This window comes from Symsagittifera roscoffensis, chromosome 1, assembly GCF_963678635.1.
Source record: "Symsagittifera roscoffensis chromosome 1, txSymRosc1.1, whole genome shotgun sequence".
NCBI classification, from domain to species: Eukaryota; Metazoa; Xenacoelomorpha; order Acoela; family Convolutidae; genus Symsagittifera; species Symsagittifera roscoffensis.
The window spans coordinates 91837444-91900190 of record NC_087062.1 but is presented as its reverse complement, the minus strand read 5'-3'; the positions used below and the strand labels follow the sequence as shown (position 1 = coordinate 91900190).

General features: G+C 35.5%; 3 protein-coding genes across 7 annotated transcripts; all 3 read left to right on the top strand.

Annotated features, from left to right (window-relative positions):
- Positions 1-2172: 2172 nt before the first annotated feature.
- On the top strand, positions 2173-27519 carry LOC134852284 (glycine receptor subunit alpha-4-like). Of its 5 annotated transcripts, none has more exons than XM_063868538.1 (10): positions 2173-2641; positions 12800-12888; positions 13197-13264; positions 14227-14450; positions 14721-14803; positions 21326-21469; positions 21824-21958; positions 25136-25350; positions 26256-26522; positions 26776-27519. In XM_063868538.1, exons 1-10 carry the CDS (start codon positions 2520-2522, stop codon positions 27208-27210), a joined length of 1782 nt encoding a protein of 593 aa, XP_063724608.1. In that variant the 5' UTR covers positions 2173-2519; the 3' UTR covers positions 27211-27519. The 5 variants fall into 5 exon arrangements, with proteins under 5 accessions (XP_063724608.1, XP_063724611.1, XP_063724610.1 ...); XM_063868539.1 differs by lacking the exon at positions 2173-2641 and adding an exon at positions 7603-8147; XM_063868542.1 differs by lacking the exon at positions 2173-2641 and adding an exon at positions 8715-8823.
- Positions 27520-32554: 5035 nt separating this feature from the next.
- LOC134852340 (uncharacterized) lies at positions 32555-46940 on the top strand. Its single transcript, XM_063868543.1, has 4 exons — positions 32555-32984; positions 44864-45095; positions 45480-45797; positions 46500-46940. Exons 1-4 carry the CDS (start codon positions 32808-32810, stop codon positions 46916-46918), a joined length of 1146 nt encoding a protein of 381 aa, XP_063724613.1. The 5' UTR covers positions 32555-32807; the 3' UTR covers positions 46919-46940.
- A 1454-nt stretch (positions 46941-48394) lies between these two features.
- Positions 48395-50382, top strand: LOC134840703 (forkhead box C1-A-like). Its single transcript, XM_063856691.1, has 4 exons — positions 48395-48482; positions 48920-49203; positions 49502-49699; positions 49951-50382. Exons 1-4 carry the CDS (start codon positions 48395-48397, stop codon positions 50380-50382), a joined length of 1002 nt encoding a protein of 333 aa, XP_063712761.1.
- Positions 50383-62747: the final 12365 nt, after the last annotated feature.

Sequence of the window (62747 nt, the reverse complement as noted above, 5' to 3'; positions counted from 1 at the left end):
AGAGGAGACTGACTCGCACTGAGAGCAGCTACTGCAGGTGCCTACGACAAGCCGAAGCGGAGTTCTCATTGAAAGATTTCAGGCGAACCCGATGATTGTGAAGTCGAAGGAGTAATTTAAAAAGCCAAAACAATCACAGGGGATCTAACTCGGTGGCGGGACCAAAGACGCAAGGGGAACTGGCTATTAGCAATTCGGAACAGAAAAAACCGCCTGGATAAGAAACGCGACGCGAGAAAGCTGCAATAACAGTTCAAGAACAGATGGAAGCCAAACCAGAGCGAAGGACAACGGTGATTAGGAAAAGTAACAGCAGGCGTTATCAGAGAGAAAATCAAGCTCAATCAAAAAAAAAGGTAGCAGAAGGAAAAAAGTTACGAAAAGTGGACTAATCAACGAAACCAGAAAAATTAATAAAAGCTTTTCTGAAACAGGATCTTTCGCCGTCACAAAGAACAAACCTGGCTGACCAAAAGCTGACTAGAGCAGTGCAGAAAGTTTATTTAAGTATGGAGACGTGGGGAGCACAAAATGCAGTAAAAATTCAATAAATCGTGAAATCATGCGTGAACAAAAATGAAACTAACTGAATGAACAATGTCATCAAAATTCGGCACAATTTTGCTGCCTACTGCAAAAATAAACTCATTTCAACAACCCAAATGTTTATGAAGTGAGAGATGATTTATAAAAAAAAACTTTTTTGAAAATACCCTGTACTGTGGGATGCTAAACTTTAAAGCTGCGTGCAAATAAATCAAATCTCCCAAACTTTTTTGTTTGAAATCAAAATTATAGCATTAGAGGTCGAAACTTATTCTTTCGAAGCTTTGCGAGTAGCTTTGTTTAAGAACAGCTCAAGGTTATATCGTAGAGGTGATTTAAGTATTTTAAAAAATCTTATATGTGTTTTGGCTAGGGTGTAATTCCCGGGCCGAGGTTCTAGGCTCATGTCCAGAATTAGTGGGTCGCGGCGCCTCCTGTTTCAGACTCGAATTGCATAGTGGCATCTGACAGTTTGAGTCTGAAATTTGTACATGAGTCGCGCCGTGAGTCTCGAAAGTGTGGAGATACCATAAGAGGGTCGCATAGTCTGGACATTGTTTCGAAAGTCTGGACACACACTTTCGACACTTTCGCGACCAAATTTCTACAATTGTCCACTGCTTGTTGAATTCGAAAACTTTCTTGAAAATTTCCACCTGTTAGCTGAATTAACTGCTTTTGGTTGACCTGAAACTTTTGCCTGCTTTCGGTTGACCTCAAGTGCAGGTAACTTGCGTAACTCTAAAACATCTTTGCATTGCCACTGTTATGCTAATCAGAAACTCACACCTGAAGAGGGCAGTTGACCCCTTACTTTTATTGTACTTTGCGGTTGTAGTTCCGCTCCTCCAAATAGCCAAGGGGAAGCAGTGACGCTGTGATTGTTAGCCAATTATGACCTCAATAATTCGATTTAACTTTTCGCTGTCTTATTCTTATTTTTGAAGTAAAAGTTTGGTTACAACTTGAAACGCTCTGAGCTTTTCATTTTTTTAAGAGAAAATTACTAATCAAGACTTTGATTGAAATTCACTATCTTCGCAATGCAATATTGTCTGTTTTAAATGATCTTGTCAGGCTTTGTCATGTTTTATGAAAAAAAAATTTAGCCGAATGCAGTTGTTTATGTTGTTTATATGTAGCAATGAAGACACCTTTTTTGAAAACAACAAATTTAAAAATTGGCATCGCCGCCGTTTTTTTTTTATTCGGATATTGAAGTAAGTAGAAAATTTTGAATCAATTCACCGGTTAATCAGACCAATTTAACTCAAAACATGTTGAGAAAATGTTTTTAACGCTCTACTTGACCGAAGTACGAAATTTTTTATTACTAATGAGACACTTCAGTGGAGCGTTAATGACATTGTTTTATCCTGATCGATTCACTCGGTATAGTTGAAGTTCGAATCAAAGACTTCGACATAGAATTAACTGATTTTTTGTACCTTATTATAAAACAATATATTTTTCTTTGCCAATTTTCAACCACATGGTGTTACAGAATTGTCATTTTTCATTCAATTAACTACTTTCGAAAACGAATTATTGATTGCATATACACTGCGCAGTTTGACATTTAAAATTTTCACATTTAAAAAATGACAGTTGGGCACAAAGTTCAAATTGAAAATTAAGTTTTTTTCCCGTTTTTTTACTTGTCGAAGATTTTTTCAACCAAGCGACATGCATCGAAAATGTTCCTTAAATCTATCCAGAGCTGGCCCTATAGTGGAAGCAGTACTTAGCATATAGTAGTTAGCATCAAATGCACCCCTCAATTTAAGCAGTGTTATTGACTAGCTTTCACAATAGATGGTGGCATCTACTTTTGTACCATAAAGCCACTTAACCTATTGCCTTATGACTCAATAAACTCAATTTTACCTCTAATTCATGAAAATTAGCCAGTCGAATAACATACGACAGATATAATACAGTCAAAAACATGGAAAATTGCATGCACCCAGTTTATGTTTTACCGATTAATGCAACTCCAAGTGATCGATAAAAAGATGATTCAGCTATTTTCATTCAAGTACTTTTTCACTGTTATGATTGTGACGGCGGGTTCTCACTATGGCCGAGTAAAGAGGTAAGTAATGATCTGACAAACTTAAATTCATTTTTTGGAAAAAATTAATTGATGATTTGATGTGAACTTAACAATTTAAAACATTAAATTAAAATTTGGCAAAATATTTTGACAATAACTTAAGTTTTTTCTTTAATTCTGAAACCCGTTTTCAGATGATTTTTATTCTATTAAACTCAGAGAATTGTTCTGAAATATCTATAGTTTACATAAGCATTATGTTAACAAGCTACAGTCTCCTTTTTGGTATAGTTTTAGGCTATCCCATTTTTGCTGACAGACCCTACAAATTTTCCAAGTGCGCCAAAACAGCATAATTTTACAAAAAAAACCTATATCACGATTTGGACTGCTTTTTCAAAAATTTGCCTGTGGCCCAGAAAATGGCACCAAAATAAGGTCTTTATGGTAACTTGGGAGAGCTTGGAAAATCAATTTGGGAATCTTAGATCTGCCCTCTGTTATTTACTAAATTTGTTATTCATGCAAAAGCAGGTGTCTTGTAATCAAGAACTAGACTTTTTTCCAATAAGCAGTTTTTTCTTATAAATTTTTGTTAGAAATTGAGCATGCTTTATTGTTAATTTTTAACACCTTCCAGGCTCTTCCCAAATTGTCTAAGTTAACGCGGTTGCCTTGGCTGGGTTTCGAGTACCAGCCACAATTTTTCCAGTATATATTAAAAGAAAAATGGTTTTCAGAAAAGTCGGATTGTCTGACTTTCGCTTGTTTTCTTCTGTTTTTTCGGCTTTGTCGGCTAGTCTCGGCTAGTTATCGGCTATGAATTTAGATGACATTGTATTTTTTTCCAAGAAATTTGTCAGAATTACGTTTCGTCTGCTTATATTTTGCCGGCTTAGCTGCCACATGTTCAATTTTTTTGTTTGTTTTAAGCATCTTTGGTAGCTGCATCTTTGTCGATTTACTCCTGTAGTTTGTTAATTTACTAGCCCTGAACTAGTATGTTTTCTTTTGTGATTTTTTGCTTACAAATTTTCGTTCGGCCTAAATAGTTTCGACTATTCTTTATCGGATTAGTCAATTTTTTTTGTATAAGCCGTCTTAAGGGCATAAAATTAAGTATTGTCAAAATTAACTCAGGTCGGTTCTTGTTTAAATGTTCCAAATGGTGTTAAAAGTTAATCAAAATTTTCATATCACAACAAATTTTTATGGCCTTTTTGTTTAATATGGCACATTGGGAGTCTACCCAGGTATAGTCGCCTTATTGGCTGCTCTGTCAATGTAAGACCGTGTTTAGTGCTAAAGGATTTGCTTCACTTTCTTCTGAAATTAAATATTCGATTTTTCCAAAAAAAAACTATTCAAAAATTTTTTTCATAACTAGTTCTTTCCGGTTAATTTTCTGTTCGCTAGCTTGCAATGCTACGCTTGAGTGGTATCGCAAGGGATGCAAAGCTCCGATCCACCTTCCTCTTTTTGCTTTTTCTTAAAAAGATTCTTCTTTCTTTTGTTTGTTTTTTTTGCTTGAAATTGTGATCGGGAGTGACTGAGTTGGGTTTATATTTTTCTCATTATTTCGTTTTTACCATTTTAGGTTTCAAGTTTTTAAAGGTCCAATATGGCAAAACAATTAACAAAAACTCAAATTTCATCCCTGTTAGCGATATCTGGTTACTTCGTACTGCCCGCAAGCTCATTTGCTAAAATAATTCATTAAATGTCCAGTAGCCTTCATACTAGCAAAAAATTGATTACTTGATATACACGTATGGTAACTAAATTTTTACTTTCTCAAACTATTTTTAAAACTTTTTAGATGTTTATTTGTTTCCTCTTAACAACACGTTTAACAAAAAAAGATCCAATCTGCACTCAGATATGGCTGCTTGCAAATTACTGCTGGCCTGCATCGCCTAGAATTAGTTGATGCTAGTCCAATAGTAACTTTTTGTTTCTTTCTGAAGAGAGTGGGGAAATGCGGAGAGAGTGGGGAAATAAGGAGAAAAAAATAAATATAAAGCAAACAAAACTGATCGTATCGGGGCGAAGCCCTGAATGTTCCGACTGCCTTTTAAGGTCTATGGAGCAGTAATAACATGGAAAATTTAAATGTAATAATTTAGAATTAAAATTTTTTTTTCTAAAAAGTTTGAGATTTTAGTGAAAACATTACCCCACACGCCATATTAATTAGGAAGTAATAGATTTTGCTTCTATTGATAATTCAATTATGGCATATAATCTTTCTTAAACCAATTGGGAACAATTTCTATGACGGATTAAATTTCGCTCACGCGTTAATAGCGCAAAATATATCGCGCATTAGTTGTCCCAAATTGGCCGAAATGGCAATCTTTAAACCCTTATAACTTCACGAAAAATGATCACAGTTGAAATATTTTTTTCCCATTTAAGCTCAAGACAACAATAGTTTTCGAATGATGAAAAAAAAATTGGTCAAAAATTGCTAGTTAAAAAGTCGAAATTTGTCTGAAGAAAAAAAAACCCACCCGAGCACCAATATTCCGCTACTTCCGTTACGAAAGTCGGCACAACAAAACTGCTCTTATTAGGGCGAAGCCCTGAATGTTCCGACTGCCTTTTAAGGTTTATGGAGCAGTAGTAACATAACAAAATGAAATGTAATAACATAAAATGGAATTTTTTTTCTAAATTTGAAACTTTTTTATGAAATCATCCCCCCACACGCCATATAAAGTTCAAAAGAATAGATTTCGCTCATTGTAACAAACCAATTATGGCAAATAAGCTTCTTTCAACCAATTTGGAACAATTTTTAGGACGGATTAAATCTCCGGTTACGCGTTAATAGCGCGAAATATATCGCGCGTTAATTGTCCCAAATTAGCCAAAATGGCAATCTTTAAACCCCCATAACTTTACGAAAAATGATCACAGGTAAAATATTTTTTCAAATTTAGGCTCAAGACAGCAATACCTTTTGAATGATAAAAAAAAATGCCGTCAAAAATGGCTAGTTAAAAAGTCGAAATTTGTCTGAAGAAAAAAAACCCACCCCGAGCACAAATATTCCGTTACTTTCATATCGAAAGTTGGAACAACAAGACTATGCGCTTATATCAGCAGGGCAAAAAGCAATGAAAATTTTGACTGCCCTTTTTTGTTCTCCAAAGGTTTTTGATAAGGAAAGTTGTGATAAATCATTAATTTTTTGATTATCAGTATCATGTACAACTTGAGAACTTTAGTCATGTCGGCGAGATAGTAGTTCGTGCGAAATAATAGTTCGTGTTGCGATTTTACACCCATATATAGCGTATTTTTATAAGTACTACATGCATTTAATATAGTGCGTACAGAGTGAGTTTGATTCTCGCTCTGCGCTTTTTGTTCCGACTTTCGAAGTCTTATGCTCGGTGTGGTTTTTTTTATTCAGTCAATTTTCGCCAATCGAAATAATAATTTTTGACAAAAATGTTTTATAGCCCATTGATGATGTTGACTTCCTGAGTTCAATTGTAAAAAGAATAATGCCCGCTTTGAAGAATTTGTTCATGTTGCTCAGAGCATAACGGGAATTATTTATGCGTGGCAAATTATACCGCACAACAAAATCAATCCAAATTGAATTGAGGCTAGCTAATCAGATCGCTCGTATTAATTTTGTACGTCTCAACTTTTCACACTTTGATATTGTCCAAAATTTATAGGTTTTCAATTTTTTTCCCCAAAAACTATTCGATATGAATTAAGGGACAGTCGGAACATTCATGGCTTTGCATTGATATACGGGCATACTTGTTTTTTTTTAATTTGTCTAAAAATCTCCCTTGGCGTATATACTTCTTTTTTTGTCCGAAAGTAGGAGCAACAAGACTAGTAAATTTTAAATAAATAAATAAATAAGAAAACTTTTTTCAAAAAACGTTTTTAAATTTATCCTCGCACCTTATATAATCGATATTTTTGTAAGGTAAAATTTGCATCTACTAGCTCATTTTTGGATTAGTTATTTGCTCAAACTCAATTTGTAGTTATTTTGACCGAACTGGTTTTTTTGAAACCCTCATTACTACACGAAAACTAATCACTATTAAATGATTTTTTTGAGCTTTAACTTAAGTTCGGATAGTTTTTTTTTTAAATCTGTCAAAAAACAGTTATTCGAACAGTCGAAATTTTAAAAGTCCCAGCATAAATATTCTGTTAACTTTTTCGAAAGTCAGCACAATAAAAAACTTGCCAAATATCATATTATTCTTGATATTGCACGCGTTTTATTTAAAATCAACGTTATTAAATATACCTAAGTTTATGAGGTTTTTTATAGTCTTCGGAGACATAGGTTTTAACTTTAACCATTGGTTCAGAATGTCACTCTGAGTGATTCAAAAATTCGTGAAAATCCGAAATCGGAATATCTGTTTCTAATTTTTTGGTTAAACAGGTGTTGATTAGATGTTTGAGAATGTTGTGACGTCATCACCAGCCCAACTTGATCGTTAAATTGGTGATGTTTAATTAAATTGCACTAGTTGTGTTGGTGAAATCTATTTCTTCTGGGATGTATGATTTGTCGGTTAATTGTATTTACTGATGATGATTGATTTTGACTTTTATGTCTTTTTCAAATTAGGTCTTGTTCCAAATAGCTTCAAAAACTAGTTTTAAAAAAAAATTACCAGTTTCTTTTGGAACTCCTGTATTGTTTTGCCAATCGGCTCGTAATCCTCCGGGCCGTCTGCACTAATGTTAATATCTGTCTTATAATCGAAGTCAAGATAGATTTCTTGAATTATAAACTGTTAAATCTTTCTCTGCAGTTTTAGCTGAACGTTATTTTTACCTGGGTAGACATTTTATTTCATTTTTTGTTCTTTGATGGCAAGGGCGTGCATTTCGTGGCATCTGATGACGAGATATGTCCAATTAATACGGTGAAAACAAAAGATAGATGAAGTTGTCTATTGATCCGTTTCTGACAAGCTGGGTCACTCTGTGAGCTCCAAAATTGGGGCAAAATCAATGTTCCCTTCATTCATTTTTCCTCCTCGTTATTTTCCTCTTTTTTGCTGTTTCTTTTTAAAATTATGTTCAATCTTGAGTCAAGAGCCCTATTTAGTTTGTACCCTCCCCTGTCGAGAAACACCGCTATTGTTTGATTAATTTCCGCTTATTTCGAGTCTTTTTTTGCTCGTTTAATGGTTGTAAAATACTTTAATTTCAAATTAGAGCCGATAACACCAAGGCTTTTTAAGTTATTGGAGCGCGCGATAAAATTGGTATCCTGCGTTTAATGTGCCCCCTAATTGCACTAAAATACATCCAATTTTCAGCATGTTTTTACAGCCCCTTATCGGAATTTTAATCATTTAATTCCACTTCGCTGAGATCCAATAATCCAACTTTAATTGAAAATTCACTTCATTTTGAACTCATTTGAATCAATTCTACAAAGATTCATGCAAAATGATTTCCTTGCAATGATATCCCACTTCCAATTATTTAAGTTTTTCTTTTTGCTTTTTGTGACCCCTGAGAATGTGGCTGCTATCTATGGGTGAGTTTAAAATAATCATTCTGAACTGAATCAGACTTATAAACAAGTAATTCAGGATTTTTCTCTCAAAATATCCGGCTCAGATCCAAGATATCTTAGTAAAAACCTTCTACGCGAACTCGTGTAATAAACTGTGGTTATATAGCGACATGTTTCATATTCAGTCTAGTTTAATGAGAAAAGTTTTGACGTTTTCGACTTTTTGAGTTAAAAGATGTCCATTTTCACTTTTTTGAGTCAAACGATGACCGTTTTCCGACTGTTCGACTTCATCTGGCGTTGTTTGTTTGTTTTTGTTTGACTTTGTTTTTACCGGATATTGTGCCCCTTTTCGACTTCGCTCGAACTTCTGCGACTTTCCCGACCCTTTTTTGTTTTTGCTTAACTTTGTTTTTACCGGATATTGTTCCACTTTCTTCGAATTTGTTCAACATTACCGGATATTGTTCGACTTTGTTGGAGTTAGCTCGATTTTACCCGGCTTTGTTCGATTTCCCGAGTTGATGTGGTCGAATTTTGCATCGATTGTATGGGTTGACCAAAGTTGGTTTTTGACTCTGGTCGACTTTGGTCAATTTTAATCAACTTTGGTGAACTTTGGTGAGTTTTGATCAACGTTGATCGACTTTGGTTGAGAAGAAAAACTTATTGATAAGGGAAATGTGGATCAAAAAAGGTAACAGATGGATGAATATTTCCTATTTCAAAAACTCTAAGTTGCTACTAAATCATCTTTGATGAAATCTTGGTTAGATTTTATTTTACTATTTAACACCATCTGCTTTTAACAATAATTTTTACAAGTCGAAGATGAAATGAAACAAAGCTGCTCGTATAGGGCCAAGCCCTGAATATTCCGACTTCCTTTTAAGGTTCACGGAGAAGTGCTGCCTTAAAAAAAAATTGATGAAATTATCAAAAAAGGGGAAAGATAATTTTTCCCCCACACGCTATGTTAAGTAGAGGGTGATATGTTTTGCAGGTAGCAAAATGTTACATACACCAAGTAGCATGCGTTAACTCAATTTTGAGAAGATTTCAAAGATTGTTTAATTATACGCTTCAGCGTTCATAACATCAAACATCGCGCGCGGTAATTATCCCAAATTGGCCAAACTAGCAAGTTAAACCCCAATAGTGTTAACAAAAAAAGAACAATTTTTCTGTCGATTAGCTAATATGATAATTACAGCTTAAAATTTTTTTTTGTTTTTGTTTTTTGAATTAAATCTTTCCACAGCTTCGTTTCGCTTCAGTGACAGAATTGGACTTATCATTGCCAAAAAAGCAGTTGGGTTTTAGGAAAACTTCCATAAAACAAGTAATTACGCTTGCAATTAGCAAGCGTTATCAATCAGGAAGTCAGACTTTTTTTGGGTTAACAACTAGATTTAAAAAATCAATTGGATCAGTTATGATGCCAACATGCGCAACTGTTAAAAAATTCAAATTTAACTACTGTGTCGGTACTAGTTACTACAGGCTAATTTCAGGAAGGGTTTGAAAATTTTCGAAGTTTGTACAAAATCAGTTTTTTTTCGGCTCAACTGGAGTCTGCTCTAAGATTGTTGGTCTTGTTTCCACTTCGTAAGTTTTGTTCAGTTTGCTATTTTGAATTTCAAATGTTTTTCTTGACATGTTCGCCTAGATTTTTTTTTTTTGTAAAAACAGGTATTATGAAAGTGTATGGGATCGCGTTTTTATTATAAACTTCTATGAGACGCTTTGTTAAATTTAATCACTTATTGCAAAATATTGAGTGTTTTTCTCAAAAACTCTGCTACAATTTTCAAAAAATGGTATCCATAGAAGGACCGCTTTTATTCTTGTGTGACTGCATACTCCCCTGGTCTTTTTTTATTTTACCTCTTTGTCTACAGCCTTCGCAAAAGTCTGTGAGGGAGTATTTGACCAATTTTTTTGATGTTTTTTTTTCGTTTTCTTGAAGACTAACCTACAAAATTGTTTGACTGACCTTTTGCTTTCAATGAATAGAACGCATTTGAAAATCTTCCCTCTATTTTACGCGCACCGACCTGCTTTTAGCAGAGAAATTGACGGATATCGGAAAAACAAAATTTTGAGCTCTGACCGTTTTTTAGAAACTTTTTGAATTATCTTGTGAGTTACCCTTTCAAACCTGAGATGAAAATTCCAATCGAACAAGTAGTTGCGCAAAGTTTCCTACTCCTGAAGCGGCTACTCTTTAATTTTTGAAGGAAAAATTTTATTTCTATGGAAAAATTCCAACAAATTTCAAAACAACTAAGGTTTTGTGCAAAGTCTAATTTTTTAAATCACCCATTTCATCCAGCCTCAGTATAACAATATCAAAAAATTTATCAAACACTTACTTCCAGCTTTAGCTGGGCCCTGTGTTCTTCATCGAGTAAAACGAAAATTTTGGTTCACCTAGTTTTTCCGTGTTGAATTTCGACTTATGCTTTTGCATTATTGTGTTGTATCACAAGTGGTGCGAAGCTCCGCTTTGCCGATGTGTTTAATTTACAATCTTTTGTGTCACTGGATCTTGTTAACTATCACTCCCCCTTTTGGACCTTGTTAACTATCCCCCATGCATGTATTATCTTTGACAACCATTTCTGTATAAAATATGCATTTCAAAAATGTCAACAATTAAATGGGTGTTCAATTTCGCGCATTCGTATTTGAATTATTCACTATTTATATAATACCCACGTAAATTTTTTTAAATATATTTATTTTCTGAAAATTGTTTTAAGCTATTGAAAATGTGGCCGCCAAAGTTGAATTTCTGAAAATCGAAATAGGGGGGGGGGGGCAAATAAGTTAACAAGATCCGTCTCTAGTTTGAAACTTTTTTCTGTTTAATAAATTTTTTTGCCTTTTCGTTACTTCATTTATTTGAAGTGTAGCTTCACCTGTGTCACACAAACTGTTTCAATGTTCCTCTTTTGAGGCATAAAACCATTGAAATTTCAGTTGATTTTCAATCTTTCGAAATCAGCTGTTTCATATTTTCAATGCTGTATAATCTTGCGAGTAGCGAACAATATCAAATGAGAACATAGAATTTTTTCAGGTTAACTATTGGATCTACTTAACAATCTCCACCCCTTTCAAGAAAGGGGGAGATTGTTAAGTAGGTCAAATTGGTCGATTTTTCAACCAACCAGAATGCAGCAAAATTAGAATTCTCAATAGAAAGCTCAGTGCTAATTTACTGTATTTATTTATAGTAGGTACCATAGGGGGGGGGGGGAGATCGTTAAGTAGATCTTAACAATTTATCAAGCACATTCACTGAATCATTTGTGCGGACTTTCGTCATTTCTGTAAACTTCACGTTTAACTGCCGGTTGCCATTACTGGTAACTAATAGTTTTTAATTACTTATTATCATGACAGCCTATTTTTGATTTTTAACTGCTTTTTTTTTGGAAAAAAATTCCAATTGTTGGTCTGTGTTTGCGTCTTTTTTGTCAGCTCATTTTCCACAAGATAGATTCGTACTCTAGTTTGAACTTTTTAAATTACAATTGAAATAGGTTATGATTTCCTTCCGGTAGCTTGTGAGCTTACCTACTCCACTTCTATATAATTGACATTTTAATAGACTTTAAAGATTTATTCTTTCAAATAGTTTTGGCTGATCTTATTAATAATAATAATCAACTCACATTACGTCATTTGAATAGCGACAAAAGGTACTATGCGTTGTGATTTTCATGGAAATTCTGTAACTTCACATTTGTCTCTAACTCAAACAGTTTCTCCCATTTATTTTCGGCTTGGTTATAATGTTTTAATTTTGCTGGACTGCTAACTAGACTCATAAAATTGTGTTGCAGGGAAGTTTTCTCAAAGTGAGCTTCATTCGCTATAAACGTGGAAAAAATTGATAAATATATTTTTTTCACATTGTTTCAAATATTTTTTCGATTTTGTTAATGTCGTCCTATTTTTTGTTGGCTAGCTTCAGCATGCTATGTTTGCGAGGGGTGCCGGACATCAAGCCGACGGGACTTCAAGCCGAATCGTAAAGTTAGGGAATTAAAGCCAAAGCTTTTTTCAAAAAGTTTTGAATATGATCAGTTTGAAGACTGGTCTGAAGAATTCTCATTTTCAAGATTTTTCTTTACCAGTTTTTGGTTTTTTCATAAAATATAAGCCTCTAATTGATGTTTAGGAAAATTAAAGTTTACGACATTGTTGAAGGCACTTTTTAAGTTTATAATTTATACATTTCAAAATCCGGCTGATGTATATTATGGATGCTTTTGCTAAGGGGTGCATTTGTCATTAAAAATGCTTATTATGGATTAAAATTGCCAAAATTTTTGAAAAAAAAAACCATTTTACAGATGAAAAGTAGTGTTTTGAGGTTTATAAAGATTAAGTTTCGGCCTGAACTCCCTTTGGCTTGCAGTCCCGTTGGCTTGTTGTCCTAGACCCGTTTGTGACGTTTTGAACTGAACAAACTTTATATCTGGAACTTGGTTTGGACAATAATAGATAAAGGACAAAGATACATCTCGCAGAAAAAATAGCATACGAAGCAAAATAGTCAAAACATTTTCTTTTGTAAATACCAGTTGGAAACTGATATTGTTATAATTAATTGAAGTGGAGTTTTATTCCTTAAAATGCCAGGTTGATTTTTTTTTCAGCATTGCAAATCCATCCGACAACAAAACCACTCAGTTTCTGAACAACCTCCTCAATGGTTATGATGGTCGCATCCGTCCTAACTTCAATGGTAATAATCTCTTTGCCCAAAAAATTTAACAATTGGTTCTTTGAAAATTTGGCAAAATAGGTTTTCTATAATGTTTCGGGAGACCTTGGAAAATCAGTTTAATCGACCCAACATAAAGGTCAACAAAGTTTTCGATTTTTCTTAAATCCGCCTACCCCTTGCGAAAGTCCTAGATCCGCTCCTGATTAAACTATGACTAGTAACTAAGTTCCTCTTTTTTTACATTCGGGGGTAATATTCGAATAAATTCTTATTGCAGTATTAAACTTCAGTTTTTTGAAAATTGCTTGATATTGTTTTAATTTCAGTGACCGCTGTCAATGTCACTATGTCGATGCACGTGTTATCATTGGGATCGATAGCAGAAACCACCATGGTAAGTATGCTATAGTTCATTAATTCTAAGACTTCTATCAACTGATGTTAAATATAGTTAGGACAAACAGTCGAAACTTGAAAGATTCGCCTTTGGTCAGTTTGAAAGGTGCAAAATTTGACTTTAAGCGAGCAAAATTTGACTTTTCAAGTTACCTTCCACTCATTTTAAGTGTTCACGCAGTGCTTCAATTTTTTTCAGCCTCTGTTTCCTCCGAAGATTTAAAATCGATTCCCGGATGAAGAATTGATTAAGACTAAATTAAATGAACAAAAAGAGCTTTTAGTTCACAGCATTTGCAGTTCCTGTAATTCACTCCAAAATGGGATGTGATCACTTTGTTTCACGCCGGGTCTATACCTGTTTCATTCTGAATCTCGGTCGGTTTTTACTCTCATCAATCTTTGACCGGTTACAATGAGTTTTGTTAGATTGCTGAAGTAATCAGAAATGTTGAGTGTTCTCAAACTTCAGTACTCGCATGAATGCTTCGTACATTAAAAAATAATCTCTTGAGCTAGAAAGAGAGGTGATTTTTTCATTTTTTCTATTACTGTTGTCGAAAGAGAATGAATTTAATCCTGAAGTCATATCTCGAAACACAAACTCATGAAAAGCTCCATTAATCTGGAAATTTTTTATTTAAAGCTTGTTAAGTTGTAAGTTTTTTTCCAGATTGCTTTCTCATTGCTAGTATTTTCGTGTGAAAGAATGCGGTCATGTTCTAGTCTAATATTATACTAGGCAGAATTCAAAATGGCAGGAAGTTCGAATGTGAGAAAGTTATGTAAGCCATAATCAGAATTCTAGTATTCAAAAATCTGAAAGAAAAGGGGTAAATTTTTTGCCATTCTGTACTTCTGCCATGAGAATAGCCTCATCATACTTGTTTTTAGTGTTTTTATTTTTGATAGCTATGGTATGTATGTATGTATGTATGTCTATATGTGTCTAATACGTAGGACTACAAGGTGACGGTGTTCCTCAGGCAAATGTGGACAGACCCCCGCCTAGCCTACTCTCTCTTCAACACCTCCGAGGTCAGTCTGGATCCCTCGTTCCTCAGGGAACTCTGGGTTCCAGACACCTTCATAGTGAACGAGAAACACGCCAGCTTCCACGAAATCACCAAGGAGAACAAGCTGGTCAAACTCAAGTCCAACGGAGAGATCCTCTACTCCGTCAGGTGGGCATGGTTGTTCATAATATAAACATATTATAAATAAATAATAAACCTGGCAAAAACATAAATTACATATAAATACAACGTTTATTTTTTGTAAATTACTGCAATTTTTTTTGTTTCCGTAGGTACAAAATTATGCAAAGCTGTAGAACAATGAAATTTTCGAAACCATGTTCAAAAAACTAGAAAAAATTATAATCATCTGTTTCAAAGATTACTCCAAAATACAAATTATCCTTTTTGATACAGCCTCTCTTTTATTGGTTTTAGGTTGAGTCTAACACTGAGCTGTCCAATGCAGCTGCAGAGGTTTCCCATGGACCACCAGATATGTGTGCTTCAACTAGAGAGCTGTAAGTGAAGCACCATGTGAACAATTTTCCCATAAAATAACCTATGTCTTAAGACTATTTACCCGCAAGAGAATGGGCCAACATACGAGCTGTTTAATTATCTACGAAGAAGCGCTGTTATGCTCTGGTTCTGATTTACACGCAGTTTTGTTGTATAGTTTTATGGGCTGGGTAGTGTTGCCTCACCCTCAAGCAACGAGCGCGGATCATGATTGACCTCGAACCACCGTCCTTTTGACTGAGAGGCCGATAATTAGACACTTCACTACAGAATGCCCAAAAATAATAGTTAAGTGTTCAAAAATTTGGGGAGGGGCGGTAAAGTGGTTACGTTTCCGCCTCTCAAGCGGAAGCTCGGATGTTCGTGGCCCAACGTGGTCTGTGCCCGTTGCTTCAGGGTGAGGCAGTTTTACCCAGCCCAGCAAACTAACCGAAAAAATTGCATGTAGTTTATAAAAAGGGGCACAACAGCGGTACCTCGTGTTGACCTGAACAGCTCGTATGTTGCTTCTTTCCCTAGTTAATATATCGTCCTGAATGAGCAAGAAAATTAGTCAACATTGGTTTGTTTAAACTAGCTTGAAAAATTGCAAAAATAACCGCATTTTCATTTGCTTCGGTTCAAAACTTGCTAAAATTGAGAGAAATTTTAAAATAAAATCATAAATTTAGTTGACGCTTCCAAAAAAGTGTCCGCAAAATTTTCCCTGTTGTCACTCTAAAGCAAAAAAACTCTTCTAAAGCAAAAACTCTCCTGAGCTGGTCTCTACTTAACATCTAAAAATCAACAAGGAAACTTAACAAGACTGCTCGTATATCAGGGTAGAGCCCTGAATGTTCCGACTGTCCCTTAATTCATATCGAATAGTTTTTGGGAAAAGAAAATATTGAAAACGTATAAATTTTGGAAAAAAATCAAACTGTAATATTTTGAGTGGTACGAAATTAATACGACCAATTAGCTAGCCTCAATTCAATTTGGAGCAATTTTGTTGTACGGGATAATTAGCCTCAATTCAATTTGGAACGATTTTGTTGTACGGGATAATTAGCCTCAATTCAATTTGGAACGATTTTGTTGTACGGGATAATTAGCCTCAATTCAATTTGGAACGATTTTGTTGTACGGAATAATTCACCACGCACGAATAATTCGCGTTATGCTCTCAGCATTATGAATAAACTCTTCAAAGTGCGCATAATTTAGTCCAGAACATGGCCAATTTAGCTATTTTCAAACCCCCAGAACTGTACAAAAAATGATCGGAGGTAAAATATCTTTTAAAATTTGAACTCAGGAAGTCGATATCTTCAACGGGGTATAAAAAAAATTTGCGTAAAACTTTGATTTCGATCGGCAAAAATTGACTGAATAAAAAAACCACATCGAGCATAAATATTCCGTTTTCTTCGTAAGTCGGAACAATAATTCCATGGATGAACTTTGACTAGCTCATATATAATTTAAGTTCCACTTTACATGCTAAAAATGCAAGTGCACTATTTGTTCCGACTTTCGATACGAAAGTAACGGAATATTTGTGCTCGGGGTGGGTTTTTTTTCTTCAGACAAATTTCGACTTTTTAACTAGCCATTTTTGACGAATTTTTTTATATCATTCGAAAGCTAATGTTGTCCTGAGCTTAAATTTGAAAAGATATTTCACCTGTGATCATTTATCGCAAAGTTATGGGGGTTTAAAGGTTGCCATTTTGGCCAATTTGGAACAATTAACGCGCGATTTATTTCGCACTATTAACGCGTAAGCGGAGATTTAATCCGCCTTAGAAATCCTTCCAAGTTGGTTCAAGAAAGCTTATATGCCATAATTGATATAATAATAGGCGCGAAATCTATCTTTTTGTACTTTATATGGCGTGTGGGGGGATGATTTTCATAAAAAAATTTCAAATTTTAGAGAAAAAAATTTCATTTTATTTTATTATGTTTAATTTTTTTTGTTACGAGCAACCTTGTTTTGTTTTTTTTACCAAAGCAGAATTGTGCTGTCAATTTAACAACCTATAAGAAATGCAGAAGCTATTTGCAACTATAGAAACTTCATGAATTTTTTTGATGGCCTAGCTTCAAAATTAAAACTGGATCTAGTGCACATACTGCGAAGTTTTCTAATGCCACTTATCGTCCGCAAAAGAATGTTCAATGAAGTGATTTCTGCGAGACGAAAATATTTATTTTTTTCAATTTACGAGCTGCATAATGAACGAAACTCCAAAATTGGTACACAATATTCCCACTAATAATCATACAAATTATTTTATCGCATAAACAATAAGAAAACATCGGTTAAGTGATCTTCGAATGAAAGCAATAATTGTCAACTGTTATGAGTAAATTTGACTGACCACAGTCAGACTTCTATTAAAAACTTTTGTCAAATTAGACTATAAAGTTTTGTAGCTTTCAAAAAATATCAATAAAATGATGTAGACAGCTGAAACATAAATGAATGATTTTTACCTGTGTATTAGTCAACTGTGTGCAAACGCTTTTTTGTGATAGTTCGATGGTGGTGTATGTTTTTGTTCTTTTTTTGACATACAATAATTTTTTTCGTGTTCAAAAAATTTTAAGAGCGTTGTTCTTATTAGCATATAGCAGTTATTCTTCCACTTAAATAGGAAGTTTATTTAATAGCTTCTAGAGTTAGTTAACCCAAGGAGTTTCTTTCGATGACAAAAAAAACATATTAGCTTCCACTTTTCCTCTCCACTCTCCTCTCAAAAAATGAATTATTTTTTTTGCCAATGAATTTTTTCCCAATTAGAGGAAAGGGCACTTTTTTAATGGTTTTTGATGTTTGAATCACAATTGAAAAGCTCAATTAAAAAACTTTAAAACTTGAACTACTAGTTAATCGAACAAAATTCGAGTTTTTGAAGCGTTGAGCTTAAGCACTTATAGTTTTCACCTGTTATAGTGGTTGCAAACTCCAATTTAGGCTGATTTTGGGCAATTAATACAGAAAAAGTTTTATTCAATAGTAGCATCGCGTATCAACGCGTTTGTTTTGAAACATACAACAAAACTGCTCGTATCAAGGCAAAGCCCTGATTGTTCCGACTGCCTTTTAAGGTTTATGGAGCAGTGATGACCTTTAAACAAATAAATTTAATTAAATAAAATGAAAATTTTTTTTCTAAAATTTGAATTTTTTTTTGAAAATCATCCACCCACACGCCATATTAAGTACAAAAGGATAGATTTCGCTCCTTCCAACAAATCAATTATGGCAAATGAGCTTCTTTCAACCAATTTGGAACGATTTCTAAGACGGATTAAGTCTGCGCTTACGCATTAATAGCGCGAATTATATCGCACAATAATTGTCCCAAATTGGCCAAAATGGCAATCTTTAAACCCCCATAACTTTACAAAAAATGATCACAGGTGAAATATCTTTTCAAATTTGAACTCAAGACAACAATACCTTTTGAATGATATAAAAAATTCCGTCAAAAATGGGTAGTTAAAAAGTCAAAATTTGTCTGAAGAAAAAAAACCCACCCCGAGCACAAATATTCCGTTACTTTCGTATCGAAAGTCGGAACAAAAAGCGACAAAAATTTCTCTGTTCAAGTATTATTCCAAATTTATTGGGGCACCCTAAGTGATCCAAAGAAAGGGCAATTAGATGCAGAGACTATCACCATGCAAGTTGGATTCGTCGTGAAGAGAGCGTTGTTTTTCAATTTTTTTCTTATTTTATTTTTTATTTTAACATTATTTACTTGAGACACCTCAAAAGGCAGCAGTGACAATCAGGGTTTTGCTCTCATATTTCGTATTTACATATTTTGCTATTCTAAAAAAATTTTTCTACTCGGTAGTTGACAGATTTGATCCTTCTTAAATGTTCTAGCAGAATAGTCTCATTTGAAATTTTAATTGACCTTTTACTCAATAACTTCGAAAGATTTAACATTCACAAATCGGCTAGAACGCAATGTCGGTCTGTCGTTTTTTTGAGCCTGTAAATTATTCGCCCGCTAGCGCCAAATCCTTCAAAACTCGCTCACCACCATCTTCTTAACTTTTGATATCCTAATTTTTTGAGCCAACACTGCGGAAGTATTGAAAATTTTGCAATGGATATGACTATTTGTTCTTGGTTCAAAACTATGCAGACTATTCTGACTCAAATTACTGGTAGTTTTTTGGCATATAAATTGGTAAATAAAACAATTTCTGAGCAAGGGATTAGCAAGCGTTATCAAATTGGTATGTAGCTTTTTTCAAGTTAACAAGTTGCCTAACAAAATCAATTGAATCATGTTATAGCTTGGTTTCATGTCAATTTAAAAAAATCATCTTTGGTCTACTTGCTCTAAAGGTTCTGGGAAAGTCCATTTTTTCGCTTCAAATTTAGCCAGGGCCTTTTTCAAAACAGGAAAAATTCAATTTATCAAAAAACTGTCGGCCTTTGTTTTTCTTCTCATCCTTTGTCGACTAAGCTGCCCCAGCACGTTTTTTTTTGTATTTGCATTTTTTAAATCGAAATATTACCTCTCTGAAAATTGGAAATTATCTAGCCCCGTTTCTGTATGTTTTTATTGTTTTCTGTGATTTTTTGCGTCACCTGAAGCCTGTATTTGGTCTGACTGGTTTTGGCCTATGTTGTATCTAATTAGAAACATAATTTTGCGTCGTTAGAACGGGCACATCTTTTTTTACAGACTCCCTACGGAAACAAGCAAGAAAACAGAAACCTCAGAAATTGAGAATTTTATAGCTCGAAGGTTGTCAAGAAAAAAAATTTTTTTTTTTGCTTAAGGGGAGCTTACAACAGTTTGACCGGCTTAGTTGCCGCTCAATAAAAGCTTACTTCACGCTGTCTTTTGTTTTGAAATTGCGTTTTCCTTAAACTGTCCTTCAATCGTGACAATCTTACTAAAGCTTTGAAATTTAGTTTTTTTGCGTTTTTGTTTCTTTTTCCATATGCTAGCTGAGAATGCTAAGTTTGCTTGGTATTGCAAAGAGCTTGAAATTCTGCTTTGCCTCTGTGCGCGGCCATTTCTCAGCTTCAAAGCTTTCGAAATCATATTTTGAAAAGGATGCGCGTAGTTTTTTAATATTCAGACAATATACGGAGTTCTTAAAAAATTAAATAAATAAGTTAGTAACAGCTAATAAACTTTGAGCCAACAGCGCTCCACCATCCGTCATTTTGGAATATGATTTTTTTTATTCCTTAAATATGAAAAAAAAAATTGATTAAATACAAGAAACTAATTTATGAAAACACTATATAAGTGATCGATTAAAATTAAGCAAAACCATTTTTAAAAAAAATTAGAAATCACTATTTTGAAATCATAAAAAAAATAACAGTAATTTCGGCAAAATTTTAAGAGAAAATTTTCGACCCTCAGCTGAAACGCGGCATTGTGGATTAACGTTTCTGGCACTTTCGATACAAGTGACAGAATACAGTGCTGCTTTGAATTAAATGGACTAAAATTTAAAATACTTTAAATAAGAAAAATTTTTGGTTGAAAATTTTTCTAAAATGCACCCTACAAATCCTGATACGACTCCTTGCAATTTTTACCCTCTTCTTTTTTTGTTTAACTTTAATCCAACCTGAGAAAAACTCATTTGAGATTTCAACTTTTAGTCGTTTTGTCCGGATAGTTTAAATCAGCACTAATATATATATATATATATATATATATATATATGCTGGATGCAGATTTTATTCAAAACTAAAGAATACTGAACATTGACTAGTTGAGAGCCAATAGCGCGCCGCTGTTCATAATTTTGAATTGGGCAAATTTGTTCTTCCTAGATATCACACTAAGCAAATTGTTTCCACCGAATTTCCGATGCGTTTTACAAGTTTTGATTTTTTCATAGAAAATATATTAGAACAACCTTTTCCAAAAACTTCTAGAAATCCTTCTTTTCAAGAACGTTGGCAGATTTAGTTCTTTTAAAAATATGATCATTTTGCTAGTGAATTTTCTCCTATTGTCCCTCCTATGGTATAATTTTGCGGCAGCGATTTCTGGCTGATGAACCTTACAAATTTTTGCAAAGGCGCATTTTTTGTCATTACCTTCCACGGCGTTTTTGATTCCTATTTTTTTTTGAAAATTGCCTGTGGCGTAGCAAAGCAAATTTTGCATAAAAAGGGTGTTTATGTATTTAGGAGAGCTCAGAAAACAATTTAGTCGAGCTGGAAAAAAGGCGAACAGGAACAAAATTTTAGTGGCATTTTTTAAAGTAGCAACAAAACATTTTATTTGAAATTTGAACAGTTTTTATACTACTTTTTTCAAAGTATAGCGAACTTATGCAACAATTAACATCGATCAGCCCTAAAAAAATTATATCGCTAACAGCAAAAACTTTCTACCCTCAAGAAAACCTGGCACCGTTGGATTAGACCTCGACCTTTGTCATGACTTTCAACATATTTCAACAATTAAATGAACTGTTTTTTCTTCTTATTTTGTTCGAAAAGCAGTTCAGTTTTTTGTGCTACCTCACTTTAGATGGATTTGCGATAGAAGATGTAACATTCGGTTGGATCAAGCAGGAGAAAAAGAAGCCTCTCTCTATGGATGACTCCATAAATCTGCCACAGTACAAAATCACGAAAACAGAGACGGTAGTTTGCACTCGCAACTACTCCACCGGTAATATCCATGTCATCATCAATCACAGATTGTGAACGAAAAAAAGGATGACAAAAATAGCGAGTGACCTTGCTTTGTCATTTTTGTATGCCTCTCTTCTACTTGATATCTTTGTTTTCCTCGATACCTGTTTGATTTAATTGGTAGCTCGCTGAAATGTAATTCTTTTCTCAAGCCACTGCTCAAGAAGCAATATACTTTTTTATTAAGTTTTGTTGTTTGTTCAAAATGTTCAAAATGTTGAAGAACTAAATCACAGTTTTTTTTTTCAATTTTACTCTTGAGCAGTTGGATGGTGAAAATGAGTGCGCATAATGTTCTAGAATGTTCTAGACTGATCTAGATTTGTTTTAGACGAACATTCCACAATCCACATGCAAATGAGTTGGGCTGCGGTCGATCCGATAGCCATGGGCGGGGAGATATTTTTACCCCGGACTATTTTGCTTCGCACTGACATTGCCTACTGCATTCGGCAGTACTCGACGGGTGCGTCTCGTGTGCAGTAGCAGAAACACTCGCGGTCTTTCCGGTTGTACCCCACTGTCTTATTTTCCCTAATTTGACACCCGGCCTAACCGAATAATAAAAAAATTTCACTGGTCCCTAATTGTTACGAGACTTTTGAAAAAGGTGATTCTAGTTAAAATCAAACTTGACATTCTGAGATGTACAGCCGAAAAGACCCCGGAAAGTTTAGACAAGACGTGCACCATTTACGCACCAAGTTTATAGATTTTGAAAAAGTAAAAAAGATAAAAGTTCCAAGCCACAGTCACTCTTTACCTGAAATCAACTTTCAAGGTCAACAGTCCGATATTATCAAAGATTCGAGTGAACAAACGGAAAAAAAAATATTTTTAGGAAGTTTACAGCCTAAATTCGTTTTCATGTGGGTGTGTTAGTAGTAACTTTAGAGCTCTTCACTGCATGATCAACCAGGAAAACAGTCCCGTAGATGTCCATCGTTCCACTCAGAAAATATAATTATAGAGTAAGAAATTTTTTCCTCATAGAGTTAGAAATGCTCGACAGAAGTCAAACATATTTTAAACTTCTCGTTGTTTGTTTTTTTTCCGATCTTGCTTCATTTATGTTTATACTAATTTTTACGCCATTTTCAGGGGGGAGCGCGCGCCGATAAAACGCGATTTTTTTGGTCGAAATTTTCCAAAAAGTGCATTTTGGCCGTTTTTCAAAAATTTGCAAGCGGCGCAGAAAATTTGGTCGACATAGGGTCTTTATAGTAGTTTGCGAGAGCTCAGAAAATCAATTTGGTTGATCTAAAAAGAAAAAAGGGTCGAGAAAAATTTCAATCTTTGAATATATTTTTGATAAAAAAAGTTTGGGGTTTTGAAAACTGATAATATCGCCAAGTTGGGACCTTTGGCGCGCAATGCATTTCACGCTATGAACAAGTGAGCTACGCAACAACCCGACTAAGAATTAATTCCAAATTCAATCTAGGCTGTATAATTGTTGTATTTATTAGGGTGGCCTATCAATAAGCAGAATGGTCTAAGAGCAGAATGGGTCGAAGAGTAGAAAAACAGAATTATAACAATTTTCGGAAGCTAATCGGTAAATTAAATATAAGAATTGTCAATATTATTAAAGAAACTAGTTTTTAGGCATAATTTGAGTAATTTAATTGAGATTTTTTTTATAAAAAGGAAAAAGTTAATGAAATTTTTCAATTTCTGCACAATTTAATCTTTTTCTTGGTTTTATTAACAATTCTGATACTTGTTTTTTTATCAATTAGCCCGTATAAATCAATAAAAGTTAATATTTTTCATTTTTCTGCTGTTGGAACCGTTCTGCTCTTGGACTATTCTGCTTATTGCTACGCTTCCATCTACTAGGTTGCTATATGCAAAAAAATTATAGCCGAACAAACGTCCATTATTTTAAAAATTGATTTTTACTTGGTTTTGAAACATTTCGAAAATCTGCTACGTGCTTTGAAAATCTCTCGCGCCACTTTGAAAAAGTAGACATTAAAGGGCATTCATTCGTTCAATTCATTCAGTCTTGTGCTTCTTTCCTATTTTCAGCCAGTAGCTCACTCCTAAAAGTTTTAATTACTGGGGGTGCAGCAATTAGCATGTGTACCTATCAGCGTTCGATAATTGCTTTAACTGCATGTGCTGTTAGACGATAAACAATTTTGCCTAAGTTTTCGAATAATTTCGAAAACCAAATGATTTGATAGGGGACTCAAAAATTCACTTTCCTCAATTAAAAAGCGGCTTACTGTACGCTGTACAAAATTGCAAATTTGAGTATTAAAACGTGTATTAGCAAATCTTCGAACTACATTTCTTTTACATAGGTTTATGCTAATCGACACACATGCTAATAGGCCGGTCCCCTAATTTAAGAGAGGCATGACCACTGTATAAAAGCTGTTTATATTTATTGCAAATGAAATCCTTGAATAATCAGTATTGATAGTCAGTTAAAATGCCTGCAGGATAAAGCGTAGCAAATCTCCTTGACAACATGCAGATTGCAGATTCGGTCCTTCTTCTGAACATTTTTTTTTGGAAATTGGTCGGAATAAAAAACCACTGTAATCGTATATATTCCTCGATTTTTTTTTCGAAAATTGGGACAATTCATCAACAATTTAGTCGTTTCTAAAATGTTGTATTTTGAACCAAATTTTTCTAGACAGTTAACTTTTTTTCTATGCTTTTTTTAAAAAGGAATTTTTATTGCGGTTGGTTTTCAAAGTCTTTAAAAAATTGGATCTACTTAACAATCCCCCCCCCCTTATGGTACCTACTTAGCAATCTCCGCCCCTGTAAAAAAATACAGTAAATTAGCACTGAGCTTTCCATTGAGAGTTCTAATTTTGCTGCATTCTGATTGGTGGAAAAATTGGCCATTTTGATCTACTTAACAATCTCCCCCCTTTCTTGAAAGGGGTGGAGATTGTTAAGTAGATCCAAAAAATGATGTATGAGATTGCTTATCTTAAGCATTCACAAACCAATTTGAAAAAGTTGTTTTCTCCGAGATAATTGAAGAAGAATAAACTATCCTTCCATCATGATTCACAATGCTTAAGACTTCAGTTATTGAAACCAGAGTAGGGATATTAACCTTGATAAAATCACAAAACGAGAAAATTTAGAAATCTGCAGTTTTTGGCATGATGCGGAAAGCATGATTATAGTTTAATCACCCATATAAATTAAATTGTACTTAGTTGCACTAGCGCGGCCGTTTTTCTGTCCTGAAATTCACCTCGAAACAAACGTATGAAAAACTTCAATTTTTTGCAAAGACAAATCGAAAAATCAGTTTCGAAAAAAATGAATTCTTGCACAACTGGCAATCCTTGTTCATTTTTGAAGCAGACTTAAACTTAATGGATAAAAATCGTAGAACACTGAATAAAAAACAACTTCCTTCCAATTCTGTCTGAAGTTTTTCCTGTCTTTTAATTTTCTGAAGTCAATTTTGTCATCGAGCGAAGTTTTTCTAAATTTGAACATAACCGGAACAAAAGTGAAAAATAAACTAAAACAAAAACTGGGGGGACGCTGATATTTTTTTTTAAAAATGGGCAAAAATATTTGCAGAAACAAACCCAGCAACGGATTGGATTCGCCAAATAAGTTTACCATATATGGTTATCTGCTATAATTGTTTCAGGGGCCTACCCGTGTTTGGAGGCGCAGTTCTACCTGAGCAGGGAAATGGGCTACTACTTGATCCAGACATACATCCCCAGCATGCTCATCGTCATCCTCTCCTGGGTGTCCTTCTGGATCTCGGCCGACGCCTCCCCCGCCCGAGTCGCTCTCGGGATCACGACAGTACTCACCATGACGACCCAGAGCTCGGGAGCGCTACAGTCACTGCCCAAGGTGAAATTTAAAGTCTCCTCGTTCTTTTCCTCCCCCTCCCCCCCCCCCCCCCATTTTAGTACTTGGTCTATTAAGGTGGAGAATATTCAATTGGTCTATTAAGGGGGGGGGGGGATTCTTCACATGGGTCCAAATTTTACTTAAAGAATATGATGACTCATGTGTGGTTATAATTAAAATTGGCATACAGACTATCTCGGTCTTTCTAAATACAATCGAATTTCATACATAACCTTGTAAAACCGCTTTGGAGTACAAAAAAAAATACATTTTAATATACTGAAACTCGAACCTCGATTGTTGGAATGATACGATGATGAGTAATAGACTCGTTTCGTTTTTCTACGAACAAGTAACATCCATTCGAAACTACGATAAAGTTAGTTGTCGGAACTAGTGGCGTAGTTCTGTGAATCTAGCTACTAGGACGACAGGGAATGTGGGATCGGTTCTCAGAGTGGGGGGCCACTGTTGGTTGGTGGCTTGTGTTGATCTGGTGTCCACACTAAGCTCTATGTCAATATGGTTGTGTAGTGAAAGCGACATGACCAGGTTGTATGATGAGAGGCGAACCGGCCCAGGGTGGAAACACAGCAGGCAAAAGTCTCCGCACGGAGCGGTAGTTGGACAGCACTAGTGAGCGAGCACCTCTCAACAGCCACTCTGAGAACTGGGACTCAGTCCTTCATTTTATATTCGTTTAAAACGATTTTTCTAAATGTTTTTATAAATTTTGAATATTGAATTTAAATTGAATATAGTCTCAATCAATGAAGTTTAAAATTTTTGTAGTTTCTCTTTGCTTATCTTACAAAACTTGGTTCGCATTTGTTTACTTGTCTTTTTGAAATTTTCAATGAAAATTTGGGACTCATCTTTCGGAGTGGACTTTTGGTGTACTTTAGGTGTCTTACGTCAAAGCGATTGATCTCTGGATGGCTGTGTGTCTTCTATTCGTGTTCGCAGCTCTTATCGAATTCGCAGCAGTGAATTACTTTAGCCGAAAGGCCAAGAAGAAGAAACTGAGAAAACTGCAGCTTCAGCAGGAGCAGGGAATCTCCTCAGAACACAATGGCAAGAGTGATAACGTCAAAGGATCCATCGCGATGTCAGGGAGACCGAAATTCGGAATCGCTAGGCTGAGAATCAATAGGAAAAACAAAAACAGAAAGGTTAGCTTTCTGTAAGCATGCAAAATACATCACTTCGGCTGGCTATTTTTTTTGCCCCTACAATTTGATGATTCGGTACAGCTTAAGCTTAAGTTAGTTCATTGAGAAGACTCCAAAATTAATTTTAAAAATGTAAATAAACAATTGTTAGCTCCCAGGCACTCTTTTTTGTAATATATAATCGTTAAAAAGGAACCCATAAAAACTCAATCTTTCTTTTTGAAGATTGTGAATTTGTTAATTATATTTGCAGTATCATACAGTGGATATAGTAAATGAGCCACCACGGAAGACTTGCAACCACTTCAAATACGTGTACGAGTCCAAACCCGACCCTGAGTTCAGACCCGACTACAACCATCTGCCAATCATAGTCGGATCCACAGCCATCAAGTGTCTAGACTCCGACTCCGACTTCCAAGATGACGTCACCAATCATTCTAGAAATTTCTCAGTTGGACCAAATGACATGAGAAGTGACATAGTAGGAGGTTGTCGCAGAGGCAGACACCAGCAGGTGCCTGGAAGCAATCAGCCGCCAATCCAGCAAGTAGAGGACACAGTGCCGATTGACTCAGTTTGCCGAATTGCATTCCCAGTGACTTTTCTCATCTTCAATTGTTTCTACTGGGGATACTTCGTCCCAATAGGCGGCGGGGGCGAAGAGCAAGGCGCAATGGATTCTTAGACAAAAAACACTCGCTGAAATTGAAACTATGTAAAAAAAATTTATGAGGCTTCGTGCAAACGAATTCACACTTCACCTTTTTAAAATGAGTTATTTATGAAGTTTAGCTAAAACTCACCTCTTGTAAGAATCTAAAAGCACCTCAAAATCTTCTGAAATTAGTGTAAATGGTTTTGATTGGATGTAATTGCTATACACTGAAATCAACAGCTGGCTGAATGATTTCACGGTAACTTATTGCGACTTTTTGTAAAGTTTTTCACGTAGGTTCAACACAAAATAATTCTCACTTAGTAATAAATAATGAAAAATGTGGTCAATTGAATTTACTGATATATTTGAAGTTGTACTTCTACGAGTTAAGCCATTATTACGGATAAGTTGTTCGATCTTTCTTTCTCGAAATCTAATACGGAAACAGACTGGTCCGAGCATTGGTCGCTCTTAAGAAAAATGTTCTTTTCTTAGAGTAAGTTTGACGCGTGAAAAAACAAAACGGGCTGGGACGGCGAGGAGGTGGTTAGTTCGGGAAAGGGTGCATTTTGGCCTGTTTTTTTTGAACATCGAGAACACTTTTGAAAACTCGAGAACACTATCGGATTATATTCGCAATAAAAAAGGATTATAATTGATTTAGTTTTTCGTAAGTAATGGGTTTATAATCGATTGCCTGGTCCCGAAATGAAATTTTAATCATTTATAATGGCCGCATTTTAAAAAGATGAGGCCAAGTCAAACTTATTTGATTTCCCTAGTGTCTTTTTTAACACTTAATTAGGGTCTATAAAGGCGTTTTGGAACCAAATGTGCGTTTAAAAATTTTTAAACATGTAAACATGTAAACCGTGGTAACCAAGGGAGCCCACAAACAGGCTAAGGGAAAGTTTGGCTCCCAATAATTTTTATAGTTTACCTATAAAAGGAATTCTGATTGAACATTCGGTTTTGTTTTTCCCCAAAAAGGATGCTGAAAATAGTTTTTGAAGTTTTTTTCAAGAGCATACGCGCCGAGTAAACGAACCAAAAGACATCAATGTTGATATTGTAACAAAAGATGACTCACCTGATAACTTTTTGGAAAAAGATCATTATCTAGTAAGAATGTTATGAGTAGAACTATTGGTGTTGCAAGGTTTTCTCAATATATTTACCGTTAATGCTAAAAACTACCGTAAAAATTTAATTTTTGCGACACCTGTGGAACCACAATTTCCATGTTACACATTTTTTAAAGGCGCAAATAGAACGCTTCATTGCTCTAATTTTTTTAACCTGATGGTGCTGAACAAAACGTTTGTGTTTGTATAGTGTGTTTTTTTTTGCTTCAAAATAGGCTTCGAGGTTTCATTCTTCTTTTAAAAAAAGAAAAAAATGCAGCGCACGCTACTGGAAAATCAACACTAGGCTATTTTGAACTCAATTTTACTGGCTATCCTGTAATAATTACGGTATATAAGCGATGAGTTTGTTGCAGGCACCAGCTGATTTAGGTGAGGGGGGAAGGGGGGCTGATTAGGGTCCCTCCTTTGTACTATTTTGAGATATGTGTGTGTGTGTGTGTGTATATATACATATATACATATATATATATATATATATATATATATATATATATATATATATATATATATATAGTGATAACAGAGCTGGTACTTTTAAAGGCGAATATAGAAATCTTCGTTGCTCAATTTTTTTTACTTGTTCATGCTAAACAAAAAAAATTTGTGTTCGTATGGGGTGTAAGTTTTGCTTGTTTCAAAATGGGATTAGAGGTTTTCAATTGTTTTTTGAAAAAAGAGAAAAAATGCAGTGGACGCTTCTGGAAAAAAAATTATTGATTAAACCAGAAACTGACTAATTTTTTTTCCAGAAGCGTCCACTGCATTTTTTCTCTTTTTTCAAAAAACAATTGAAAACCTCTAATTTCATTTTGAAACAAGCAAAACTTACACCCCATACGAACACAAATTTTTTTTGTTTTGGTTTGATCAATAGAGGCATTAATTGTGAGAGCACATTTTTGTTAAGATTGAAATTAGTCATTTTCAAGTAGAAAACTAAGACAAAAGTCTTCTATCTGAAAAACTTTTGCAGAACTATACCTCACCCATTTTTTTAAAAAGAGCTTTTCGATTCTTACATTTACAAAGCGCAAAAATCTTCGTTGCGTTAAAATAACAACTAATCTTAGAAAAACATCAAAATATTTTTTAAGCGTCGATTTAAAACTCTTACCTGATACTATGAAAATCTGTGTTTTTTAGTGTCCAAACTATTATTTTATTTTCTATAACTCAGTGTTGTTTGACAGCTTTTGCGATCTTTTTTTGTTGGTTTATACTGTTAATTTGTTTAAATTGCCTGATAACTTATCTTCTTCCGTTTTCTATAGCTTTTGGCTCTTATCTCCTCATTTTTGTAAGGAAACGCCGTTATCTCTCCCAATTCACTTTTTTTTTGAGCTTCGCCGGCTGTTATTTCATAATCTTCATCTATCCTTTGCTTTATCTTCCAAAAGTTTGCGTTCGGGTTTATTGCTATCGCCTTCTTTTTAAACTTTTCTATCGGCGTCACTGATCCCTCCTTGGTTGTCGAATTAGTCAGCTCGATGCAAGAGGGAAATTTCTACCTGCCATAGTCCTTTTTTGGAATAATTTAGGCTTGCAAAAATCTTTTCATACTCTTTTTGTTTTCAATTTCAAGTTTCGGTTTCAGGACTGGAAAGAGCCCTGGGAGACTATCATCAATTTAGAGCATAGTAGTTTTTCCCTACTAATGATTTCAAATGTCTCTTCTTTCAAAGAAGTAGTTTCCGTTTTTTTTGAGGAGCAAGATCAGAGTTTGCACAACTCCAAAGTTTAGAAGCTGAAAAAAATCGAATTGAAAAAAAAATTGGGCATTGTGTTCTTGGGGTCGTAAAAGTGTAGTGACGTCACAATTTCCTTGTTACACTTTTTTTAAAGGCGCAAATAGAACGCTTCATTGCTCTAATTTTTTTAACCTGATTGTGCTGAACAAAACGTTTGTGTTTGTATAGTGTGTTTTTTTCTTGCTTCAAAATAGGCTTCGAGGTTTCATTCTTCTTTTAAAAAAAGAAAAAAATGCAGCGCACGCTACTGGAAAATCAACACTAGGCTATTTTGAACTCAATTTTACTGGCTATCCTGTGATAATTACGGTAGATAAGCGATGAGTTTGTTGCAGGCACCAGCTGATTTAGGTGAGGGGGGAAGGGGGGCTGATTAGGGTCCCTCCTTTGTACTATTTTGAGATATGTGTGTGTGTGTGTGTATATATACATATATACATATATATATATATATATATATATATATATATATATATATATATATATATATATATATATATAGTGATAACAGAGCTGGTACTTTTAAAGGCGAATATAGAAATCTTCGTTGCTCAATTTTTTTTACTTGTTCATGCTAAACAAAAAAATTTGTGTTTTGAGCTTCGCCGGCTGTTATTTCATAATCTTCATCTATCCTTTGCTTTATCTTCCAAAAGTTTGCGTTCGGGTTTATTGCTATCGCCTTCTTTTTAAACTTTTCTATCGGCGTCACTGATCCCTCCTTGATTGTCGAATTAGTCAGCTCGATGCAAGAGGGAAATTTCTACCTGCCATAGTCCTTTTTTGGAATAATCTAGGCTTGCAAAAATCTTTTCATACTCTTTTTGTTTTCAATTTCAAGTTTCGGTTTCAGGACTGGAAAGAGCCCTGGGAGACTATCATCAATTTAGAGCATAGTAGTTTTTCCCTACTAATGATTTCAAATGTCTCTTCTTTCAAAGAAGTAGTTTCCGTTTTTTTTGAGGAGCAAGATCAGAGTTTGCACAACTCCAAAGTTTAGAAGCTGAAAAAAATCGAATTGAAAAAAAAATTGGGCATTGTGTTCTTGGGATCGTAAAAGTGTAGTGACGTTCCTGCTTTATCTCTGCTAATCAAACAGAAAAAAAAATTATAGGCAGCCTGCAAAATTGATAAACAATATTCCGTTTTGTTTTATATAAAAATTATTACGTCTTGTTAGCGGTCGCCACTCTTTTAAAATACTGAGCATGATAATTTGAGGAAAAAAGGACTAGTAATTAAAATAGAGTCATTTTTAAACAAAGATTTACAGCCTTAAAAAAAACAAATCAGTCATTTTCTTGTTTAATGAATACAGGCATTATTACCACACTTTAAAAAACAATTAAGTCCTTTTTTGGCAAACAGTTAGTCTTGCTTTTTTAGGTAAACAGTTAAGTAATAATGTTTTTATCCTCGTCGTGTTTGCAAAACTACCGTATACAAAAATAAATAAATATACATACATATTCATATTAGGGGCGGACATAAAAATTTCTCGAGAGGCGGATTGGAATCCCACAATTTCCAAAATGACGAGGAACTTCAGGTGGTATTCATGTGCGTTTTAGTTTTTTAATTCAATATTTTTTGTTTTGCACGCAGAATCAGGTACCACAAAAAAAATTGTTGGAATGGGTCGAGTGATATACCAAATTGAAACCCTCTCAGACATGATTCTAACAAGAATAAAAAATTTTCCACCAAACTTGCATATTTTTTTCTTTCAATTTCGAGCAAATGAAGTTAACTATTTTTTAATGTATAATTTAAGCCCTTAAAACTTAATTTTACGCATGTTAAACTGATTTTTGCAGTTTTTAGTGCCATTTTTGGAATCAAAAACTTCAAAATACTTTTCCGCAATTAATTAATAGAAAATACTTTCGGCCACTCCTTTTTTGGTTTTCTTTTTGTTTTTTTTTCTGGTCATTTTTTTTTCAAAAACTGCGACTGATCTTTGCTCCATTACTATGCCTAACAAATATGCCTGAAAATTATTTCGTCATATGCGTTTCACACACCACGCAGGAAAAACTACACTAATTTGTATTTGTTTGAAGATGTTCGGAAAATTCTGTGCTATTTGCACAGTAAGCGGCTATCCTAGCTATATTATTTTTAAAATAAAATAGTTTTCGGTCAATTGAAAATAAACTCGACCGAGTTAAAATTATTAGCCTTTAAAGATGTTTTTTGAACGTGGATCTGTAACGCATTTGACAAAATTGTTCAGGTTGGCGTGTTTTGACCATATAAATAAAATATTACATTTTTTTCTACTGAAATCATAACCAAAAAATTATCAATGATTTTATAATTTGCGCAATTTTTTCTATACGTATGTTTGGAAAACAATTGATGTTTTTTGATCGAAAAAAAAAATGTCGCTGCAAAAATGCAGCTGTTGATCTGTGGAAGTAGATTCGCATCAACGCGTTTTACTACCCTAATACACGTGCACATTGGGGAAAAACGTTCGTTCCAACCATACTGATAGAAATGGATTAGTTTGGTAAAAACATCCAGATTTGTAGTAAAATCAAACATCAAAACCCTTAATGGCAAACGCCTAATTCATGTCGCAAATTAATCATTATCTGATGTCAAATCTGCATCAGTAATGTAATAACTAAAAAAAAAAAAATTTAATTTAGTTCAGTTATTATACTTTGTTCATATTCAGTTTCGTAAAATTTTTAAAAAAAATAGAAAAATCAACAGGAAAATGAGCGGCACTGAGGACCGTCCTTTTGTCATTCTGTGGGTATCTTTTTCACTTCTGTTTTGCTTTTTATCTCTTGTCTCCTATTTTGAGCCGACTTGGATCGCAACTAGAGCTGTTCACGCCGACGACAACCGACCAATCACAGTCGATAGAGTGGCCACCTTTGGAGTCAATAAGGCAAGTTAACGCCGTTTTTTTTTTTAAAAAAACTCATTTTGATTGCTGTTTATCAATTAGTATATTCATTTGACGCATTGGTACTTTGTAACTCTTACATCCTTATACATGTACGTGCTTGTTTCGACTTTCAAATGAAGTGAACAACATGATGATTGCTCAGGGTTCCCTCAGACGATCGAAATAATAATTTGTGCTGAATTTTTATACCATAAAAAGATCTCGAAGTCTTGTCTTACCCTTATAAAGAATTATTCGCCTGCGGAAATTATTTAGTATAACTATCCAGGTAGTCGCGTCGCTCAAAACGTTGAAAGAAAACGGAAAGTGTCAAAAAAAAACTTGATTGAGATCATAAAATAGATGTCAAATTGTTGTTTTGTCCTCGGATCGACGTCACAGACTAGATCAATTCGGATCCAGTATTATTGCAGCAGTTTTTAGTGTTTCAAAACTGTAAACAGATTAACTTAGGCTGTCTATTTTCGTATATTCAAGCAAAGAAAGAATTGTAGTAATAAATCATCGGCAAATCAGAGATTTTTCATCAATTGTTCAGCATTATAAAAGAGAATTAACTTTGTGAAAGATCTAAGCTTCCAAGAAACTTAGTTTACCTTACATAATATTGTGATTCTTTAATACCTCCAATGTAACATAAATTGAGAAGTTAACAAGACTGCATTGCGCGTATATCAGAGTAAAGCACTGAACGTTCCGACTGTCCCTTAATTGGTAAAAAATCGTTCTTGGCAAAATAAAAGTTAAAAACCTTAAATATTGGACAGAATCAATATCAAGCAAAAAACATTGGGCAAAACGACTCATTTCGAAACGTTTTTGAAGGTATTTTGCCGCGCATATAAAATTACAGTACTTGCTCAATAATATGAACAAAAGTTTTATAGCATGCATGAATTAGTCCATAGCATGGCCAATTTGGCTATTGTCAAAGTTTTAGAAGTTATAAAAAAAAATACAAATTTGAACTCTGGGAGTCGATATTTTCAATGAGCTATAAATTTAATTCTAAACAATTTTGTTTTGTTGGCTCAAAGTTGACTAAATAGAACCAGACTGACCAAAAATTTTCTTTTAACTTTTTTTTTGAAATTGGGAACAAAAACCAGTGGGGCAGAGATAACTAGTAAAATTTTATCGCAAGACTTCACATTTTCTTGTAAACTGAGCGATATTTTTTCACATCCACAGCTTTTTTTATTGATCATTCAGTATCATTACATTTTTGCGCTATTTGTTCCGACCATTTGAAAAATTTGGAGTAAACTTGTATTCGCGCGTGTTTTAGTTTTTTCTTTTTTTTTGTTTTTCACGCCAAACAATCACAGGAATGGTCGATTGATATACGAATTTCAAGCTTTTTCAGCCGAGTTTTGAGCGAATTTTTTTGAACCAAAATGTTTGAAAAAAATTCGAAACATTCTCCGAAAACATTTTTAAAAAGATTGATTTTTTTTTGTTTTGTTTTTTTTTATTCGTTTTTCTACAACATTTTTTGTCCGTTTTGCTTATAATATTATGAATGTCGAATAAACATTCTACTTTTTACTTTTTTGTTGGATCTTTTTATCACACCACGCAGAAAACAAAAACTACCTTAATTTGAAAGAAAAATGTAGTTTTTAAAGACTATGGTTGGAACGCTCTGGGCAATTTGCACAGTAACCGGCTATCTTTGTCTTCTGAATTATGTTTGTCATCAAAATTGCAGTACCAAATCTAAAAGAACTGAGCAGAATCTAAAACTGTACAGCAGCTTCACCTAAAAGTGAACAAAAACTTTTTATTTTCACTGCAAAAGCAATTCTTTTGTCTATGAAGCAAGAATAAGAAATTTTTCATTAGGTAATTTCAAGTAAATTACGAAGCACTTTTTCATGGAAGTTAATATGCATGTTTTCTGCTGTTTTTGTATCAAACTATAAAATACATACCTATTTAAAAAGGGTCAAATTTACGATCCTCTTCTCACTAATTCCACCCACTGCCTACCTAAAAAGTTTTACTCCGGTGCTAATTTGTAACAAAGACTCGAAAAGTTTTCTTCGAGGCAAAAAAATATCTGATTAATTTTTCGCAAAAATTGAAAGCAAGTGAAAGCATGGAATATATTTGACAACTTGGCCATCAACTTGACAACTGAGTGCCACAAAAAAAACGTCTAGAGGATCCCAGAAAAATAGAATATTTCAAAGCTAATTTAAGCTTCAAAAATATAAGTGTTTTTCCAAAGTCATCATAAAGTCTGGATTGCTTTTAAAAAATTAAATTGAAAAATAACATGAAAAAATTTTAAAATTTTGCCTACCGATCGGGAAAAAAAAATCTTTTTTTTCTTCGCTGTATTGGCATATGTTTGAAATGCAAATAAACAAATTAAACAACTAAAAACGCTAACAAAGAAAAAAACTTCTAGTGATTCTAGGTTTCTACGTCTCTTTCTTTTGTCTTTGTGCGCTAATCTCCACAAAACAAAGTTAAAATCAATATTTTATTCGTATTTCTCGGTAAATACTCGTGTTTGGTCATAAATCGGAATATATCCACAATTTTTTGTATAAACGGACATAATCAGTCATAAACGACTATAACTCAAACTTTTTACTTACATCATCGTATATCGGACGCAACGGCAGCTTGACTTTTTCCGAAACTGCTTGACTTTTGAAGCAGTTAAAAACCAGCTTGACTTTTGCAGAAACTGCAAAAGTGCAAAAAAAAACTGCTCTTTTGTAGGTCGTAGTTTTAAATTTGAACGATTTATGTTTCAAGCATTAGTTACGTTTTGCGCTGCAACATCCTCCGCCCCTAAAGACGGAAGAACAGGTGCGAGTTTTACGGTCGGTCGTATCAGCTCGCTCGTAACAGTTTTGATATCGGCGGATCGGGCGCATCCGTCTTTGCCGTAGTGTAGTTTAGCAATACGGGCGAGTGGGTAATGCCCACGTGGGCTGTCGGGTTCGACTACCCAAACCAAGTCGCCGGTTTTCACTGTGACATCCGAATCATTATGCCACTTTGCTCTCTTGTTGAGAGATGGTACATATTCACGCAGCCATTGTGACCAAACTGCGTTAGCGTACGATTGTGCTCTGGCGTAACGCTTTTTATAATCAAAGTTATCTTCGAAACTTAACGACGGGAAGCTAGCTGCGCTGTGACCGAGAATGAAGTGATTCGGGGTGAGTGCCTCTAGGTCGTGCGGATCGGAACTGACCGGAGTGATCGGTCTTGCGTTAAGTAATTGTTCAACTAGGCAGAGCGTTGTTCCTAGAACTTCCTCAGTTAATCTCCTGTTGCCTAATATGTCGTACAACACTCGCTTTACACTTCTCACTAGCCGCTCCCAGGCGCCACCGTGATGAGGGGCACTGGGCGGGTTAAACTTCCACTTAATGCCTTTATGGACGAAAACTGCCGGGGCGACTTTGTTCCAATTTTGGACACAGGATAGGAGCTCCTTTTGAGCACCAACAAAATTCGTGCCATTGTCAGAAAGAATGGTTTTGGGGCTACATCGCCTTGCAATAAATCGCTCTACGCCCATGACGCAGGAACTAGTATCGAGAGATGGAACCAACTCGATGTGAACTGCTCGAGTCGTGAGGCAGGTAAATAGGAAACCCCATCTCTTTTCGGTACTTCGGCGTATTGGCACTTGAAACGGGCCAAAGTAATCAACACCTGTGTTGGAGAAGGGAGGCTGCTTGTAACCCAGTCTTTCAATCGGTAGGTCAGACATAATGGGCACAACTGTTTTTGCTTTGCGCTTACGGCATGTTATGCAAGTATTTTCGATGTTCCCAAGTAACCAGCGCAACTTCAGAACAATGTATTTCAACTGAACTACAGCACGCATGTAATCCAACCCCTGATGGGCATGTTGAAAGTGCATATGCCTAATCAACATATGAGCAACTCGGTGTCGACCATCCAGTATTATTGGATGTTTGCTATCAAAGTCGGTATCAACAAGACTGCTGATACGTCCAGTTGAACGCAGGATGCCAGCTGGGCCGATGAACGGAGAATATTTAGCAATCCGACTTTTCTTTGTTATCAGTTTATCGGACTGAAGTATTTTCACTTCGGCAGGAAATGATTCGGACTGAGCGAGATAAATGAGCTTCTGCTCGGCAATATCTAACTCGGACGGGTCGGTTATTTCAAGCGTTTTTGTACGGAAGTGTTTATGCGATGGTAGCACACGAAGCATAAACGCTAAAACACGTTTGTACTTTACAATTGAGCTGAATTTATCCCAATTTTTAAACAGACGGATCGACGGCGCTTTCTCAGATGAAGCATCAACAACAAACGTAGATGCAGTCTCCAGGCATGTATCAATGTCACAGAGTGGGCCTTTTAATTGGATCTTTTTGATGACATCAGTGATCGGCTTGAATGGCCAATCACATGCCCTCAATATACTAGGGCCTCTAACCCAGCTGCTATCCTTGAGGGCTTCCGAAGAAATCCCTCGTGTGCCGGTATCAGCTGGGTTATCACCACTGAGTACATGATTCCATTGATCAATGGTGGTGGAATCCAAGATTTCACCAGTGCGGTTTCCAACAAACACAGGAAGTTTGTTGCACGAGTTAAGCCACTGGAGAACGGTGGTAGAATCAGTCCACATGAATACATTGCTTACTTTGAAAGTAAGCGCTTTCAAAATCTCTTCTTTGAGTCGAGTCGCAAGCAGAGCAGCCTGAAGCTCTAACTTGGGAATGGAGAGCATCTTCATAGGCGCTACATGGGCTTTCCCAAATACAAAAGCTAACTCGGTCTTTTGCGATTTAGCAAGTCGGGCTCGGAGAAACGATACGGCGCAAAAAACGTCCTGCGAACTATCACCGAACGTGTGAAGTTCACAGCGGTCGAACGGTTCGGTAAAGTAGCTACGAGTTATCGTCAGAGTACCTAATAGTGGAAGTCCTGAGTGCCAATCTAGAAATTGTTGTTTAATTTCCTCTGATAGATCATCATCCCACTTTTGTCCACTGATTCTCCATATGTCTTTTAGTAAAAGGCGCGCTTTCACAGTATATGGAGCTACCAGTCCTATTGGATCAAAAACTGAGGAAACAAAACTCAACACGGTGCGTTGAGTAATTGCTTTATCTAGTGGTCGATCAACACCTCTACTTACTACTAGGGTATCTTTTACATGATCCCACCTGAGACCAAGAACATGCGACGATTGGTCTGGACTCTTACAAATATCCTTAACTGACGGGTTGGACTCACGGTTGTCCGGATTAAGAGCGGTTGCTAACAAACTTCGGGTACATTGCTAACAAACTTTGTCAGGTTAAACCCACCTAATTTGAGCATTGCGACTAAGTCTTTACTTAGGCTAAGAGCGTCAGCGGTATTTTCGAACGAGTCAAGATAGTCGTCCATGTAAAACTTCTGGACAACGGCTGAAGCGGCTTCAGGGTATTCAGCTTGATTATCAGAAGCAGTTTTTTGTAGCGGGAAATTCGCACAAGTTGGCGAATCACGAGCGCCAAAAATATGACGGGTGTATTGGTGAACCACCACACTTGAAGTGGGGTCCTCCCGCCACAAAAAACGGAGAGACGGTTGATCTCGCGCAAGTACTCCAACTTGTAAGAACATACCTTCTATGTCCGCTGAGACGGCGTACTTGTGTTGACGGAACCTCAACAGTACAAAAATAAGATTTTGAAGGAGATCCGGGCCAACCAAGAGAGATCTATTTAAGGAAGTGCCATGAAATTTGGATGCTCCATTGAGCACACGGCGCACCTTGCCGGGTTTGTTCGGGTTCAAAACCGGATGGTGTGGAAGATACTACTCACGTTCGGCTCGTGAGCTGGGATCGTGCGGGTTGACGGTTATGACATATCCTTTACTTATATCTTCTCTGATTGTTTCGGTATACTTCTCGCGAAGTAACGGATCTTTATCTAATCTTTTCTCTAACGACTTTAATTGGGCTAATGAAGAATAATAATTGTTAGGCAAGCTAACATCATTATCACTCCACAGCATCGGTACAGTGTAACGCTCACCATCGTGAACGGTTTCAGTTTTTAGGATCGACAAAGCACGCTTGTCTGCGGCGGAACGGGCATCTACTTGCTTGAACGCACCATACGACTCTAACTCATACCAAGTTTTGATTTGGTCGGTCAGAGAAGTATTGTCCGTGACGCAGTTAAAGGAAGAAGAATTTAAGGACGAACGATCAGGAGACGGACCACTAATGACCCAACCTATCGGAAGTCGGATGGCGCACGGTGAGTCAAGTTCATCTCCGAAGACATGTTCGAGGGGTCTTATCGCATGATAGAAGTCCTGTCCTATAACTATCTCAATCTCTTTGTAATTATACGCAGTCGTCTTTAACGGGGCTAGTTGAGGGTATTTGACCTGCAATTCGGAAACGTTTATAACATCGGGTCCTATATACATGTTGTGCTTAACGAAAGCGACAAACGAAAACGAAAATTCACTTTCATTGGGCTTTGCGGAAACTTTCAAGTGAACTCGTTGAGTTTTAGATACCTTGGCTGAGTTAAAACCATCGGTCGTAACATTTACGGGCGTGCCAACTAATTTCAGACGTTCAACGAGTGCCGCGGAAACCCAAGAATGAGTGGAACCGGTGTCACAAAGTGCTAGTGCATTCGAATTTTCCGAACCAGAGGACACATCTACCAACGCAACGGGAAGAATACCTTTTGCAGTTCCCTCACAAGGTTTAACACAAGCTGCGTTGTTTGCAGAAGTAGTGTTTGTATTAGTTTGAGTCGATGGTGATCGGTCGGCCTCTTTGGGCGGGAAAACTTTCTCGGCTCCATGAAGAAGCACATTGTGAGTGCTCTCACAGTCCTGTTTTGGGCATTTTCTTGCCTTTTGACACTTTCGGAAGGTATGGTTGCCTTGTAAACAAGAAAAACAGAGCTTTTGTTCTGCTACATATTTAACCCTTTGTGTTGCGTTTTTCTCTTTGAACACGGAACAGTTCCAGAGTGCATGCTGCCCTTTGCATAGCGAGCATGGAGGAAACCTTGTCTTTTCTCTACTTTTCTCATCCTTAGAACTTACCTTAGTGTTACCTGCAAACACTTTTGTAACTACTTTTTGTTTAACTGGCTGCTCGACTTTGACTAAAGATTTCAATCGCTCATGGCCTTCTGCCTTATTCTTAAGCCAATCGTTGAAGTCTAGCAATGTTAATCGCTGCCAATGTTGTCTAACAGTATGCATGGACCATGCCTCTTTTAGATTTGGAGGAAGCTTACTGACGGCTTGATTTAATAGGTTCACACTTTTCAAGTCGTCATTGAACGACAAAGACCTAAAAACAGCTACGAGCCCAGAAATCACCGCAGAAAAACTTATAACACGGTCAGAGTTGTGCATCTTCAATGCGGGAAAATTCTTCAACTTATCCAAATGTGCACCAACTACAACATGAGGCTGCCCAAACTTTCTCTGGAGAGTTGCTAGAGCATCCTTATACAACACTCCACTGTAGCCGTATTCCGCAATTGCACTCTTGGCTTTGTCTTTAACGTGCGTTTTCAGATATTTGAGTTTTTCATCATCAGTTAGCATAGCCGAATCAACTGTTGCTTGGAACTGCCCGAACCATTCATACCAGTTAAGTGGTTCTCCATCAAACACTTCCATGTTCAACTCCGGTAGACGGTCTTTGCGGCTATGCAGAATGATATCTGCTAACTCTCTCGCCGAGATGGGTTGTTCGCTATTAGGCACGTAAGACGGGCCCGTAGTGGGCGCAGGATATGTAGGTGGATAACCTTGATGCGCTGTTTCAACAACTGGATGAGTTTGCGGCTGGGTGTAATACACAGTCCCAGAACTTGTATAAGGAACTACGGTGTTTGGTGGAACAACAGGAGTTGTCACTGAGAAAACGTTTGAGGGCGGTGCGCAGTATTGAGGAACTGGCATCGTTTGCGCAGTCGCGGCAGGTCTCCACAAACTGCTATACGGGTTATAGTGTTCACTTGAGAAACTTGTTGGGTTGTTTGGAACATTTATAGGTTGATGGGATGGCGCTGCAGGCGCCTGATACCCAGTTGAAACGGGGCCGGAATGTGGCTGACTGACCGGAAGCAAAGAGGGAATAGGAACGGTTGACGGGACAAATGGTTGAATAATCGGAAGCGAAATGGGAATCGGAACGGTTAATGGAGGAACAAAAGGTTGACTCGCCGGAAGCGAAACTGGATTAGTAACGGTCGACACAGAAGGCGGTGCCACATTAATGGTGGGATTACCAAAGGGCATTGAAGCGGGAATGCTACCACTTGCTTGTGGTATCAGATTGTGATTTTGCGAAACTTCAGCATGAGGTGTTGAAGCTAAGTGTGGAGTAACAAAGTTTGAGCTGGAGGCAACGAACTGTGGTAAACTAGATGGGTTCTCGATTGAGTGCAATGACAGACGCGATTGGACCAAACTTGATCTCTGAGCCTGAATTCGATTCCTATTGTGGCCTCCCGGTTCACTGTATGTGGTTTGACCAGCGTTGACGACGGCACCCGCGCTGACGACGGCACCAACCCCTTGCAAAACATCAGTAGTAATCAAAGTGGAACTCTCGACTACTGGATGACTTTGCTCTGAGCTTGCAACAACTTCGGCCTGCTCTTGCTCAGTGACAACGTTTTCTACCCATTGTTCAGTACTTTGTGGGTCAACATGTGTTACGCTAGCATTTCCTATCTTCTCACTTGCTGCAGAAAGCTCTTCTTCCAACTCGAATTCCTTTAACTCAATTTCAGCCAGTTTCTTGCGGTGTACCTCAGCTAGTTCTTCCAACTCTAAACTTCCTTGCTGTTTTTTTATTTTATTTTGCTGCGCTTTCAACTTCAATGACACCTTTGCTTGTCTCTCAAGTTCCTCTTGCTGCTTCTTCAAAACCAACAAATCTCGCCTCTTCTCAGTTGATGTTTTTGACTGCGCGACGGTATAGCGACTGGATTTATGCGAACCTGATTTATGATGTCGACTACTGTACCGGGACACCTTAGAGCGCGCATCTGCTTCATGTGAATCTTGTGGTTATGTTGTTACGATCGTACTTAACGATTCTGCAACATTGTCAAGCTCTGTTTCCTCAGGTTCAACGTTTAAGCCAGCTTTATATGATGCAGCCTTCTGTAAAACTGTATCGTTTCTTGATGTAACCGTATGAAGCCACATATCCTGCGCTGGTATCAATTTATCAGGATCAACACTTTTAGAAGCTAACTTAATCAATTCCTCATTTATTTCAACTGCAGTCTCTATCAGGCTCTTGCAATTCTGAATCTGAGTGTCAATCTTTGATGAGCGACTCTGACTTTCAATGTTCTCAATTATAATTTCATAGCACTTGTACAGTTCATTTTCAAGCTTGGTTCGCTTCGCAAATAACCTTTGAACCCTCTTCAGAAAGTTCTCATCCATAGCTCTAGGGTCTATACTTAACTCAAACTATACTTAACGGTTATCGGGCGTTTGCGGGGCGATTCGGAACGGTTTTCGGTGAGTAAAGTTACCAATGAGGCTGGGGATTAAGTAAGTCGGTTGATATCAAACAACACACACGGAGTAAACCTGAGGATGAATAAAACCAACTTAACTTACTTAATATCACCTCCCTGACCACTTAGGATGATGTTACGGCGTACGAAATTTGTTGAACGGTCGTACAAGTAGCTCGACGAATTACCAAGAGGTTTGGGAATTAAGCAAGTCGGTTGAAAACCAACAACACACGCGGAGCAAACCTGAGGATGAAAGACAACAACTTAACTTGCTTAATTTTACCGTCCCGGACCACTTAGTCAGTCGTTGCGAAACGAATGTTTTGAAAAGCGAACGAATGCAAACAGGTATCAAGTCGTTGTAAAACTTAAGTTTACCAATGGGGTTGGAGAATCAGGCAAATCGGTTAACTCTCAACAACACACGCGGAGTGAACCGGAGGATGAAAAAAAATTTACTTAACTTGCCTGATATTAACTACCCAGACAACTAAACATACTTTAACTATACGGTTCAACGGAGTTTTGGACTAATTTTTCAGAAAATTTTCAATTTTCAAACAAAATTTTGTATAGTTTGGTTAGTGGATTCGAGTCATAACTGGTATCAAAAAATTAGTCTAGTAACCGTTAGTCTATGTTCCGATATTATAAATTTTCAATTCATCAAAAAAATAGCCAACATTTTGGCTATCGAGCAAAAAATCTAGTTCCGGTTATCTAGTACCCGATTTAGAGCAATTTTTTCAATTTCAGTTTAATCAAACTGGCCAAAAATTTTCGGGTATCGAGAAAAATTAGGGGTGAGTACTGGCGTTGTGTCTCACATTTATTATATAAAACATCGTATCCGTAATTTATCAAAATTAAAAGTTTAGGTTCGGTCTTACAGTTTTTGTGAAGATTGGGTGCACCGGCGAACCTGTATGAAGGCCTATTCCGCTTCCTCTTCCTGTCCGTCAAACTTTTAAGGGAAAGTTGACCTCACTACAGAACAAACCAATTCTGCTGGCGGTTCGAACCAGCCCTTGGCCACTAGACGAAACAGCTGGTGGATAGTGTCCCCGAGTGTTCGTTTGAAATGCTTTCCCGGTTGGTTGCTACTGCGGTCACTGTGTACACCAAGGCAGAGAAATACACCGTCGTCCTGTTCGATACACTCGATTTCGTAATTGTGGCTGGGATACTCGATATTTGCCAGCTAAATGTTGTGTATTAGAGGCTGGGATGGACACACTAGATTTCGTAATCGTGACTGGGATACTCGATATTTGCCAGTTAAATGTTGTGTATTAGAGGCTGGGATGGACACACTAGATTTCGTAATCGTGACTGGGATACTCCCTACTGAATTTATGTGTGTCCCTTGTGGGGCGCCAAAATGTGCGCTAATCTCCACAAAACAAAGTTAAAATCAATATTTTATTCGTATTTCTCGGTAAATACTCGTGTTTGGTCATAAATCGGAATATATCCACAATTTTTTGTATAAACGGACATAATCAGTCATAAACGACTATAACTCAAACTTTTTACTTACATCATCGTATATCGGACGCATCGCCAGCTTGACTTTTTCCGAAACTGCTTGACTTTTGAAGCAGTTAAAAACCAGCTTGACTTTTGCAGAAACTGCAAAAGTGCAAAAAAACTGCTCTTTTGTAGGTCGTAGTTTTAAATTTGAACGATTTGTTTCACGCATTAATTACGTTTTGCGCTGCAACAGTCTTGGTTTTTGGGCTTTGCTCGTTATTTTATTAAGCTTGATGTCATCTAAGTTTTAATTCGCAAAGCTGTGGTTTTTTTTAATCATCAAAATTATATCCAGGTTTTTATGACTGTTTACTGTACCTGGTTGAATGTTCCAAACACGTGCTAGGATGGAACTTAAAAATTGGATTTTTTTTCTAACTGAAAATAGGTGCACTTAATAAACATCAGATGGCGTAGAGTGATATATTATGTATAGGCACTTCCAGTCATGATTTTGAACTTTATTCTACCGAAACTCGAAAACCGTTTTCAGTCATGATTTTGAACTTTGATAAACCAAAACTCGAAAAAAAACTTCTCGATTTGGATCTTGTGATCTTGTCAACAATCCCCCCCCCCCTATTGGCAATAGGAGGGGAGGGGGTAATTCATTACAAGGTACCAAATTTGTATATGCTTAACTGTTCAATTCTTTCTTTATAGGGGGGATATTCGTAACAAGGTACCATAGGGGGAGGGGGAATATATAACAAGATCCCTCGGTTTTTGCTCTGGGTAAAATAGGCTGTTCTATTATAACCAAAAAAAAAACACGTTTTTGTACTTTAGAAGTGCTCCGATATCTTCGCTTCCATTTATGGTCATTCTGAATCCTGCTTCGGCTCAATTGAAGTTCCAGACGAAGACGAAGAGATCAACCAGTTCTTCTTTTGGTCAACTGTCTTCGCAGCTGCCTCTGTGCTTAGTGTAGTCCCTATCTTGGCATTGATTATTCTGAGAGTGTGTTGTGTTCAATCTAGGTGGTTGTTCATACCAGTCAGCATAGCCCATCTGCTATCAGGTTATGGTCATACTTTCATGGCTCATGTGAACAATGCCAATAACTTTTTCAGTTTTCAAATTTTAAAAAGGTTTCTGATTTAGAATATACACCTTTTTTTTCATATAGACTTTAAGTACTTTTGATTTGCTTTCAACTTTGATTTTTTGAAAAGATTTTTAGGTCATAATTTCTAAATTAAATTACAAACATGTTTATAAATAATCGTTTCATATTGTAACACAAATGTTCTCAGAATCAGTTTGAAATATGTCTGGACGTTTCCGTTTTTGAGATAGAAATTAAAGCGAACTGTTTTAAATCCAAAAACCTGTCTCTGAAAACCAAAACCGGTCAAATGATAAACTTTGGCTTCTTTTAAACCTAATCCGGCTGGTGTTGTAGCTCTATGTTTCGCTGCAACTGTCGTCCTGTACATGGTCGGCTATACGAAAGGACGAGACGAGCTACCCGACAAGCACTATTCCTTATTCGGCTACTGCAGCACCCTCGAGGAATTCCCTTTTCGGGAGGAAAACGACCCCGAGAAGTACCGATGCAGTGTGTCGTGGGGATTCGTACTGGAGTCGTTCCTCTGTCTCGGAAATTTGGGACTCTCTGTGCTTGCTTTGATCAATGCAGTCAAAGGACCAAAAAATAGAGAAGCAATTGGCAAGAAAAAAATCAGCACCGATAAAATGAATTTTTCTTCCCTCTCATCTGGTAAAAACTTCAATTATTGGCAATGATCTTCTTCTGTAATAGCTCAATCTTCAAAACCTAACAAAAAATTACCTGAAAAGTTTAACCCTGATATAAATTTTAAAATAAAGCAGGGGCGAATCTAGTATTTTCTCGAGGGGGGTGGGGGATTTTCAAAAAGTTTCAAAAATTTGTGGAATTTTTTTTTTGGTGTCGACCAAATTGATTTTCTGAGCTTTCCTAAATCACTATAAAGACCCCATTTTGACCAAATTTTCTGCACCGAAGGCCAAATTTTCAAAAAAAAACAGGCCAAAAAATGCGTTTTTAGGCAATTTTTGGAAAATTTTGACCAAAAAATTGCGTATTTTTCGGTGCGCGCTCCCCCCCTCAAAATTTTCATATACTGGCGCCAAATGCGCCTTTAGAAAAATTCTAGGGTCCGTCACCAAAAATGGATGTCTCAAAATAGTACAATGGGGGACCCTTTGGGTCGGCAGGGGGTCGAATTTCTGGGTCGGCATGGGGCCGAATTCCATCCCCCCTAAATCCAATGGTGGGGGCGGAATTATAAATTTAATTGCAATTTGGTTTAGAAGATTCATGGTAAATAATATAGTATTTTTTCTGCAGGTAGTTGTTTTTAAGTTTTATTGACCACTTTTTCGTTGAAAACAGATGGTTTTGATGGTCTTGGTCTCATAGATATAATTGTTTCTGCAGGTTTCAACGGCAAATCTCTTTCCCTTGACCGAGACCTAGTCACGATGACCAAGCCCAAAAGACAGTGGAAAACACCCTCCCTGAACTTTGGGAAACTCAAACGAGGCAACAGCCTTTCCCTGAAACCACCTGAAGTTACCAACAAGCGGAAAAACAAAACCGGCGCGAATCTGTCAGAAGTACTTGAAATTCCAGAACTTTCCGGATTCGGTGTTTCAAACGTCAGCGGAAAGTTCCGATCCAAGACTCGCAGTCCTCTCGTGTCTGTTTCTCAGGATTTCGATGATGCTCTGCGGGAAACGAATGAACAAACTGAGAATTACGTAATTGACACCGGGACGTTGAAGAGAGAGTTGGAACGTGAAGTTGAGAAACCAGAGCAATATCGGCATACCAACGTTCAAATCGAAGAATTTTAATTTTGATAGTTTCACGAACTAGTTATGGTCATTTTACTTACAAAATCATTTTGAATTCAAATATCGAATAATTTTTCTTCTGCTGTTCTAAGCAAACATTTTTAAAAAACTGCGCCATGGAGATTTTTTGCGATCCTTCTTTTTGGATCCAGAGGCAAAAACTTTGTGAATATTCTTTTAGGTCGACCAAATTGATTTTCCAAGCGCTCCCAGAACATTTTGACAACAGTTTCTGCGCCGCAGCCAATTTTTTTTTTAAAAACATCAAAATCGCGTTTGAACAAAAATCGCATTTTTCGGCGCTTCCCTTTAAAGTTAGTAAAAACTGGCGCCTGTAGAAAAATTTTGGGGCTGGTTGCCGAAAATAGATGTCGTCAAATAATACGAAAGGGAGTACCCTTTGGTTGCTTGGGGTCGAAAACCCTAAAAAAATCCCTCCCCGAACCACCACACAACCAATCAAAAAATCCGCCCTGACTTGTTTGGTAACACCATCATGACCTGAGTTTCAACTAAAAATATTTAATTTAGTGTTCCTGGAATAGTTGGATGTTCATTCCCAGAAAATATAACATGAAAAAAATTATGTCGGAGGATATCTCAAAAAATCTCAACCTTGATACCAATCTTTGATGTCACAGCAGGATGTCGTTCTTTTTCTCAAGGAAGTTAACATCTCTATCTTATAATCATAAAACCAAAGGTTGATTGGTAAATTTACCATTCAGATTAATGTAACTTAATATCCATATTTTCATTCAAATCTTTTATTTGATCGCAAATATTTCACGGTTTGATCAATATTTTGGATGAAGTACGTTGCGTTTCCGTTTAGGCTTTGAGGGTTGTGTTGTTGGATCCCTTCTACAATGCAAAGATGCGCAAACTTCAAACCTTTAAATTTATCCATGTTTGGTAACTAATTAATCCATTTAATTCCAGTAATGGATTATCTAGTGTTTAGCAATTAAGATGTGGTAGGTACTAAGATCTTCTTTGAAAATTTAATCCCAGCTATTATGGTACGTCTTTCAAGTGAGTGGCGGAACATTAAAAAAGGAGGAACATTTTCTTTTGATGCGGGTTCCGATACCCCAGGTGAAAAAGTGCGATCAAATGTCCGTCTGCCGGACGATTTAACGCGCCAGATGCGCCAAAATTCAAATTATTCTGGCTGATATTACCTTCCAAATAAATTCACTTTTGTCCGAAGCACAAACGAAACCGATTTATCTGTCGAACGCTTTTTGAGTTGTTCGCAAAAAAAGAGTTCTCAAACGGCCTAGTGAAAAACAAAGGCAATAAGAAAGGTGTCTACAACTATAAACAACCGAAACAACATTCGAAACTAAAAGTTACCAATTCATTTCAATCATAATTAACCCAGAATTCACTTGCAAATAAAAAACGTTCCAAAAATAAGCGTTTTTCTAAATCTGATTCAAAAGCAGAAAATCTTGTCAAAAATCTCTGAAAATGAATCCGACGGATAGGCTTATTTCATCATCATCATCTCCCAATACTTCTTCATCGTCATCTTCAAACGAAGAAATCAACAGCTCAGGCATGAAATTTTTTTTAAAAATTAAAAAGATTTTTTTTTTTGAGAAAAACTAAGAAAAGAAGGAGCCAAAATTTATGCGTCTATATAAGGTATAATTCATATTTTTTTCAAAATCCCAAAAGCCGTTTTTCTCAAAACAAAAGTTCTTCGAAAGTCTGATGGTGGTTGCATATAGAAAAACCAATATTCTAAAAAACTGATCAAATTTAGAATTTGTCGCTTCAAAAGTATAGAAACAGCAGGCTGTTAAAAATGAAATGAGAAGTCAGGTTGGAGTTTAATGGAATTTAATTAAATTCAAATAAGAAATCAAATCTTAAGTTCTTTTATTCAATTGAAAATCCACAAAGTTTTTTGGAAAATATTTGAAAATAAAACAAACAGACCACAAATAACATTAACGCGGTGTAATTTACTAAAAAAGACGTTTATTTCAGGAGGAAGTGTTGCCAGCAACAACGACCCCGCCGTCTCAACTGAAAACCAGAAGAGTGGGGGAGTGAGAAAAAAGAACTACAAGCGACAGCAGGACAAGCCCCCCTATTCCTACCAGGCACTGATCATAGCCGCCATCCATTCCTCCTCCTCCTCCCCCCACCAGATGACTCTGCGACAGATATTTGGGTTCCTGGAGAAGTCGTTCAGCTTCTTTCGGGGGGAGTATAGGGGCTGGCGTGATTCGATAAGACACAATTTAACTTCTAGTAGTGTGTTCGAAAAGGTAAGTGCAAAATTTTTACTTCATATTAAACTGGCAATTCTCTTAGTTTAGTAATGCTATGTCTACTTTTATTCAGCAGATTGATGTAAAATAAAATTTTGATTTATTTATGTGATTTGGCAATTTTTGTAGTTGAAAATTCTGATCTTGAGTGTAAAAAAAAATATATTTTAAAATATTGTCAGGCACAATAATCATGTAAAATAGATGTTTCGCTGAAATTAAGAGCCTTTGTTATTTCTTGGCTGATTACAAAAAGAAATAGAGCCAGTTATAATGATGTGATGTGATGTTTCAGGTGTTGAAAGATCCCTCCAAGCCAACCAAGAAGTCAAACTTTTGGAGAGTCAAACTCGAACTTGTCACCACTATAGTACACAGAGATGTAGCAGCAATTCAGGAACTTCTGCGACTGAAAAACATCAACGGAAACAGAGCCGACAGTTCAAAGGTAGACGGGTACAGGGCAGAAATTGACGAGAAGGAAAATTTCGCTGTAACTGGAGAATGCAATGTGAAAAGAAAATGCAGTCGGAAAAGTACCGGATTCTTGATGGATTCCATTTTGAAGACTCCTTTCCAAAAACAAGAGGTCTTTTGTTCAACTTTTTAAAAACTATTGTGCTAATAGAAATTTGTTAAGCAAGTCATCTTTTGCAAAGTTCTCAGAAACCTCAATATTTATATTAGAAAAATTAGATTTTCGATGGAAAGCTTCAATAATCTTATTTCTAATGAATATTTTAGAATGTTGAAGCAGTGAAGTCAGAAGTCACAACAAGCACGCCAATTGGGAACCAGTTAGATTTCACCAGTGAACAATTCTGGGAACCACGATTGGAAACCAACTACTCAGATGGTTCCCGAATCCCACAGACCGGAAACTTCTTCGGTGATTTTCATTGGCTCAACCCTCAAACATGCAGTTATGAGTACCAGCAATTGCATGGAGAAAGATACACGTTACCCGCACCCGTTCAACTTTCGCCCTTGCAGCCGAAAGTATTTCAGCCTTCAATGCAATTTTTCAACCCTGATGAATATCTTAGGCTTATGGACCATCAGAAAAACCCTTCGGCTTATGGACCACCAAATGCCGCTTTCAGTATGCAACCATACCCGCAGAGTAGCTATAATCCTATGAGCTGCCTGCAAAGTCTAACGAACTTCTATAACTAACAATCACAGAGAAATTTCTGAAACTCTTCATGTTTAGTTGGTTTAATGTTTAGTTATTTCCTGAATTATCATTAATTTTTGAGTATTTATAGTTTTATATTTTTCTAATAAAATTCAATTATGACATTCTTTTGCGTAAAAAGACATCTTTGGGTTTAAAGCAAACTGATTCCTAGAAGAAGCACGTTTTTCAGTTTTGCTAATCGACCACAGAATATTTTTCAATTTTTTTGTTGCCAACCATACTTAGGTTTTTTTCTGAACAAAACAGTTCAAATAATTTTCTAACGAAGCTTGTGGAGCAGTTTTGATGAAAAACCTGCTTAGCTTTCAGTTGCCAATACCCAATTTTTGTTAATGCAAAGCTCGTATATAAACGTTTGGATGGTTATTTTAGCTCGCATGAAAGACAAGAAAATCAAAACGCTTTTTCAAAAATGGATTACAAATGGAAGTAAACTGTCAAATGGTCAAACCAAGCTGACTAAAGCGACCTATGTAACACAAAGAGCGGGTCTAACTTGCAATAAAAAAGTAGTTCATTGAGTTTGATGGGCATTTTTTCCTCACAAATACCCAGAATAACCACTTTTACATGCGAGCTGCTATCCTCCTAATTGAGAAGCGATTAGTTCAGTGATTCTTTTTTTCCCCGCGCGAAATCAGGTACCACAAAAAATCATCATAAAGGGTTGAGTAATATATCATTACAATTTTGGTCGTGATTCAATCGAAGCAATTAACTTTCCAAAAATTTTCCCCAGTGCTGAAAAAAAGGACCAGTTTTAGTCTACTTTTAGCCTTTGGAGCAAGTAAAGCAACAGAGTTCTTATAAAAAAAAATTGTCTGAGTAACTTTTTTCTTTTTTTTCTTTTCTATTGAATTTAAAAAATTGTCAATTATGCCTAAATTGCAATCTAAAAATTTTGAATAGATTTTTTTTGACAGCCCGCACAAAAAATGACAACAAAATGAAACAAAAACACGAAAAAAAAGTTGTTTTTAAGTATTTTATGAATGTGGCGCGAACATTCTGTGTCACTTGCACAGCCAAGACAACAAAGACAGCATTAGAAAGCAACCGAAATTGAGCCACGAAAGCAAAAAGTTATCTTTAGCATTACTTTTTAGATTATGATTTCAATAATGACTATGATTATTGTTATGACTAGGAGTATTATGAGTATAGAGAAAGAATCTTATAAAAATTATGAGTATAGAGATTGTTGCCATACTTTGATTATAAAAAATATTAATAATTTGGTTCCAATCACTAAAACTGGGGAAAAGTTTTGTCTCGGGTTTGCGTTGTTTTCATTTAAGTCTTTCCCTTCAAACGCAGGACCACAAACAATCATCGGAAAAAGTCGAGTGATAAATCATATAACAGCCCATGGTTGGAACGACTTTGAATCATGAGTGTTTAGAAAAATCAGTTTGAATATCTAAGCCACGACTAATTATTTTTATTTTAGTAAAAATAGTTTTTATAATTTTTTTCAACGCACTCATGGAAATGAAAACTTGAAGCATTTTCGAGCATTTTTATAGTTTTCTATTCATGTTTCAACAAAAAAAGGTTTTCAAATCTGCATCTTTCTTTCAGGTCAGCTCATAACAGCACGCAAAACCGACATACATTGAAAATAATATGAAGATACTAATAATAAATTGAAAGCTTTTACACAAAGTCAGGCTTTCTCAGATTGATTATAAAAAGCCAGGAAATCCGACCAAAAACGTTTTCGGATCAATTCAGAGAAACATCCTCCTCTGCGTTCAAGAACAAAGTTGTCTTATAGATTGAGCCACTGAATAGCTGCGTGCAAGGTTTTTAAAGTTTATATTCCCCTTGCATTTAGATCAATCGCCGTTTTTTGTAACACTAACAACGAATCACTTCAATTTGTTTTTCCCCAAATTTCAAAAACGGTAGATTGCATTTCACAATTTTTACAATGGTTGAATTGTGGTTAAAATTTTTAAATAAACTTGAAATGCTAAGTTTTATCGGAAATCAATTTTAAAAGTGTGTAGTTTTTTGCTTTTCTCATGAAAATCATGATGAAATTAGTTTTGGTTCCTGCGCATCACAGAGGAGCTATCGGTTGGCGATAACAGGGCTGTCGAAAGATAATCTAATAGTATTATCTCTCCATAGTTCAAAATGTGTTATTTTGCTGAGTAAACCAAGGCCGATTTTTTGCGTCTATATCTTTCATGAGGTACCATTATTTTATCCGAAATTGGCCTAGATGTGGTAGATTGAAGTTGAGGTCAAGTGAGAGCTCTTTCTCACACATTGTGATTGCAAATTTAACCCTATAACTTTTTTTAATAACATTTCCATTTCAATTTTATAACAAGCTTACTACTAGCGCCTTTGTCTTATAACAAGAATTAATCGCTTGAAAAAATGAACAACCCACATTTTGCTAAAAATAACTTATCTAAATGAAATTATGCAAAATTTTATGTTTATGTCTCCAAAAAAGTGAAACAAAAAATGTTGGGCATAGTTTAATTACTGTCAAGATAGAAAAAATTGATAGTCACCCACTCAAAAATTTCAACAAGCAGAATTTTCTGGGCACAACTAAAAGTACTTCAAATTTTTTTTCAAATATCAATTCTGCCAAAAAAGTAGTTTTACTTGTTTCCAAATACTGTTGGAAACAAGCTTTATAATTCGAAACAAGCACTATACTGTTCGAAACAAGCATTATATTGTTTTCCTTTATTTGAGTGCGACTATTAAAGTAGCTGAAATTTAGCAGCTTTATTATTCAATTGCTGAGCAAGTAGCACAAGAATGCTCCAGCAATATTCATAAAACAGTCTTTTTTCAGATTGTTCAGCAAAATCAGAGAACTATATGAACGCGTAGAATATAAGTGACTCAGCCATAATTGACAACGGTTCTAGTCAAAAAAATAAAACCCAACAAAAAATTTTAAGACAAACTTTTACAAAAAATTTCTGACTTTTTGTCTGTGTAAAAAATGAAAAACACTTTTTTTTTTGCAAAGAAAACGATATATGAAGTTTTCGAAATTAATTTTCCTGCATTAAATTAAAGTTAATTTTTTTACTACTTGAAAAAATTGTTTTTCATCAATTTTTTAGTGAAAAATTTTGAGCAAGCATGCGAGCGAGGAGGTCTTACACTCGCTCGAAATTAGATGAAAACTCAACCTCATTTGAATCACGACTGTAAGAGTATTAATCAGGGGCGGATTTAGGGGGTTGGGTGGGGTGGCGCTTGCCTTTTCCTTTTCCTTTTCAAGGATTCGACCCCCTGCTGAACAATGCCCCCCTTTGGTACTTTTTAATAAATCCATTTTTGGCCAACCTACCCTACATTTTTTTCTAGAGACGCCTTCGAAGCCAATATATACTAATTTTGAGGAGAGCGCGCGCCAAAAAAAAGCAATTTTTTGTCAAAGTTTTCCATAAAGTGCCCAAGAACGGCTTTTTTACCTTGTTTTTTTCAAGTTTTTTTTGGCCAAAACAGGGTCTTTTTACTGCTTTAGGAGAACTCGGAAAATCAATTTGATCAACCTAAAATTTATTGGTCCCTGGTATTGTATTAATATTTTGATCTTTTTTTGTTAGCCAAAACCATATTTAACGCTGTGTTACTTTATCTGAGTGCAAAAATCAATATTTTTTAATGCTATTGGTTTTAAATCAATATTAAACAGCAGTGAAAACTTAAAGAGCCCTTTAAATTTTCCTAATATATGTTTTTATCTTAAGCTTCAGTTTTATCTTAAGCGAAATTTGGAACAATTGGCGGGCCTTAATAATCACAATTCAGAAATTTCTCTGAGTAGGAGTTTTTCTTCACCCACGCTAATTGTCAATGAGAAACTGGAAGTGTTGTTTCCAAGGTTTTTTCCAATTTTTCCAGACTCAATTTTCAAAACAAATTCAACTTCATAAAAAATGATTGCAGGTGAAGTCTCATTTTGAGGCCAGGGCATTATTTCCCACGTGTAAAAAAGTCATCCGTCAAAAAATGCCAGTTAAAAAGAATATTTGTCTAAGAAATTCCACTCCACAACGATCACAAATCCATCACTTCTGAATTAGCTGGTCTCAAATCGTTTTGAAATAATTCTTTGTTTTAGATTTTCACGCTGTCTATTTATGCACCGCCGAGGCTTATAAAATATTCAATTTTAAAAAAAAAAGGTGCAGGTTAACGATACCAAACTAACAATGGTTCTCACCTCCGGAAAAATTCTGCGACTGAAATAATATTAATTTACTGTAGTTCAAATAGTCTTGTTATTTAGAAGCTGGCCGCGCTTAATCATGGGAATCAGGGGCGGATCTAAGACTTTCTCGGGGGATCTTCTCGTAAATTTGCCGATCTTTCTTTAAGTCAAGCAAATTAAGTCAAACAAATTGATTTTCCGAGCTCTCCTCATTCACTTTTTTGTAAATATAGGCCAAAAACCGTTTTTCGACGCGCGTCAGTCACTCCTAAAACTTAGAAAATATGTTGGCTTTTAAAAAAAATTTCAGCTGTCAGCGTAAACAGAATCTCCTCAAACAGTAGCAAAGAGGAGAAATTTTCGTCTGTGGGTCGGATCCATGGGATGAAAGGGGGAGCGTCTGCCGCATCGCAACCCCCCCCCTTTTTCCCGTTAATTTCTCTGCTGATCGGAATTAACATCGCACATTAGTTGGTTCAATTTTCACATTCCACAAAAATGTCGAAAAAAGATAAGAGTTTTTTTCTTGACTTTGGAGCTAGGCCATTTCGGAGAAAACTGCGAATTGGTTCATCCGATCATTGTTAGTGATTAGGATAACTTTTGCGATGAATTTTTTTATTACGTGCCGACAAAATCATTTTGGTTTTTTATTGCGTGTCGAAAACATCGTAACAAATTTCATGTCAAAAACTGTTATTTCAATAAGCTAAGACGGTTGAAAGAATAACCATCTTTTCTACGTTACGTAAATATTTACAAAAATTGGACGAAAACTGATTCAAATCCTTTTATGTTATTTTATCTAGAATTTAATTCCTGAAGGGGAAAAAAGGAAACGAATGCTGTGAAATTCAACGGTTATATCTTCTAAAAATAATTTTAACATTTTTTTTTGCTTTCCTTAAAAGATAGCGAACCGATATCTAAAAAGCTCTGTTAAAAAGAAGATAGCGACAGACTAGCCACTACAAAATGCGATCAAAAATCCATTCTGACAAAAATTTAAACCTACACCTACAAGTCATACAGAAACAAAAGATCTCAAAAAGACAAATTGATGGCACTCCACTAGGTTATTTCAACACTTATTCTCCTGGCTTTCGAAGAATCTGACGGAATGATTGTACGGGTGGTTTTTTCTTGACAAATTTCGATTTTTTAACTATCTGTTTTTGGTAATAGATAGGAAACATCTGAGATATCAATGTCTTCAGCTCATAATTAGAAAAAAATTTCTACCTACGACCATTTTTTGAACCATTTATGGGGGTTGGAAATTTGCTATTTTAGATTTATTCATGCGCGATATATTTCGTACTATAACGGTGAAAAACTTCGGCTCAGAAATCATTCATAATTGAAAACTGTTGTCTTGATTGTTATGTTAATCAAAACTCGATCACTTTTTTTGTGGCGTGTGAGGTGATGATTTTCTAAAACAGATTTTCTAAAAAAAGATTCTTCTTTTGTGAAAAATTTCAAAGTCCTTTTGAATTAAAAACAAGACTGTACGCATATTAGGGCAGAGAAAGCCCGGAATGCGCCAAATACTCCATTGTCGATTATGAGTTTTTAAGATTAAAAGGAAGTGTTCCACAAATAAAAAAAAAACTGAAACAGGAAAATTCGTATTTATCCCCCGCTGTTTCAGAATTAGAATTCATCACAAAATGAGTCTGTTCCAGCTAATTGATTCCAATTTTGCGTTTTTAAACGACAAATGCGTCACTTTTATCTTAAATTTCAGTTAAAATTTCATCTGAAGTTTTCTTGCTCTAAAAACGGAAATTGAACGGAAATTTCGCTTTGATGCGAGCAGTTTTTTTGTGTTTCATTTGGTGACCAACAATTAGAAATTAGCCTTAAGAGGCCAAACTGCGCACTGGATAGGCTCACGGTTTTGTGCCTGTATGTTCCTGGATTCCAAAAACAATTTTAAACCTGATAAAAGTTTGTCGGAACGATCAAAGAAAAAGAAAGAAAAAAGAAGAACAAAGGAAGCGTCCTTGTTGCGGAATCCGCTTAAAATTCACAAAATATACAGTTTGGTCTCGTAATGAGTGCTTTTATATGCTTTTTATAGCCATTACTTGTCCAGAACTCCTAACATCATCTGCGCGCACCGAATGGGACTTTAAAACTGAAAGTTATCATCTTGTTAATTTAGATAAAAAACGGCAAAATTCTGGTTAGTTTTATTGCAGATAAGAGTCATAGCAGACGGCTGTAATTCAATTGGGATAATTAACGCGCAACTTATTTCGTTAAAGTAAAGCATAAGCGGTGATTTATTTCCTTCCACACTGAACTAACGTATTTATCAATTATCACATATTAAATATGTCACTTTGTACGTAAAATAGCTTCTGGGGATGAAGTTGAGGAAGAGATTTTTTGTTTCAAAAATTAGTTTTCTCGGAGCACTTTCACGTAATTTTAACGATAAGCGAACGCAAAAGTTTTTCAACTTCCGTTTTTCAGAGCAAGTAGCTTTTGTTGAATAAAAATGGACCTTCAGATAAAATTTGAACTGGATTTTCAGAAAAAAATGACGCATTTTTTGTCTAATAACGCAGAAACTAATTCAATTAGCTGGACCAAATTCATCTTTTGATGAGTTCCAAAATTTTTGAGCTCAGGCATCAGCATTTTTCTGAGTTGAATTTTTTTTCTTCAAAACTGTTATTTAATAAATACCAGTTTTTCTGCACAGAAACTGCCCGATCACAAGTATCATTACTCTTTGTAACAGTGTGAACAAAACTGAAAAAAGCAAATTAGGTTGATGGAATGGTCTTTAGGATATTATTCTGATTCAAACTCACTGTATCACCTTTAACAATTGTGCTAGCAGTGGAGCGACAAAACACAATTGCTTACCAGAATAACAATTACTCTATTTTTAAAACCGCATAAGTCACATCTTTTATTTAGGTGCATAGTTCTATTGTATTATATCCTTTATGGCCTTTGACGAAAAAACAGATGCATCAAAACCTCGACTTTGACAAACAAATTCCTGCAATATTTTGCGCTCGTTTTGAAAAAAAAACCATTTCATTTCGTGTCTGAAAGATTGCAGTGGATGATGTACCATTTCATTGATTTTTTCATCGAACGAGTTTAAAGTTTCCAATTAGCCGCTTTTCTCACATCGTTTTATGTTCTCCAAAAAAAACATACTCCCTTGTATTTAAATCTCAAAACAAAACATTTTACACGCGCTTATTTGTTCAAAAACTCTGGGTTGCTGGAAGTATGCCCAATTGATCAATTTTTGATAATTATTGCGAATCATGACTCCAGTTTTCATAACTGACGCGTTTTTAGACACAAAAGTAACCTATTTTCGTTGGAGGGTTGATTTTTTTTAAAGTAAGAAGATTTCGATTGTTTTTTGAAATCTTCTATCAATTTTTTTTAGCTAAAATTTTTTTAAATACCTTACAAGGCAGTCAAAAAAAAATGTCGCCCTGATTTGAGCAGTCTAGTTTGATTGCTTGCGTTTTGAGTTGTTTTAAACATTCTGTCGAGTGATTGATATCATATTGTCTGTCTCTGATAACAATTACTGCTCACTCCTCATTTAAAACAAGAATAGCCGGCTGCTGTGCAAATAGCCCAAAAAGTTCCAACCATAGTATTAGAAAATTCTGTTTTTTTTTTTTCAAATTTTTAGGTGTCATTGTTTTCTGTGTAAAAATCATAAAACTGAAATAACTGAACAAAAGACATAAATTAGGCATACTCGACAGTCATAAGCAAAATTTTCCTAACATTTTTGCAACAAAAAAAAGCCAATTTTTTCCCTAATTTTTTTGCAAAAATTTTTTGAATTTTGGAAATTTATGATTCCCGAAATGCTGCTAAAAATTCCAAGAAAAAGTTTGCTCGAACAAGTTAAGTTTTCACGGCTTAATTTAAGCTTAAGCAAGGTATTGTAATCCTGCACTCTGAACTAATAAGCTTGAAATTTGAACAAAAATCTGAGAAAACTGAGAAAAATGTTTCAGAGTTTTTAAATGTCGTTCAAATTACGACTCGAAGGGCTTCATTATGATATATTTGATCGAAACGAAAAAATGTTTAGAAAATTAGAAGCTTCTATCTTTCAGCTCTGATCATCTTCTTCATAACGCCTTTCTCCGGAATATTATATCTCCCCATAAAAGTAAAATCCAAGTGCAGGGCGTTTGTACCAGGCTGGGTGGCTATGATTGAAAAGACCCTTCAGTTCATAATCACCTTCGCTGTGCCTATTCATTGATTCACGTGTTTGTCTATTGGAGCAAGTTCAAGTTTAAAAGAAAAAGTAGTTTTAATCAGATGCAAACTTTTGACTACCGAAATAAATTCTCTTCAGGCTTGGCAATTCATTTTATATATAGCTGGAGGCAGTCATTTATACCTGAACAACTGAAGGTTTATTCAAACGGATTTAATCTCCCAGACGAAGAAATTCAATTTACCCAGAAAAAGAGTGGAAAATTCAATCGATGTATACAGATATATTTTTGACAAAGTTAGAAATAACACCTTCATCCGATATGGACGCACTCAAAATAAACACTGCGTGGTATCATCACACCCTAAAAATTGCGTATAAGTCTTCGTTTTTTTTTCAAATTGTACGTTTTTTGAACCGCATTTCCAGCCTAAGAACATTTCTAAAAAAATTTTAATAACAAAGCAGAAAAAAGAGCTTTTGTAATATCGCCACATGATCAAAGGGATGAGCTGCTGCGGTTAATCACTTGGCTTCCGTCTTGTTCGTCCGTCTCAGCACAAAGCGCGCCACAGTCTTTTGAAAATTCCCATATGTGTCTCAAATCTGCATCCGCTTAGTTCGAAACCCTTATTCGATTTACTAACCTTTCAGTCACAAAATGTATCCACTTAGAGTGGCCATAAAATATCTCATTCACATTCTCCTAATGTCAAAATAGATGCATTTTATAGCTAAAAACTTGCCTTTTACTTACAATTTGAGCTGAATGCGTCATTAATTAAGACGTGAATGCAAACAAATTTAATGTCTCTGCTATGGACTTCATTTATAACATCTTCTGATAGTTATAACAAAAAGTGACGTCAAAATGTGACTAGCGACCACGTCTAGTTTTTGAAGCCTGGGGACAGTTTGAAATATTAAGTATATGGAGTGAATGCGTAATCCGGAGTTACTTCACAATAGTATTACCTGCTATTCATTCTAATTTGAACCGTCGCCCCGCCCCTTACATTCCATTCAGTCCCGCCCATAGACCCGGACGGACATCCCCGACTAACATCCCTAATTCATCTTCCTCTTATTCTCCTAATTACGCATTTCTTCCTTTGTTCGCTCTTCTCGAGCTGAAATAGTTCATAAAAAATTGATCAAACTCCAATTACTTGCATGCTGTTTTATTCTACCTTGTCTTGAAAGTGCCCGCAAGGGCTTCACGGTCTTCTCTTCTGGAAAGATTTCGAAGACTTCAAAAATTTTCGAAGAGTTTCAAAAATTTTCAAAAATTACCTTATTTTGGCAAATTTTCTATAGAGATGACATTTTTGTCCAAAATTTTAAACTGTTACTATAGTTTTGAGTTGAGTCATCATTAGTATTTTGATCAGAATATCTCTCACAGTTAATGAATTTTGACTGCAACTTTGTCTCTCGAAGCCGTTTTTTGTCTAAATGGTACAAAGTTTCCTGCAATGGTCAAACTTTGAATAGTAAAGCGATACAAATCGCACTCAAGTTATCGAAGAGCAGTTAAATTTAAGCCTAAAACCAACACGGAGTAATTTCTCAAAAACCATTTCAGAAGAACATCTTCAAATTTATCCTGAATTAAATGCCCTTCATTTGGGAACCACATCCTTTGAAACTCTCAATAAGCTTTTTCAAAACAGCACTTAAATCAATACAATTAGAACCCTTTCCGTTCTCAAAATAGCTGTGCTTCAATTTGTGTTATATTTTGAGCCCCATTCTTTTTTCACATTAAACCATTCACAGTACAAAAACGTACATTTTTTATCAGTCTGATTTTAAAAAGTTAATTGTTTCGAGTTTTGAAAGGTTTCAACACCCTCACCACCCAAAGTTTATTATTCTACGACATCCATTTTTAGCCGACTGACCCTAAAGTTTCGGCCGACCGACAGCCAATACATACTACAGTGGTGATATAATTTATTCGAACAAAACGAACGAAATTCAAAATTTCAAACGCGTTTTTCTCAAACTTGGACGGACCAAATTAGACCAAAAATGAAAAAAAAATAGTTGCTTAGAATTTATCAGAATAAATATAGGGCAATTTTTTTTGCAAAATTCGGGATACTCCTTTTACCCCAAAAACAGATCAGTTTTGCTTTTTTTATATAATCAAATTTAACGCAAAAGCTACCTAGCCAATTACGGAGAAAGTTATATTAAAGTTAGTTTCATACAAGACAAGCCCAATAAAGTATAAAAAGGGTATAAAACCCAAAACATTGTAGAAAATTTGTTTTTCGTTTGATAGACAAAATGTCATTTTTAACAAACAAAACGCTTCTTTTGTTTGAAAAATTTAAAAAGATTTTCACAAAGATTTTCGAAGATTATATCTTTCGTAAACTTTGTTGCGCTGCGTAAGAGCTTCATTTTGATATAGTTTGGCGGTATTTGACTCGGTAGTTTTAGCGTAACTTTTGATTGACAGAAAGTTCAAAAATAATCCATTTTGGGGTATAATTTTGGGCCCGAATCTTGCATAACAAATTCCATTATTTTATTATTATTTTTAAAATTTTAGGCAAGATTTGGTTTCTTCATTTTCGCCTGATGTCAATCCCATCTGAGAAAAACGCTTTTTCGATTCATTATTTTCATCCGATAACTTAAATCAGCACTGTAACCAAGGTTGGCAAAAACGCTATTCATTCAATTTTACACTTGTCAAACTACCACTTCAATCGTTCAGAAAATTGAATGATACTTCTACAACTAGCAGTTTTGCAGTATGAAAATGTACGACTGGCTTTTTTTCCCAGGCTTAAGTTTAGTGACTGGATTTTTTCGTTGTATGAACCTGCGTGTAACATTTTTTCTTGATGTGTAGGTTCATTTTTTTTGAGTTTTTCAAAAATTTTGCATGCAGTTCTTTTTTTTATTTTAAAGTAGATCAGAAAATGATTTTGGTCGGCCTGAAAAAAGGTTATCAAAATTATTGTAAACCCGCCCTATTCCTCGAAAAAATTTTTGATCCAACCCTGCTTGTGATTTTTTTTGCAAAAGTATGGCGTTTTGAAGTTTTTATTCCGCAAAAAAATGAGTTTTTTACATTGCAATATTTTTTGCGCTATTAACGCAGAAGCGGCTAGTCTAATTGATACATCAAAACTAGCTAAATATAAAAATTTCTACTCGAATTTTTTGTTGCTAAAGTTTCTTCACTTAGTTTATGTTAGTTTGTGTTAGTTTTTTATATAAAAGTTTTAAACTCACTGAAAGTTACCGGATAGCCAGTATTCAACGTGCAATCTCTATAGAACATAAAATTGAGGCTTGCTTTTTTGTATGCTAGTTAATTCCTATACCATTTATTTAACTAAGTTTAAAAACTTTTTCAAGTTTTCAGCTGGAACTTAATTTTAATGGCTTCGATTTTCAAAGAAAGTGAGGAATATATATATATATATATGTTTGGGTTGGTTTTCTTTTCTTATTCAGACAACATTTACAAGTAATGTTCACTTGCCACTAGCCTAAATGTCGTTGGAATTGCTGCGTGAATATTTTATAGTTTCAATAGCATATTAATTATGAGTGATGAATGATTCCGACCATAACCGTTCCAAATAAATTGAGGCAAACTAATTGGTCATTTTCAATTGACCCAAACTTTAGCCATTTATTTTGATTTTGGCTGTTCAAAACTTATAGTTCATCAAAAACTTTATTTAATAAAATTTATTTGAGTGAAAACCAGTTATAGCACAGTCGGGGCAATCACATTTTTGCCCTTATATACAAATATAAAGGCAGTCTTGTTTATAAAAAAAAAACATATCAATGAGCTCTTTTTTCGCTGTTTGTGACAAAAACTAATTTCAAACAGTTTTATTTTTTTCTGAAAACTGAAAACAGTTTCAAAAACTTCAGAT

Coding starts and splice junctions, on each gene's coding strand:
- LOC134852284 (XM_063868538.1), top strand. CDS start 2,520: ATGTTTTACCGATTAATGCAACTCCAAGTGATCGATAAAAAGATGATT. Junction 12,889..13,196: donor CATCCGTCCTAACTTCAATG/GTAATAATCTCT, acceptor TTTTAATTTCAG/TGACCGCTGTCAATGTCACT. Junction 21,959..25,135: donor CATTCGGCAGTACTCGACGG/GTGCGTCTCGTG, acceptor TAATTGTTTCAG/GGGCCTACCCGTGTTTGGAG.
- LOC134852340 (XM_063868543.1), top strand. CDS start 32,808: ATGAGCGGCACTGAGGACCGTCCTTTTGTCATTCTGTGGGTATCTTTT. Junction 32,985..44,863: donor CCACCTTTGGAGTCAATAAG/GCAAGTTAACGC, acceptor TTTGTACTTTAG/AAGTGCTCCGATATCTTCGC. Junction 45,096..45,479: donor CATAGCCCATCTGCTATCAG/GTTATGGTCATA, acceptor CTGGTGTTGTAG/CTCTATGTTTCGCTGCAACT.
- LOC134840703 (XM_063856691.1), top strand. CDS start 48,395: ATGAATCCGACGGATAGGCTTATTTCATCATCATCATCTCCCAATACT. Junction 48,483..48,919: donor CGAAGAAATCAACAGCTCAG/GCATGAAATTTT, acceptor CGTTTATTTCAG/GAGGAAGTGTTGCCAGCAAC. Junction 49,204..49,501: donor CTAGTAGTGTGTTCGAAAAG/GTAAGTGCAAAA, acceptor GTGATGTTTCAG/GTGTTGAAAGATCCCTCCAA.